At 41.3% G+C, this 72,089-nt stretch overlaps 1 pseudogene; it reads right to left on the reverse strand.

Moving 5' to 3' along the window:
• Nucleotides 1-19,351: 19,351 nt before the first annotated feature.
• LOC128048080 (60S ribosomal protein L7-like 1) lies at nt 19,352-53,252 on the reverse strand (annotated as a pseudogene).
• Nucleotides 53,253-72,089: the final 18,837 nt, after the last annotated feature.

Here is a 72,089-nt window from a genome sequence, read left to right on the forward strand (position 1 = left end):
GTCAAGTCCAATAAATGGAAATAGGTGAAACCATTTGGGTGTCGTTTGAGGGGCTCCAAAAAGCTCCAGTACCACAGTCCTTCATGTCAGCACAGAAAAGAATTCAGCGAGAAATGAAGTGATTTATTAGAATGAGACGCTTGTGAGGTTTACAAGTGGGTGGGTGAGAACTGCCTCACCAAGAACTTACTGGGCTACATTTTTATAATCAAAGGAAGCATGGGGAAAGGGAAAATAATTTCTTTGCCTTTCCTGAGTAGACATCATGCTTCCACCTTCAGCTCCTCCGCCAGGTCGGGCGGGAAAGTTTTCTTGTCCCTACATGGTCAAGCTAGGTCCACAAATTACCATTTTGTTGTGTGTAGAGAGCACGTCCTAGGGAATCATTAACTTTCTGAGTTCACTGGGCAAGATATAGATCTCATGCCACCATTGTTTTATTGTTTGGGGGCATGACTTGTGTATGGTTTTGTTACTAAGAAAGCCTACTTGGTTTTGTGGTTAAGCAAGCCTTCTTTCTTGAGTAGTCATTAACTTACAGAAGTCTCATATATATATATACATATATATGTGTATATATATACAATATAGCTTACAGTCCTCTAGTGGAACTAATTATTTAATCACCTACTTTGTCCTTTTACTCTATCCCTATCATAGGGATCAATGATTCAGAAAGTAGAAGACTGCATAGATTAGCATTAACTACATAGGTCTGATATCAGACCTGGGTTTGAAAACTGGGTTTGAAAACTACCTGTATCAGTTAATTTTTTTCAATTGAGATAGAGTTGATGTATTATGTAAGTCTCAGGTGTACGACATAGGGATTCACAGTTTTTAATGGCTATATCCCATGTATGCAGTATTGCTGTATTCCCTGTGTTGTACAGTATATTCTTATAGCTTATTTTATACATGGTAGTTTGTACCTACAAATCCCTTACCCCTACCAGGCCCCTCCCCTTTCCTTCTTCCCACTATCAGTTAATAGGTTTGAAGTTCTGGGAAAATCTTTTTATATCTCTATGCTTTCGCTATAAAATAGCTGTGAATATCATAGTATGGTTTACCTCATAGGGTTGATGTGGGGATTACATGAGTGAATACAGGCATAGCACCTAGAACAGTGTCTGGAACATATTAACTCTACATAAGGGTTTTCCGTCATAATTATCGTTTCCATTAGAGGCTAGGTCAACGCAAGATGTAAATATCTATACCTTTTCTCTTTTCAGTTGGCCATGCCCTTTCTTTATAAAGTATCACTTGATCATTTTTTTTTTCCTCTAAGAAAAGCAACAGACTGAACATATCAGACTTCATAGACCTTAAGATATACAAAATAGTGAATTTCTGAGCTGTTGCATCACAATCAGCATAAAAGAAGCAGCCCTCCATTTTTTCCCTTTCCACTCCCCCATTATATGCCCACTCCATTTTTTTTTAAATCAGTGTTGATCTTTAAAAAAGTGCAAATAAAGGAGGGAGAAGAAATTATATATTTATATGTATAAATATAAATATATTATATATAAAATATATATATATTTTTAATTTAACCTCCAACCTTCAAGCCAGACATGAGGATACACATAATCTGTAACAGAAAAACCCTCTTAAAACTTTTGTAAGGCACCCTTTGAAAAGGTTGAGTGATTTAACGAGAATACAACTTTTTCCTTTTATCAGTTCTGTCAATGTTTACTGGTTGCAAAAGGGTTTTTTTTTTTTTTTCCTCCTGTAACGATTGCTTATCACTAACTTGTGAGGAAGTCAGGAATCCAAGGGGAGGAAGAATATAGGACAAACCCAGAACCCAAATCTTGTCATCACGTCAACCTTGTAACAGTTAATGCCCTGACCTATTGCCATGGAAACAAGACCTCAGTGTCAGAATAACATGGTTGCCAGGGTGTACAGCATACCTCCCCCAGCATTTCATTCAACTTCAATCAATTTCATTTCATTCAGAAAAATCCTTATTTGGGGAGGTCAGTCCCAAATCCTAAAAAGGCCAAAATGTCAGATGCTCAGTATATTAAGGTGTAAATCCATCCGTGAAAACTCGCTAACCCATGTCACAATATCAGGGTATTATGTATCCCATCACAGCAAGAGCAAGTTGACCAGAAATGAAAAAAAATTAAAATATGCCTGAAACTAAGTACCACAGATAGGGCCTCTCTAGATGAAAATTTCCTTTAAGTATTTTTTTTAACACCACAAAGCATAATTGTGAAGTGATCAGACTCTAGAAACAGGTGGTCTGGCTTTGGATCCTCACATTGCCACTTGTTATATAACTGTCATCAACATCCCTAATTCTCTATGCTTTAGTTTCTCCATTTGTAAAATAAGAATAGTTCTTATCTCACAGGATCATTGTAAGAATTAAATGAGTTAATATATACAGAGTACTCAGTGCCTCACACATAATAAGCACTAGACAGGCATTTGTCATCATAAAAATAATTATTTTATTATAAATTGTGATTGATGAGAGAAAGAACATTTCATTTTGTCTTTACATGCTCAGTTTTATTTTGCTTAATTAAAATGTCCTATTTGCAATGTTTTAAACATTTAAAAAATCACACTTTTATTATATGCAATGGCTAAATGAGTAAATTCAACTTCAAAAGAAGGGAAAAGTAAACTCATTCAAGGATTCTTTCTTTTTTTTTTTCATTTTTTGTTTTTGGGCACTGTGCAAAGCATTTTGCTACATCCCATTACAGTTCAGGACAACCCAAAGTCAATGAACGCATGATGAACAGAACAGTTTCGTGACCAACCAGCAGCCAGGCCTATTCATTCTAACTGTGGGACCAGATCAGAGATTACTTAGCAACCACTTGAGTAAATGATGGGGAAGTCTCTGCAGAGCAGTTTCATAATTGTAATCAAGCAAACATCATTACAGACTTTCTCCTGACCATATTTCCTGGACTCTGCTTATCTGCAACTCATCAGAATAAACAGGTCCAATTAAAGAAAGCAGAGATGTCCTCCTCAGATCATGGATGCCCAGGAACATGTGGTCTCCAAACCTGGGAAAGAATGTTTGTTGGATCCTTTGGCTCACATGTGGACAAATATAAAGTTAAATAAAGGAGTATTTTGGATTACAAATCTTTTACCAGGACTTAGGATGAGCATCTTATATAAGCATATCTCAGAGGCTTCCCCAGTGGCTCAGCGGTGAAGAATCCACCTGCAATGCAGAAGCCGCAGGTCCGATCCCTGGGCTGAGAAGATCCCCTGAAGGAGGGTATGGTAGCCCACTCCAGTAGTCTTGCCTGGAGAATCCCATGGGCAGAGGAGCCTAGCAGGCTAGAGTCCACAGGGTCACACAGAGTCAGGACATGACTGAAGTGACTTAGCACACATGCGTGAGCAAGTGTGGACTGCAACGTGAATGTGCACCCACTGCACGCGGGTGGAACTCCACGTGAGTAATTCTTCCCTATGCCACTCCATGATCCTTCTAGCTCAGTTCTATCATCTCCACCTATTCTTCTAAGCGCCTAGAGTCAGAAGGATCTGAGAAGTTGAGTTCAGCCTCTCAGTGGTTTTTCCTATAGAAAGTCACAGGCTGCCACATGAACACTTTCAGCTGTATGTTCCAACTCCCCTTGAGTTCATCTACGCCATACATATTTATATCACACCTATATGTTACATATATTGGGTTGTATGTTAGGAACACAAAATTAAATAAAATTAAGTCTTTGCTGGCAAGAAGCACATTATCTGCTGGAAGAGAGAGGTGTGAGAAAACACAATGACAAGAGTGAGAAATAGTTCTATAGGAGTAAGTACTGCATGCTATGTGAGTGCATAATAATAGTGAAAATAGTCAACATTCATTTCGTATTAAGCTCTGCTCCAAAATTCAACAGGAATTAACTCTTTCATCCTTACCACAGTCTTAAAGCTAAATTGAGGTGCTGAGAGATTAAGTCACTTAGAGTCACACAGTAAGTGTCACAGCCAGTTTAGTTGAAATATGTACCCCACTCTGAGAGAATTAAGACTTCCTGGAAGAAGGAGGTGGAACAGGGGGATACCTGAGAGACGAATGTGAATCAGTTAGATAAAGTAGGGGAAGGCCATCCTATGCACAGGGAAAACATGTGTGCCAGCCTCACCCCAGGCCCCACAATAGGACCTAGTGTTTATCCAGTGGTGTCCCTCCCCTTGGTTACCAGGTCTACAGGCCAAGGGCTCATGGCCACCTAGAGCCCGTTCCCACCTCTTCTTATTCTAGACATGCATGCGTGCTAAGTTGCTTCAGTCGTGTCTGACTCTACGACCCCATGGACTCTAGCCCACCAGGCTCCTCTGTCCATGAGATTCTCCAGGCAAGAATACTGGGGTGGGTTGCTATGTCCTCCTCCAGGGGATCTTCCCAACCCAGGGATCATGGTGCTCTAGAAACCTCAACCCCAGAAATTCTGGCCCCAGTGGTTTCAAGCCCCCTTGCAAAGCCTGTGTGGCTTCTTCCATCCTCCTATGAGGGAGCCAAGTTGATCACAGGCTCCTTGCTGGGGAATGGCCATGTGTGGGGGGTGTGAATATTGCCCAGGTGTGCAGGCTAAAGTGTCTATAAACTTACACACAAACAGGTTGTGCAGGACAGATGAAGGGGTGGGAAGAGAAGGCTGGTAGACTGGGTATTGGGAGCTCTCTCCTGCCTATGACATTCTGACATGAAACTCTGAAGAGTCTGAGAATTCAAAATCTGAACCTAACTTTCTAGCAGTTACAAAGGTGTTTTTGTCAAAGGTAAAAGAACACATTTTATGTAACAATGTGTTAGCTTAATGTACACATTTTAGAGCTTCCCTGGTGGCTCAGAGGTTAAAGCATCTGCCTGCAATGCAGGAGACCTGGGTTCGATCCCTGGGTTGGGAAGATCCCTTCGAGAAGGAACTGGCAATCCACTCCAGTATTCGTGCCTGGGAAATCCCACAGGCAGAGGAGACTAGTGGGCTACAGTCCACAGGATAGCAGAGTCGGACACGACTGAGCGACTTTTCATACATTTTAAGAACGTGGCCTGTGGCCTGCATTTGTATCCAAGCCCTACAAATGTTAGAGGTAAACCTCCTGTGTGTAAGGGATGAAGACGTGAGAAAGACAGCTGGCCCGGGAAACTAAATGTTCAAGCTCAAGCCTAGACTGGGAGGCAAAGAGTTCAGGGATGCTCCTGCCTGCTGAGTGACTTGAGTTTAATTCAGAAGGCTGCAGAGGTCATTACAGATTTTAAGGTAGAGAGTAGGCCAGACTTTAGGTTTGGAGTGCTCATGTCACATGTGTCAAGCTGCTGTCTGCAAAAGAAACACACCATGATATCTTTATTCTCACTGCTTTCCTGTGCCTCTGTCCAGAAGCACGAAAGAAAAAGAATGGTGATGTCTTTTGTGGCAGTAGAAGTCCAAATAGCAAAGCCTGGTACAGTTAGAAGAGCAAATATGTGGGAGTCAAAAATAGCAACCTGACATTCTTATCTGACCTATTCAGCTGGTGAGAGCCTGAAATCACATATTCAAAGAAGCTGGGCTGCCAAGACAAAGCCCAAGAGCCCACAGATGTCAAGGGTAGGATGTCTGGGATTGGGTCAAGGGCATGGGGCAGAGCCAGGTGGATAATCAAAGAGCTAACATAGACCCAATGCACGTGAGTCCTTGGAGTGAGGCTTGCTTCACCCCTGGGGTGCAGCGGGGGACTCCCAGTTACTGAATGACATCCTGCAGCAAGGCCGGTTGGACCAGGTGTTCAGATAGACAGGACATGTCTCTCATAGCCCTGCCCACACAAGACTGCATTTAACCACAATCAATGGACACTGGACAAACAGTAGGTCCTTCAGTAGGTCTCCATAATATATATTTATCAAATTTTGTTTCCAAAAATAACCTGACTTCCTTGTGGAGAATTATCCTTCCTTCCACCACCATACATGATTTTGAACAGAACAATAAAGTCTAACAGACAAATCTTTCGGGGACTGTCCCATCCCACCTTACAACCAGGTGAAAGTGAGGTGACCTAAGTTCAAGCTATCAATCACTCACTGCGTGAGTCGTGTTAGACTCTTTGCAACCCTTTAGACTGTAGCCCACCAGGCTCCTCTGTCCATGGGATTCTCAAGGCAAGAATACTGGAGTGGGTTACCATGCCTTCCTCCAGGGGATCTTCCCAACCCAGGGATGGAACCTGTGGCTCTTGTGTCTTTTGCATTGGCAAGTGGGTTCTTTACTACTAGCGTGGCATGGGAAGCCCCAAACACTAAGCCCAAGACTGTAAATGGTGTGCCAGTAAGACAAGAATATGAGAACTGTTGAGGCGAAGATTATAGCAGTAGCAGCCTCTGGGGTTTCAGGAATCAATGCTGTGAATGCCAGGGGTGGTTCTTGACCACATTGCTCCAAGAGAATGACCTTGGAGGAAGAAGATGATTCCCATCCTTTCCCCAAGCTTCCTTTGAGCTTCCTTAATCCTGTTAATAAATCCCCAAGGGTTTCAATAAAATCAACAACCTTTCCATCTGTGCCATGAGCAGTTCTTGCCCAGAGACCAGTAAGACAGTTTCTAACCCTGGAAGTTGCTGCTCAAAGTTCTTTGTGAAGATGAAGATTTTCAATCGTAGTTTAAACTGACAAATGGGTGGCTTCTCCATTTTTAGCAAAGTACATTTAACACAATGGGCTTCCCAGGTGGCTCAGTGTAAAGAATCCGCCTGCAATGCAGAAGACGCAGGTTTGATCCCTGGGTTGGGAAGATCCCCTGGAGAAGGAAATGGCAACCCACTCCAGTATTCTTGCCCAAAAAATTCCATGGACAGAGGGGAGCGGCATGCTACAGTCCATGGGGTCGCAAGAGTCAGACACAACTTAGCGACTACACAATAGTTGAACACAATGCTACCTTATGTCTCTAGGTGCCCTCCTCGAATACTGGGGTGAGCTAATTATGACACACACACTTGACTATAAGCTCGCCCTGGGACATGGGACAGGGGTCCCCAAAGGAAGAGAAGTTACTATTTTGTGTCCCTGGAACCCCGTGATCCTGATACTCTAGTGAAGAGCAAGGGGATGCCGACAGGGAAGCCAATTTGCTGAGGTCCAGAGGGAAGTATCCCCTGGCCCTGCTCTCTGCACACAGGGATCCTGACAACTTTAGAAGGAACTACAGATGAAGAGAGAGCAGTCAGCACGTGGGGGGCCTGGGCCTTAGCTACCGGCTACCAGTCTCATCTGAGCAGATAGATTTTCATTAAAAATGTCATTTTGAAAATGAGAAAAGCATACACACACATATGCAACTAAACAGATGTTCAGATTCCTGCTCTTCCTTCTACAGCACTCACAGGAAACACATGTCTGTGTTGTCCTAAGTCCAGTTACTAATTAGCACGTTTCAATAGCACATTTCATGGAGCACAGAGGGAATTTCAAAGGGATTCCTCCCTTTTAAGTTGAGACAGCTGGTGCTAATTACCAAGCAGGAAAAGAATGTGCAAAGAGATCATTGAGAAGCCATCGGTGGAACAGAAGGCGGAGGGGTCTTTGGGTCCTATTGCAGAACTCCTCTGCAATGGTCAGAAGGGACTGCGTATGATCTACGTCTTCACCTTGCCCCCAGGAAGCAGCTGTCGCGTTTTATCACCCTGCAAGTAGGTGGGAAACACAGTCCAAGAGCATGAACTTAAAGATCATTTCACAGCATGCTTGTAAATTTCACAGAGATGTGGTTCAGAGCTCTGGTAGTAAAACAGTACCCTCTCAAAGATGCACAGCATCTAGAAGCGAAGCATGGCCTTTACCTTCTAAAACAAACCCAGGGGATGATCAGTTCAAAGTCCCTCTTTATAATCATGTCGCTACGAACCGAGGATGATCAAGACACCCAAAATGATGCCTAATGAGGAAAAACAGAATCTTGATCTTAATTCCATCACGCCTCTAGTGGAAAGACCACTAGACAAGAAATCAAAAGCTTTCTGATATGCATACTCATTACAAGACTTTGAGAAAGCTATCTAGTTTTCCTGAGCCTCAGCCTTTCCTCTATAAAACGGGAGTAATGGTACCTATCACATAGGGCTGTATGTGAACATTTTGGAATATTGTAAGTACAAGGCGTATTCAATCTGGATCTCTAGGTAAAGGTAAAGTCACTGGGTATCTTTGGAATGTGATTTCCAGCAAAAGCCAGCCAAAGTAATCTCAGCCCAGTGGAGGTATATGAGGACCCTACAGAGGGGGTTGATACTCCTGGGTTAACAGACACCTTGCAGATGACTAACTGGATTTTAGGAACTGGCTTCACAACAGGGGACGATTATTCGAAGACAGTGCCGCAAAGTGATTAAAGGTAGAAGTTCTAGAATCATACTGCCTTAGTTGGAAATTCTACCCTATCACTTCCCACCTGGATGACCCTGGGCAAGTCACTTGACCCACCCCCACCCCCCCCAGCATAAGTTAAGGAAAACTGCGATGACAGCAGCTCATGGATGGCTTCCTTGTGAGGACTGAATGAGATGTAAAATAGGCAGAGGGCTTGATAGATTATAGATTTCATCTCAAACACGATCAGAGTTATGAAGACAATGTTAGTATTCTGATAGTCACAGAGCTGAGTAATAAACTCATTTTCCTTTATTTTAATGACTACTGTCAGCTAACATACAATGCTTACATTGTGCAGCTTTTATGCATATTGAATCATTTAATCCTCAGATTAACAATCCTATGAGACATGTTAGTGAGTAGTAGGGCTAGGATTTGAAGCAGAAGCTTATGCTTAATTATTGCACAAATTAATGTAGGCCAATGATTGAGATTGGGATGGGGGTATTTAAGAGTGAACTAGTCAGTACAATGGTAGTTTGTACAGTGGGATTCAAATATGAAAATGTTACGTATGCTTGCTGGACTGAAAGTCCACCTACACATCACAAGGGAAAATATATTTAGCTGTTTTGACATTATAAAGTAGTCATGGCTTGACTTATCCAAAGCATTTCCATTTGTCCTTTTCTATTTCTATTTTCAGGAAACTGAAAACATTCTAACAAATAAAAGAAGTGTTCCCCCATTCCAACTATTCTAAAGACAAAAATAATAACTCAGAATAACAGCAAGATAAATTTGATGAATCAGATACCATTGAAAACCCACTTAACACCCACATTCACTGTCTGTCTGAAAAGTTCTAAGTTCTATCATTTTTAACAAAGCCCAGAGATTTCACTCAGCTCTTTTGGTATCAAAGAAAAAAGAAATTTCTGAATCACTGTGAGTGCTTTTTATAAAACATTGCCTGCACCCGTACCCTGCAAATCAAGGAACTCAGTAAAAACTTGTTGATCACTTAAGTGCTAATAAATAGTGTCTGGTTGATATTACATGATGTTTCCATAATTGGGAAATGTAGTGATTTTTATGCATAGACTCCTTGGAACCAGGAAGACATACCTAGAAGATAGTTAGTGGCCGGCAGTAAAGCTGTAGGTTATTTATGAGTCAGTTGTATGAGACCAGAGAAGAAAAGCATTTCATGTTTAAGAATTGTTTCTGTATGTCTTATAGAAAAAGTCAGAGAGAGACTGACAAACAAGATGGCCTGAACAATGCCTGGGGTCATTTACAGAACAGAGTCCCTCTGAGGACTCTGAGGTCAGCCAGCTTGCCCAAAGACCTGCTCTTCCCCCTGTTGGCTCTCTCTCCCAGATTCCGGTTCTAATCATGCCCACCACTTGCCAGCTAAGTTGCTACATCCTGCATCTGTCCTCTTATTTATGCTTGGCTTCCTCTCCAGCTTTTCTTCCGTCTCTAATAATCTGTATCTGACAATTTTCAGACGCCTGATCAAAACCTAGGTGCCGACTCCTAGACTGTAGTTTTTGTGCACTTAGTAGACCTGTACGCATTGAACCAGTCCTATAACGCCTTTGAAATTAAATTCCTGCCATTTAATTATGCACCAGGTCTTTTATTACGCTTAAATTTTTCTCTTATTAAACTGCTTGACAATAGACTCCATCATTTCCACATCTTTTCCATATGCCAATGAGTTGCTCCTCGTGCAATGCATCACAGCTAGTAGAGATTCCACAGCTATAGCAAATTATAGCTAGACATGAAGAATTTCATGTCTTCAACTTGTCTGTACCATTGTGAGGGCTCTGTGAAAGATGTATCATTAGTTCTTGGTATTGTGACAAGAAGCTGCAGCACCATCAGTGTTGACTGCCAAAATCTGCAGATAACATCTGCTTAAATTCTAGGAGCAGGTGGAAAGCTACTTGATCACAGTTAATGCATGGAAAGCCAGTTAACATTGTTATGAGCATGGTTCTGGGGAGTTAAACTCTCCAGTCTCTGCCACTGTTTATAGTTAGTTGAGCCAATTAACCTCTTTAACCTCAGCTTTCTGTGCTATTTGTTGTTGTTCAGTAGTCATGAAGTTGTGACCGATTCTTTGTGATCCCATGGACTACAGCATGCCAGGCTTCCCTGTCGTTCACTAACTCCTGAAGTTTGCTCAAATTCATGTCCATTGAGTTGGTGATGCTATCTAATCATCTTAGGTGAAGATAATCATAGTATCCTTCTTATAGTTTTTATAAATATAAAGAAGATATTAATAATGCAGATAGCACTGTTCCTGGAACAAGGGAAGCCCTCTATCTGGATTAAAATAATTAACCAAGAACTCAAATATGTTTTAAAGACACAACAGACTACTGCTAATGATGTTCAATGTACCCTGTTTTGAGGCTTAACTTATACTAGTATATATTATTGAAGTATTTTATAATTAATAGTTTTTAATCTTGAAAGCAGTGTGGCATCCAGGTGTCACTGCAGCATGAGCTTCATTCAGACATAGGTTAGAGTTCTAGTTTTTCCACTTACTAGTCAAATGGCAAAGGACAAGTTGGCTAATATCTTGAAACTTCAGTTTCCTTCTCTGACATGAAGCCAAAAAAGGCCATTCTTACTTGGTGAGAGGGTTGAAATTGCATGTAAATCCTCTAACAGTCAATAAAGACAGCTGTCATGAGTTCTGAGCCCTCTATTTTCCTGATTATCCTAAGGGACGGCAGCTGTGTAAGCTGAGATCAGTCCATAGCAGAAAGCCACACAAGACGCTTCACAGCGTCTTCCTCTTCCTAAGGGCATTCTCTCAGAATTAAGAGGCAAGTATTTCTCTGGGAACAGGCTCATGTGGGAGAGCGTGGAGTAGGCACTTTGTGGACTCATTTTCCATCGTGTTGGCAGAATGTGGGTTGTCATCACAGGCTGGGTATTGTCTTTGATTCCTGCAGTCTTACAATTGTCACACTGTGGCATGGTGTTATTTTCATCTCTGTGATGGACTGATTATAAGGTAAAGCTGCACAGCCTGACCAATGGGCCAGGTGTCTGCTGTAAAAACTCCAAGTATTATTACTTTAAAAAAACATAATAGAGATGTGGAGGGGAAACAAAGAGCCACTAACCAGCAAGCACTTCAAACCACAGCACGAAGAGACCAGATGCTGCTAGGCTGTATTTTGCTAGGATAAGTTCTACTTAATCTTCCCTGGAATCAAATGATGAATTCAACCAGTATCTGGGGGTGATTTAGTCGGTAAGTCAGGTCCAACTCTTTTGTGACCCTATGGACTGCAGACCACCAGGCTCCCCTGCTATGGGATTTCCCAGGCAAAAAAACTGGAGTGGGTTGCCATTTCCTTCTGCAGGGGATCTTCCCAACCCAGGGACTGAACCAGCATCTCCTGCAAGTGGTCTCTTGCATTGCAGGTGGATCCTCTACTGCTTGCTGAGTCACCTGGGAGGTCCAGAGCAATGAAGTTGAAAATTATTTAGCAACATCAGGAACTGAAGGCAGTTTCTTTTTCTTTTCTCCACTGAGGGGGCAATGAGAATGTAGACAGAAGGCATATAGAACTATCCAAAAAGCAAAATAAAAATCTAAGTAATTCAATTCATTCGTCCTTACATAAAACAGAATTGCAGCCATTCATTCATTAATCCAGCTTGTACTAGGAAGTGAAAAATTCAGGGGGTATAATAATTACTACAAGGACAAACACAAAAATAAAACAGTCCTTGACCTCAAGAGGCTTATATTCTAGACCCTCTGGGATCCAATGCCTGACGAGCTGAGGTGGAGCTGATATAATAATAATAATAGAAATAAAAGTGCACAATAAATGTAAGGTGCTTGAAGCATCCCGAAAACCAGCCCTGGCCCTGCCTGGTCCATGGAAAAATTGTCTTCCTCGAAACTGGTCCCTGGTGCCAGTAAGTGTCTGGGGCCACGGTTCTAGAGGTTTAGCAAGCAGAAACCAACCAAACCAAGAAATAAAAAAAACACCATAATTACAAACTAAAATAATACCTTTGAGCATGGAAGAGAGAGAGAGAGATGAGAGAGAAGAAAGACAGGGAAGGATATTGCGGAAACAGGCACCTGGAGGAGTCATTTAAACTGAGACTTAAAGGATGGAACAAGGAATGGATGTTTTCAGCTGAGGGAACAGGATGTGAGGAGACCTGAAGGCCGGAGGTAACAGTGTGTGAAAAGGCCCGAGGGAAGAATTCACTGAGAACAGTGAGTAATGTGGAGAGAGTCAGGATGAGAGTAGAAAAATAGTCAAGGGCGAGTTCATGCAGGCCGTCTAAGTCATGACACGTATTGTTAGCAGACTAGGAAACCACTGAACAGTTTCTAGGAGGAGAAAGACATAATGTGATTTCAATAATCCAATATAACAATTGGAGAACAGGCTAATGAGGCAGATTTCTAAAACTCAGATCTTGGCTCCACCGTGTATTAGCTGCGTGACCTTGAGCAAATTGCTTTGTTTCCTCATCTGCAAGAGCCGTAATCATAGTATCTACTGCACTGTTTTGACATTTAAATGAATTATTTCATAGGAACCTGATAGGACAATGGCTAAGACATAGTAAGTACTAAATTTTTCACTTTAAAATTATTCATTTTATGTTATGTTCATTTCACCTTAAATTTTTAAAAAGCAAAAGAATGGATATTCTGTTTTGTCTCTTTCAACTGGATGAAGAGTTGCTCAAGTCAAATGGGAGCAAAGGAGCTCAGTGTTCTGCTTGGGGTATTTGAGTATGTGACATGCGCAATTTACACAAATGAAGAAGCAAGAAATAAATTATCACAACTCAACACATGAAAGTTAAAACAATGGAAGTGTTTTATATGAGTAAGAACATTTAGGCAAAAGATAAGACCTAGGACCACCTCTGAGCAATGCCAAGATTTGAGAACCCAACAGAAAAGATTGAGAAAGAGAAGGAAATTAGGAAAATGATCCTGGAAACCAAGGGACAAGCATACTTCAAGCAAGTGGAGTGTCAACTTTGACGTATATTGCTGAGAAGCCAGGGAAGATAAGGGAAGACCTCCACTGGATTCGACCGCCTGAAGGCTGTTGCTAACCTTACCAGAGAGAGTTGCAGGTAGAAGAGGTATAGAAGAAGCACATTGGACTGAACTGAAGGATGGAAGAAAGATGAGGAGCTAGAAGCAGGTTTTTCAGTGATAAATTTAGAATTCAGTTACAAAGGAGAACAGAGAAGTCAGGCAGGAACTGAAACAGTATGTAGGGTCATTAAAAAAAAAAGTCTTTGAAGGAGGAAAATGCTACAGCATGCTTGTATGATAAAGGGAATGATTACGTGAGCAGAGAGATGTTACTGCTGAGGAAAAGCATGAATAACTCAAGGAGCAAAGTCTTTGATTACACAAAAGATAGTGGAAGCCAGTGCAAAAGTGGAAAAATGTCCCTTCTTGGCAGAGGAGGAGCACTTCCATCATGGTGGAGGAAGGGGAATTGGGATGCAGACGCACTGCACTGGCAGGTTTTGTGGTGGGAAGATGAGTTCACTTTCAATGACTTCTGTTTTCTCAATGAAGTATGAGTCTGGGTCATCCTTGAGAGGAGGATGTGTGGGAGGCTTGAAGAAAAAGGAGATGATATGGTACAGTCATCTCACAGAGAGGGAGAAACTTAAGATTCCTGAGCAGCTCTGAGTGCTGGTCTGAGGGTGCCGAGTTCTGCATCAGTCATCTTGGCTGTGTGACTTTACCCAACAAACTTGCTGTGTCTTGGGTTTGGGCAAGTGAAAAGCAGGGAAGATTCCTGCAACTTTAGAATAGCTGTTATGAATCACCCCAGGCCTATGGTGTCCGCTTCCTGCTTATTGGCTAGTGAGCATCGAAGGAAGTTCAACGAGCCCATCTGTTAAATATAGAAGAGGAGAGACCTCAGCATCAAGATGTTTTGTGCCTGGAGAGCTGCCAGCAGTAGTAACAAGTTCAGTCCAGTTCAGTCGCTCAGTCGTGTCCGACTCTTGGCAATCCCATGAATCGCAGCACGCCAGGCCTCCCTGTCCATCACCAACTCCCGGAGTTCACTCAGATTCACGTCCATCGAGGCAGTGATGCCATCCAGCCATCTCATCCTCTGTCGTCCCCTTCTCCTCCTGCCCCCAATCCCAAGATTATGTCCAAATCCTTGGCTCCAGATAGCCAAGGCATTCAGTAAGAAACAGTCTTCCAGCTGTACTTTCACTGATGATCAGAAAGGGTTACCATGGAAATTGTCATATTAGAAAGGTCAAAGTTGTCTCAGGAGCTTCAGTGCAGCCTAATTTGGTATGCGATATATCTGAATGAAAAGACAAAATACAGAAGAGGTGGAAAGAAATGTACGTGTGTTCTTCCAAGTATGTTGTTTTGCTGTTGTCCAGTTGCTAATCTTTACAACCCCATGGACTGCAGCATGCCAGGCTCCTCTGTCCTCCAATATCTCCTGGAGTTTGCTCAAATTCATGTCCATTGAGCAGGTGATGATATCTAACCATGTCATCCTCTGCTGCCACCTTCTCTTGCCTTCAATCTTCCCAGCATCAGGGTCTTTTCCAGTGAGTCAGCTCTTTGCATCAGGTGGCCAAAGTATATGAATTTCAGCCTCAGCATCAGTCCTCCCAATGAATATTCAGGGTTGATTTGCTTAAGTATTGACTGGCTTGATCCCCTTGTAGTCCTAGGGACTCTCAAGAGTCTTCTCCAGCACCAGAATTCAAAAGCATTAATTCTTCGGTGCTCCGTCTTCTTTATGGTACAACTCTCATATCCATATATGACTATATACAGCAATCTATCTGAGCTAAATTGTGTCAAAATAATTTCCAAATGAATGCGGTTTAAATTAATTTACCTGATAAAGGAATGTGAGAAAAGGACAAATATAATGTTTATAAATCCTGTAGAAATCTCTAAAATAAAAAGTAGTATATGAAGAAAGGGTGGATTTTAATTGTGTCAGAAAGGTTTTCATACAGATTGATCAAAGAAGGAATGCTGCAGCCACTAATATCCTTATGACGCATCACACGAATCCTCTGTGCCATCCTTTGGGAGTTTTCCTGTCTTTCGTCACTTCGTTTAGTGAGGCTCACATGTCCTCCCCTGCTCCTCACCATCTGTCCATAGCTACTCCTCCTTCAGGGATCCATTCTGTCTTCTCATTATGCTTCAGGTGGCAGTTTAACAAACTCTCCAGGAAGATTTCCATTATGCCATTCAGTCTTGTTAATTCCATTTTACAGAATACGCTTTCTTGAGAACACTTAATGATTATATTTTTTGGAGGGTGCGGGGAATTGTTTGGTAGCCATCTATCTCTGCTAACCACTATATTCCCAGTTTTTGTCATACATCCTGGCACACAGAGCCCATTACATACTGTGAAAGGAAAGAAAGAAAGGGAAGAGGGGAAAAGGAGTAAAAACAGGGAGGAAGAACAACAGGGATGCCACTCAGCCTACAAAGGTTTTCTCCCTTCTTTGAATTCATAGGAAATTGGTTCTTTGCCCTGTATTTAATACTTAAATATATGCCATTCTGATACATCTCTTGTGTTTTCTGATGTACAAATATTGCACACACAGTTAAGTACTTAAATGTGTAAGACTCATACCATTCATATGTAAGAATACAGGAAATACCATATGCTGAGAATGGCATCAAAAATGCCCTTGAACATGTAGGTAATTTATCATTAATCTTCTAGGGTTTTATCTGAAATATTGTGTTTATTGATCTTATTCACTTTTTAAATTGTAATTTTTTGAAGTATAGTTGTTGGCAATGTTTCAGGTTTACAGAAAAGTGATTCTGTTACACACACATATGAATATATTTATATATCTGTTTCTTTTCCATTATGGGTTATTACAGGATATTAAACATAGTTCCCTGTGCTATACAGTAGGTTCTTGTTGTTTATCTATTTTATGAATAGTAATTGTATATCTGTTAATCCCAAATTACAAACTTATCCCTCTCCCTCTTTCCCTTTTGGTAACCATAAATTTGTTTTCTATGTCTGTGAGTCAATTTCTATTTTATAAATGGGTTCATTTGTATTACATTTTTAGATTTCACATATAAGTGATCTCATATAATTTTGTCTTTCTCTGTCTGACTTGTTTCATTTGGTATGAAAATCTCTAGGCCCAACCGTGTTGCTGCAAATGGCATTATTTCATTCTTTTTATGAGTAATATTTCATTGTACATTGGAATACATACATCTTCCTTACCCACTCATCTATCTGCAGACATTGCAGTTGCTTCCATGTACTGGCTATTGTAAATGGTGCTGCTATGAACATTGGGGTGAGTGCATCTTGTCAGCTTAGAGCTTTCTCCAGATATATACTAAGGAGTGGGATTGCTGGATCATATGTAACTATTCTTTTTTAGTTTTTTAAGGAAACTTCATACTGTTCTCTAGTGACTGCACCAATCTGCATTCCCATCAATAGTGTAGGAGGGTTCCCTTTCCTCCACACCCTCTCTAGTATTTATTATTTGTAGATTTTTTGATGATGGCCATTCGGATTGGTGTGAATTGATACCTCATTGTGGTTTTGATATGCATTTCTCCAAAAATCAGTGATGTTGAGCATCTTTTCATGTGCCTCTTGGTCATCTCTATACCTTCTTTGGAGAAATGTCTATTTAAGTCTTTTTCCCATTTTTTGATTTTTTTTTTAAAATTGAGCTGTACGAGGTGTTTGAATATTTTGGAAATTAATACCTTGTTAGTTGTATCATTTGCAAATGTTTTCTCCCATTCTGTAGGCTTTTTGTTTTGTTTATGGTTTCCTTTGCCATATAAAAGCTTTTAAGTTTAATCAGGTCCCATTTGTTTATTTTTGCTTTTATTTCCATTACTCTCAGCAGATCCAAAAATATATTGCTGAAATTTATGTCAAAGAGCATCCTGCCTATGTTTTCCTCTAGGAGTTTTATAGTATCTGGTCTTACATTTAGGTCTTTAACCCATTTTAAGTTCATTTTTTATATGACATTAGAAAATATTCTAATTTTATTCTTTTACATGTATCTATTCAGTTTTCTCAACACCACTTGAACTTGGGCCTTTCCATGGGATGATATAATCCTTAAAAATCCTAAATGCCATCTAAAAGTAGCAAGGGGTTCTGACTTTCCAGCTTTCATTGCCCATCGCTCTCAGCTTCACGTTTTGTGTGTGTCAGTCGCTCAGTCGTGTCAGACTCTTTCAGTTGAGTTCAGTTCAGCCACTCAGTCATGTCCGACTCTTTGCAACCCCATGAACCGCAGCACACCAGGCCTGCCTGTCCAACACCACCTCCTGGAGTCCACCCAAACCCATGTCCATTGAGTCGGTGATGCTATCCAACCATCTCATCCTCTGTCGTCCCCTTCTCCTCCTGCCCTCAATCTTTCAGTCTTCTCAAAGATGTCAGTTCTTCCCATCAGGTGGCCAAAGTATTGGAGTTTCAGCTTCAACATCACCCTTCCAACGAACACCCAGGACTGATCTCCTTTAGGATGGACTGGTTGGATCTCCTTGCAGTCCAAGGGGCTCTCAAGAGTCTTCTCCAACACCACAATTCAAAAGCATCAATTCTTCTGTGCTCAGCTTTCTTTATAGTCCAACTCTCACATCCATACATGACCACTGGAGAAACCATAGCCTTGCCTAGACTCTTTGCGACCCTGTTAACTGTAGTCCACCAGGCTTCTCTCTCTATGGGATTTCCCAGGCAAGAATACTGGAGTGGGTAGCCATTCCCTTCTCCAAGGGATCTTCCTGACTCAGGGATTGAACCCAGGTCTCCTGCATTGTAGGCAGATTCTTTACTGTCTGAGCCACAGGGAAGCCCGCTTCACGTTTTAAGCTCTATGAATTCTGAAGTGTTCATAGTTCCTCAAAGTCCCTTTCTGTCTTCTGACTGCAGTGTTTTCTTCTGAGGACCAAACTCTACTCATTCAAGATTCACTGCATCCTCCGCATCACCTAGGAAGCCCTCTAGCATTCCCACCACCCACTCTGTTCTACATGAATTACTGTATGAGTCCCTACTTCACTGCAAGACTGTCTATTTTCTTTGTATTCTCGGGGCTTAGTACATGGGTGGAAATTCATAAACTCCATAAACATTTATGAAACTGAGCTATTGTTCATTTTGAAGCTACACCCTTCATGATTTCATAGACTTCACTTTAGCCTTCCTGAATATTTGCTCCAGGTTAATTACTGTAATTTTTATGTGTGTGTGTGTGTGTGTGTGTACTTCTTTCTAATTGTATTTCAAGGTCTTCCCAAAACAAGGCCCTGGGAATCCCCAAGTTGAAAAACACCCTTGGGCTTGTTCTATTGCTATCTTGTATTCATACTTGGGTATTCATTCACAAACATTAAACTCCAGGAAAGAAGAGTTTGTCCTGTGACAAAACAGGACTCCCTCCTCCGTGGCATGAGTCCTTGGCTGGTTTCAGAGTGGATGGTGGCCAGTGGGGAAGACACACAGGAATTTTTCCTTGGAACTGAGGTGGGATGAAAAGGGCCTGCTGTGTATATCACCATCTTTTCCCTGACACTTCCCCTTCAGTTTCTGAGAATATAACAGTAAACAACCTTTGAAGATGGGCTTCCCCGGTGGCCCAATGGTGAAGAATCCACCTGATCGTGCAGGAGCTACTTGAGATGCAGCTTTGATTCCTGGATCAGGAAGATGCCCTAAGGGAGGAAATGGCAACCCACTCCAGTATTCTTGCCTGGAAAATTCCACAGACAGAGGAGCCTGCCAGGCTTAGTCCTTGGGGCCACAAAGAGTCAGACGTGACTGAGCGACCAAGCGCGCATGCAGCATTTGAAGATACTGGGTGACATTACATGAAACAGAAGCACATGCTTCCAATGCGCTGTGCTTTCAGAGATTCTGGGCTTAGCTGACCTGCCCAGTGAGCTGAGTGTTGCGTTTGCCTCCATAACCAGCTGAGCCTACCTCCTTGAGGAAGCCCACTCTATTCTTGGTAGCACAGTGGGCCACTGAGAGTTGGAAGAGGCACAAGAACCCTGAGATCCCCTGAAAATTCTTCCCTGGCAAGGCAATTTTATGAATGAACTCTTCCAAGCAAATGACACCAAACTTCCCCCAGCGCTGCTCAGTCATTCTGCTGTCTGTCAGAGGGACGCTTTTATTCTTGACCTTGGCTTGTCTGGGTTTCAAGTCAAGTTCCCAAACAGACTAGATTTGGAAATCCCCAGGTCACATAAGGGTTTCCCTGGTGGCTCAAACAGTAAAGAATCCTCCTGTAAGGCAGAAGACCAGGGTTTGATCCCTGAGTCAGGAAGATCCCCTGGAGAAGGGAATGCAGCCCACTCCAGTATTCTTGCCTGGAGAAACTCATGGACGGCGGAGCCTGGCGGGCTGTAGTCCATGGGATCACAAAGAGCTGGACACACTGAGCGCACACATACACACAGGTCACATGAAGTTCCACTATTCCAAAATGAGTTTATGGTAGGAAACGTTACTTTCACAAGGATACCACTGAAAATCTTATTCAGGCGAAGTCTTTCAATGATCCTCAGCACTATTTAATTCACCCCATTAACCCTTTGGATGCCTAGAACAAAGGTCAATAAATGTTTATCTGGGACTTCCAAGCCACAGAGTTTCACTTCTAATTGTCTAAGTCACACTCTGGTATGCAGTTGCTACCAGGAATCGTTTAGGAACCCTGATGCCTAAACTTGAGCTCCTTCCATTCCCTCTGCTTCTTCTTTCTTGCAAAAGCACCTGCTTTTCTTGGGTAGCTTTGAGGGCCTGATATGCCTTCTTTCTAGGTGACTTTCTGGAACCAAAAGGATCTCTGTTTTATTCTTCCTCTGCCATCTTTCTAATGTTGCGGCTACTGCTCATGCGCAGCCCCAGTACCTTAACTAACCCTAGAGAGGTAGGACGGGAGGGGGAGGGAGGCTCAGGAGGGAGGGGAATACATATATAATTATGACTGATTCCTGTTGTTGTACAGCAGAAGCCAACACAACATTGTAAAGCACTTATCCTTCAAATAATAAAAATTTTTTACATAAATAAAAGTTAACCACATTAGGAGAGGGCATGATACTTACCCAGAAAAAGATTTTCCACATTAAACCATCCTTTTTTAAAAACTGTATATTGGTTATACAAGCCTGTGTCATTAATTTAACAAAATTATTCATTCCTATAAAAATTACTTTTAAAAAATATCATACTATTTTATCCTCAGAAGGTGGCATCAGCTTCTACCACACAATAAGATTTAAAAAATGGCATTAAATGGACATCTTGAAAATAAGAATGCATGCTTTTAGTCCAGGCACTCTTCAGGTTTTCCTCTTTCTTCTTCACCCTATTCCCTCTCTCCTACCATTTTCCTTCCTTTGTTTATCTCCATTTCCCTTCTGCTTTCCAACTGCCAGTGGCAGATGGGACTGGACTTGCTTAAACTCTTGTAGAGCAATCATGGGTTTTAAGTTTGCTGATGGCTTTTCTAGAATGAGGATATAGGCAGCATGGAGCGCAGACTGGGAAGGTAGGCTCATGCTCCCAGGTTCTAAATATCACCAAATCAGAAGAGAATTGCATTTGTGAAACTGGATAGAAACTCTTTTTATCTTTTAGTAATGCCCTACACCATCCTTAGCACCAAATGCAAAAGAAAGGGTGAGAGAAAGGGCAAGAGTATTTACCAGAAAGGGGACTCTCTGCTGGGACATTATAAGTAGCATGAAGAAAGAGTGAGTTAGCTTTCAATTATCAGTGCTAAACCCACAAAGGAAAGGATAGGAAAAGCCTGCCTCTAACTGTAAAGAAGGCTGGGGAATATTATCTAGCTACATGTTCAAATGAAGAGTTTGGGGAGGGGTGGAACAGTCAATCTGTTGCACAGTGACTTAGGCCCACTTTTTAGCTAGGTAACTTGATCTAGTACACAAGCCTTAAAGGCAACAATTCAAATATGTGAATTTACTAAAGCACAAATTGCAACTAAAGCACAAATGTGCTATACATTTTGCTTCATGTGCCGTTCTTTGGAAAGAATGGTCTGTTTTGCTATTATAAAGAACCATGCTGACACAAACTGCTGAATCATTATGTGCAATGACGGAGTTTTATCCCTGGATTAGGTTACTTGTAAGCTAACAGGTAGAAGAGAAAAGCTCAGCCACAGAATAAAAACACAGACGCAGAACACCATCATTCTATGCTTTATGCAAACACACAAACCCCTCCCACAGGAGGAGGCGGGGGAAAAAGGAGAGACAGAAAGGAAATGTACACAAGGAATTGAACCAAATCAAATGTTTTGGGATACGCTTGACTACCTGCCCTGCAGAGGAATAAGATGAATTCATAAGATTTGTCTGGCCTGGTCTCACAGTCAATAACTGTTAAAACTGTCAGGCCTGACACGGATGACATCATGGAGGGCAAGTGAAGATCATTTCCTTCTACAATGATTGGTCCTTGAGGTTTGTTTATACACCCAGCTGCCCAGGCCTTGTTGTGAGTAACCAGATAGCAGAGGTTTGAAACAGGCTTTCCATTTGCATCACTGGGCAATGAGTGCAGCCAACAGGAAGCCCAGTGACTGAGATAACTTGTTTTAATTGAAATCAATACCAACACGGGCAAAATCTGCCTGGAATGGTAGTGCTACGCTCTGATGGAAGATTTTCCTGGTCTCTGCCAATGATAACTGTGATCAAGAATGAACTGCTAACTTCAGTGGTGACATATAGTGCTTTCCAAGAGGAAAGAAAAAATCTTTGGACCAGTGACAGTTCTCAATACGGAAAAATTTTTTTTTACTTCTTCAAGTCACTATTAGGTCTCAGTCCCAGACTCAAGGCCAATTCCAATTTGAGCTTCCATTAAATGGAAAGAGACAGTTCGCCACCCTCGTCTCTCTTTTGCCAGTTCTTCTCCATTCTTTCTTTTCCACTTTCACCCAGTGAAAGAGAGAATGGTGAAAACGAGGATAATTCCAATCCTCTTCCTTGTGCAGGGCTGTGTTCTACTACAGGGACAGCAAACTTTGTTTATAAAAGGCCAGAAAGTAAATATTTGAGGCTTTATGAGCCATACCATCTTGACTGTGTCTATTCAGTTCTGCCTATGTTATGCAGGCACATAGATAATATATAATGAATAGATGGCCTTGTGCTTCAGTAAAACTTCATTTGTAAAACAATCAGCAAGCCAGCTTTGGCCTATGGACCATAGTTTACGGACATGGTTATGGAGAGTAGAGTTTATATGTTTTACTTATTCTCACTGAGGAGACTATTACTATTCTTATTTTACAGATAAAATTGGCACCCCCCAAAAAACTTTCACTCTAGTTATGGGTGAAGCTGTGTCTAACACCAAAGGTGAATCTAACATTGAAGCAGCCTATACTTTCCAGTTTTGTCTCTCTCCTGCCTGACTGAAGAAGGCAGTCAGGTAGCCTGGGCAATAGTAGAAACTGCACCCCTGGGCCTGATTACAAATTGTAGCTGCTAGTTTGAAAAGTTGCCCAACTTCTGTTGCAGTGATCCAGTGTTGTTGTTAATGTTGTTTAGTTGCTAAGTTGTGTCTGACTCTCTGTGACCCCGCAGACGGCAGCACGACGGGCTCCTGTCCTCCGCTATACCCGAGAGTTTGCTTAAATTCATGCCCATTGAGTCAGTGATGTTATCTAACCATCTCATCCTCTGTTGCCCTCTTCTTTTGACTTCAAGCTTTCCCAGCATCGTGATCTTTTCTAATAAGTCCGCTCTTCACATCAAGTAATCAAAATATTGGTACTTCAGCATCAGTCCTTCCAATGAATATTCAAGGTTAATTTCCTTTAGGATTGACGGGTTTGATCTCCTTATAGTCCAAGGGACTCTCAAGAGTCTTCTCTAGCACCACAATTTGAAAGCATCAATTCTTTGGTGCTCAGCCTCCTTTATGGACCAACTCTCCCATCCATACATGACTACATACATCTTTGTTGGCAAAATGATGTCTCTGCTGTTTAATATGCTGTCTAGGTTGGTCATAGCTTTCCTTCCAAGGAGCAAGCATCTTTCAATTTCATGGCTGCAGTCACCATCCACAGTGATTTTGGAGCCCAAGAAAATAAAATCTGTTACTGCTTCCACTTTTGCACCTTCTAATTGCCATGAAGTGATGCGACCAGATGCCATGATCTTAGTTTTTTGAGTGTTGAGTTTTAAGCCAGGTTTTTCACTCTCCCCTTTCACCCTCATCAAGAGGCTCTTTAGTTCCTCTTCATTTTCTGCCATTAGAATGATATCATCTGCATATCTAAGGTTGTTGATATTTCTCCCAGCAATCTTGATTCCAGTTTGTGATTCATCCAGCCCAGCATTTCGCATGATGTACCCTGCATAGAAGTCAAATAAGCAGGGTGACAATATATAGCCTTGACATACTTCTTTCCCTATTTGAAACTAGTCCATTGTTCCATGTTTGGTTCTAACTGCTGCTTCTTGACCTGCATACAGGTTTCTCAGGAGATAAATAAGGGGGTCTGGTATTCCCACCTCTTTAAGAATTTTCCACAGTGTGTTGTGATCCACAGTCAAAGGCTTTAGCATAGTGAAGCACAAGTAGATGTTTTTCTGGAATTCTCTTGCTTTCTCCATGATCCAACGAATGTTGGCAATTTGATCTCTGGTTTTTCTGTCTTTTTTAAACCCACATCTGGAAGTTCTTAGTTCACATACTGCTAAAGCCTAGCTTGAAGGACTTTGAACATAATTTTGCTAGCATATGAAATGAGCACAATTATTTGGTAGCTGGAACAATCTTTGGTACTGCTATTCTTTGGCATTGGAATGAAAACTGATCTTTTCCAGTTCTGTGGCCACTGCTGAGTTCTCCATATTTGCTGACATATTAAGTGCAGCTGCTTTAACAGCATCATCTTTTAGGGTTTGAAATAGCTCAGCTTTAATTTCATCACCTCCACTAGCTTTGTTTGTGGTGGTGCTTTCTAAGGCCCACTTGACTTCATAGTCTAGGATGTCTGGCTCTAGACGAATGACCACACCAGCATGAGTATCTGGATCAATAAGACCTTTTTTATATAGTTCTTCCGTGTATTCTTGCCACTGCTTCTTAATATCTTCTGCTTCTGTTAGGTCCTTACTGTTTCTGTCCTTTGTGCCCATCCTTGCATGAAATGTTCCCTGATATCTCAGATTTTCTTGAAGAGATCTCTAGTCTTTCCCATTCTATTGTTTTCCTTTATTTCTTTACACTGTTTATTTAAGAAGGCCTTCTTATCTCTTCTTGCTATTCTCTGGAACTCTGCATCCAGTTGGGCCTAGCTTTCCTTTTCTCCCTTGCTTTTTGCTTCCCTTCTTTCCTCAGTTATGTGTACAGCCTCCTTGGACAACCAGTTTGCCTTCTTGAATTTTTGGGGGGGAGAGATGGTTTTGGTCACTACCCCTTGTACAATGTTACAAATCTCCATCCATAGTTTTTCAGGCTCTCTACCAGATCTAATCCCTTTTATCTACCATCACCTCTACTGTATAATCGTAAGGATTTGATTTACATCATACTTGAATGGTCTAGTGCTTCCCAAATGGCTCGGTAGTGAAGAATCAGCATGCCAAGCAGGAGACTCAGGTTTGACCCCTAGGTGGGGAAGATCCACTGGAGAAGGAAATGGCAACCCACTCCAGTATTCTTGCCTGAGAAATCCCATGGACAGAGGAGCCTGGCAGGTTCTAGTTCATGGGGTCACAAAGAATCAGACACAACTTCATGACTAAACAGCAGATCCAGTGTTGACCTAACCCAATTTTTCATGAAACAAGGTATATAAAAAGTCAATACCACCAAAAACAAGTACTGTCTGAGCATATAAACCTTTAAAGTTTTTTTTTTGCTCATGATGGCCCCTGCAACCTCAACTCCAATGTAAAAAGTCAAGCGTTGGGCCAGATTTGAAGGATATTTGAGCATTACTTTGGTATTACACAAATACCATATTTATAGCATCTATGTGTTTAATGCCCACCAGAAGGGTGGAAATTGAAAGTATATATATCCCTAGAGCTTTGTGCTACACCTGACGCATAGAAAGTTCTCAAGAAATATTGTGCCATGTCTTCATGGATTACTGAGGTAATAAAATGTATTTATTATAAATAAAAATACAATATACAGTTGCAATACATATTATAATAATTATGTTATATTATTATAATTAGTATATATCATTATAATTACATGTAATATTGTTCTATTACATGTAATTATAATTACATATAACAATATATAAATAAATTAAAGGTTTTTATAAGCAGTGTAATAGAAGTAAGGTATTATGCCTGCTTTCTGTAAGCTGACACACCAATAGAAAAGAAGAGAGACACATTGTTGTTGGCCCTGCATTATTGCTGAGGAGTAAAAAGTGCTCTAGTTGTTCAGAAGAGAACAGAAAGCTTAACTCTCTCTCTTCTGTTGGCATAGCTTCATAAAGGAGATGACATAGAAGTTGGTCCTTGGAACTGAGTAAGATTAGTCAGGAGGAAATGTTGGAGGAAGGGCATCTTGGGCAAAGGAGACGTGGTGAGCAAAGCCAGAGAGATGAGGAAAGGTGGGGCGTGTTAGGAGAAGAGAAGCTGTTTGGTCTGACTACAGCCCTGGGCAGGAAGGGGGAATAATGAAAGATAGGCCAGAAAGATACTGCAAGGAGATCAAACCACCAGTCAGTCCTAGAGGAAATCAACCCTGAATATTCACTGGAGAGACTGATGTTGAAGATGAAGCTCCAATACTTTGGCCACCTGATGTGAGAGCCGACTCATTGGAAAAGACCCTGATGCTGGGAAAGATTGAAGACAGGAGGGAAAGGGGACGACAGAGGATGAGATGGTTGGATGGCATCACCGACTCAATGGACATGAGCTTGAGCAAGCTCCAGGAGTTGCTGAAGGACAGGGAAGCCTGGTGCGCTGCAGTCCATGGGGTCACAAAGAGTCTGACACGACTGAGTGACAGCAATAGCAACAAAGACCAGAAAGACTAGGCTGGAAGCAAACAGGACTTAAATCATAGGAGAAGGGTTTTGAAATAAAGCCTAATAATTAGAAATACATTTCCAAACAGAAAAACAGTTCCAAGATTTCCATTTTCTCCAAAAATTGGAGTTATTTCCTAATTGAAAAAGACATTGACAGAAAAAGAAATGGTGCTGAATTGTAATAAAGTGAAAAAAAATTATAGGCTGAAGGTAGAAATTATGTCATGAAACACTCATCTGTAAAGTTATCAGGTTTTTTATTTGCTAAATATGTGAATTTGCGTCTATTCTAATTTATCATTGTCTCAAGAGGATTAGTTAAGAGGTACTATAACCTCATGCAGTAGGAACTGAATCTATTTTTTCTCATTGTTGTATTCCTGGCACCTAACACAGTGCCTGATATGAAGTAGATATCAAATAAATGTTTAAAGAAGAAGTGAATAAAGTCATACTGCCCTTCATATTCATAAAAGCAAGCATCTTTTTTTTATTTATTTCTAGGTTTAGGAAATTACATGTCAGTTATTTGAAAGTCAACTAGGAAATTCACCAAAAAAAATGTTCTATCTAAACACCCAGCAAAACAACAAACACTGCTTAGGTTGAGACCCTTGCTTTAATTTTAGTGTTGATTGATAAAAGAATGAATTAAACCTAGGTTCTTATTTTAAAACCAAATTCCTTTGAATTTAGCCATATGTGAGAGACCTGTGTAGTCCATTATTTTTTGGTAATTACAAATAATTTTAACATAGAAGGAATCCTATGTTTAAATTAAAGACATGATCATCAGCCTCCTGACTGTTCTTCCAACCCACGCCCATTGCCCACTTGACCTACTCTGCTCCCAAGTTATCTTCTTCAAGTATGGTCTTGATTTTAGCATTTTGTAATCCCAAATGAACGGGTCAGTTTAAATGGAAACATTTGCAAAATTTTACTAGCAATCTCCTAGCAAGAATATTGCAACAACAGAAGGTAAATTATGGCCTGCAGCCTAAAGAGGGTTTTCATGGGAATTCCTGTGTCTGTCTGGGCTAGTCTTTGGGGTCTAGACTGAGGGAAATCACTCCCTACATCTGCTAATCACTGAAGCTAAAGCAGGATTTCCGTGCCAAGTAGGCAAAGCATAATCCTTAGAGACACTCCTGCCTCTGAGTGAGATGATGAAACCCCCAGATGGTGGCTTGTTATTTTCATACAGCACAGGCAGGTGTCCAGGGTCAACTAGGCATGAACCTGAAGCATGAGAATGGTCCAGAGCTGAACAGTAGATGCAGGGTTTCTCTTTTCCTTTCCTTTTCTCTTCTGTCTTTTGTTTTTCCCTCTTGTTTGTTTTCTGTTTTTAGCTATTGTTTGTACTCAGAGAGCATTTCTTGGTGTTAACGGTCACAGTGGTGGTAGATGGCGTCCATTGCCTTACAAGAAACAGCTAGCTTCTGAGGTTATTGCAGTGGTTCTCTCTGAGCAGTGTAGCTTCCAAAAGTGGAGGTGGAAATTAAATGGCATTTATGTAGCAAAGCTGTAGGGATAATTAGTAATTCGACACACAGCCGGGCAAGGTCAACGGGAGGAGTAACATAGCATCATATGACAACCATTTAATGGGCTGTGTGAAATGAGTGGGTGGTCGAGGCTCAGCTCTGCCCAGGTACTGGTTCCCACACTCCTAGGCTCTGGAAAGGGTCAACTGCACACAAAGAGTCACACATACAGCCCTGACTGGATCGAGTTAGCCGCCAAAGCCCCATTAGACCAGAGGTTGGAGCTCTGTCTGGTTAAAAAAAGTCATTCTATGAAGCTACAAATGCATGACATTTTAAGTGTACTGACCTAACTAAATTATACCAGTTGGTATAATTTTTCGGCTTAATAGTTTTTCCATTTCTTTGCCACAACATTATGAAAGGAACTGGGCAGAGTCATGCTAATCCTGTGGAAAATGAGATGTTTGGATAGAGAAAAGGCAGGAAGGCTTCCTGTTGAAGGTTTACTAGCTGCAAAAATTTAAAATGTCCTCCATTCATGAGCAAGGCTTCACAGTACCCTGACACCATGAGAATTCACCAGAGAATTGGGTGGAGCTCAGCCAACACTAATTATGATGTTTTCACTTCTCCTTCACTTCAACTGATTCTTAAGAATTTTCATTTCCAATGATGCCAAGCCTTTCTTTAACAGTAGAGATCATTCTTTTTGTATTCAGTGCAAACCAATTAAACAAGCAGGAAGAGTAAAAACTTATGTCGTCATGCCAAGAATTTCTACTAACATTTTTTTTCTGTTTTTTTTTTTTTTTTTTTTGTAGATATTTAATTCAGCTGGCATTTGTCACAGACCTACTGTGTCCTATTACAGAAACCATCTACCCTATGCTCTGGGTTCGATCTAAAGAAAGCCTAAGGTCAACACATAAATAGCGTTCAAAATTCTTTACAACAGATGTCAGCAAACTTTTCTTGTAAAAGTCCAGATAGTAAATACTGTCAGCTTCAGGGGTCAAACACAGTTTATTCTCTGCACAACTACTCACCTCTGCTTTGTAGCCTGAAGGCAGCTATGTACAATACACCGATGAGTGTGTATCAATAAAACTTTATTTTAAAACCAAGCACCCGGACAGTGGATTGTAATACAAAGTTACCCAAATGTCACACTGAGAGGGAAATAAAAACAACCAACATTTACTATTTTACTGAAAACATAATCTGACTTCTTTCAATCATTGTTGTTCAGTCGCTAAGTCATGTCTGACTCTTTGTGACCCCATGGACTGTAGCACACCAGGCTCCTCTCTCCTCCACTGTCTCCTGGAGTTTGCTCATATTCATGTCCATTGAGTCGGTGATGCTATCTAAGCATCTCATCCTCTGCTACCCCCTGTCCTTTGCCTTCAATCTCTTTGAAGGCAGCATCAGTTCCAGGAGGTCGGCTCTTCGCATCAGGTGGCCAAAGTATTAGAGCTCCAGCTTCAGCATCAGTTCTTCCAATGAATATTCAGGGTTGATTTCCTTTAGGATTAACTGGTTTCTTCACTTTGCAGTCCAAGAGACTCTGAAGAATCTTCTCTCTTTCAGTCATAGCTATGAAGAATTAATCCCCTTAGTCAGATGCAGAAGCAGCTTCACAGTCAGAGTGTTTTATTAATTCATGATTTATGCTTTACCTAACTTTCAAAAAAAAAAGTCCCAAGTGGCTGTCACTGGGAATACATGCATATAGATTCATTTGCATGGTGTAGGCAAAGAGACTTGTCCAACTAAGCAATTCTAGGTAGAATTATATGTCATTAATTGGAAATTCAGCCGAGACAAAAAATTTGCCTTTCTTTAACACTTAGTTAAGATGGACTGTGTCAGGCTTGAGCAGACAAACATAGTGAGGGAAGAGGGCTTCTCAGGAAATGAGCAAATCAAATCATGAGCCAACAGAGAAAATACTCTTTAAGACAGAGTATGAGCGAAACTTAGAGTTAGTGTCAAATCATACCATTATGCCTTATTAAAGAGGAGAAAACAGGCAAAAAATTTAAAAACCCTAACATTTTTAGAGAAATTACTATATGCCTAACATGATATTAATAAGTAATTTAAAATGAGCTATCCATTCAAATTTTTTAATACTCCAAAGTAAGTATGCTTATCTACATATTACAGGGGAGAAAAAGAAAAGATTTTCCTTAAATGTACATACTAGTACCCCTTAGAATTGGAATCTGAACCCAGCTCTCTCTAGTTCCAAAGAATATGGCTTCCTGTTATACACACTGCTTCATGAGCACAGAATAACAGAATTTGGCCTGTCTTAAGTCAAGAATCCCCTTGCACCTTCCTAATTCATTTAACCTATAATATGGTCTACTTGTTTGTTCATTGTTGAATCAAATCATGGTCAATATAGCCATAATCAAAACTCAATCCTATGACTGGTATATTGTTCCTTGGGTTTAAAGTTAACTAGCCCACTAGATGGAGGAGCCTGGTGGGCTGCAGTCCATGGGGTCCCTAAGAGTTGAACACGACTAAGCGACTTCACTTTCACTTTTCACTTTCATGCATTAGAGGAGGAAATGGCAACCCACTCCAGTGTTCTTGCCTGGAGAATCCCAGGGACAGAGAAGCCTGGTGGGCGGCCGTCTATGGGGTCGCACAGAGTCAGACACGACTGAAGCGACTTAGCAGCAGCAGCAGCAGCAGCCCACTAGAGATCAAAGAATAAGTCATCTGTCAAAAACTATATTCCCCCTCCTTTCTCACTCAGTTAACTGAGGCTGGCTTTCAAATAATCCATAACTCTCATGCATTTAGCTACCAATTAGTCCTGAGAGTATAATAAAGGAAAAGAAAAAGATTAGATAATATTTACTGTGTCTTAAGTATGTACCAGTCAGTGTGACATCATTCTGAATTCTTTGATGATCCTATTAGGAGACTAGGGCTGTATCTCCATTTTATGTAAACTGTCTCTCACTAAGAGTCAGGATAATTTGCTCTGTGTCACCCAACTGGTAAACAACAGAGCTGAGATTCAAACCCACATCTTGTTAAATTACTTCTAAATACAGACCTTAGAGAAAAATCACATGGTTGTTTTTCCTGATAAGCAGGAAAGCAGTCTTCCTGATGAGACTTCCAGTTAGGAAGGTACTTTCTTTCTTTCAGTACCTGAATGCACTTTTGACCCCAGGAAAGGAGTTTGAGGAAGAGTAAGCAGTAGTATCCACCCTTCCTGCTCTCTCAAGAGCCCCTGCAGAAATTAGAAGCCAAAAGTAGTAAAAAAAAAAAAAAAAGAGAGAGAGAGAGAGAGAGAAAGAAGGGACAGACATTGTTGAAGGAGAAATAGAATCAGCTTAGTAATAAAGTCGTTTCAGAAATGTGGTTTGAAGAATTTAAACGTATGTACATGTTGCTCCAAAAGTGATCAAAAGTAAAATTCAAATACTGTACTTGCCAGTACTTGTATCTTACTCACACAGAGATAGAATTTGTACAAAATATAAAAGAAAGTGGATAAGACTTCTTTCATTTGTCAACAACCAGCTTCCTAGAGCACCTCATAATAGGTTTTTCAATGTCATGAACACAGGAATCCATGACTTTATGCTAAAGTTCAGAAAGCCCACAATCTATACGCCCTCACCTAAGATTGTGAGTCAAATGACAAACCATGCATTTTGGAACCAAAACATTCCAGTTTTCTCTGAATTGTTACACATATATTGTCCTTACAGTCTTTCCTTACAACAGAGAATGGTGATAAATCTCTTTGCCTATATGGAATCAAGATATGATTCTTAAACAACAAAGACTGTAATTGTATTAGCAGCACAATGAGTCACCCTATCACTTATATCCTGAATAAATGTGAGATACATCTGTTGAAATGGAATCCGTGGGCTCCCTTTAATGGGCCAAATGTCTCCAAGGACAGAATAGTGGGAGGAAGTGATCCAGCTGCTCAGACTACAAATCTTTTGTCCTTGAAAGAAAAATCAGGGAAGCATCCTGTAGAAAAAAATAATTGTATGCACTTTGCCTTGGGAAAAGATTAACAGAGCTTAGTTAGAGCAGCGGTCATTTGACTATTTCTATTTCTGTTATTCCTCACAAGGGGTATGGCAAGAGTGAATTTTCCTCCCTGATGTGTTTCTCAAGTTGTGATTTTCAAATTTCTTCAAGGATACTTCAGGGGGCCAAAAGAGAGGCCCTACCCACTCCCATTGCTTCTGCAAAGCAGACACACACACACACACACACACACACACACACCCCACATAAAAAAAATTCTCACCAAATGAATGGAAAGAAGGGTATAGTAGATAAAGTACCAAGGGAAGAGATGAAGCTAATGTTCCTTAGTGTGGAAAAAAAAAAAAAAACAAGGCATAAAAATCACTGCATAAAGTAGGGACATCTCAGCACTTTGAAACTGCTCGGGCCACTCTGAATGGCCCTGTGCTGCGCGACGTGCTGTGCTCACCCAGTCACTTCAGTCATGCCCGACTGCGATTCTATGGACTAGAGTCTGTCAGGCTCCTCTGTCCGTGGGATTCTCTAGGCAAGAAAATTGGAGTGGGTGATCTGAAAATGCCCTTGGACCAGGGCAAACTCTTTTCTTCATGAGAGAAAGTTGGCCTAGGGTTTGGGTGGGAAAGGAAAGAAGGGGCCTATCTGAGAAATGGAATATTTCCTGCCATACCAGTAAACAAGGATGTCACAATCATCAGCAGTTGCAGCCACCGTGGATGGTGAGCTGGTGAGCCCTGAGGGAACTCAAGATGGAAAGAATATCTGCCATTTGGCAGCCATCAGGCTGCAGTCACTCCCCATGGTGAACCCTGAGGAAACTCAGGATGTGAAACTTCAGGAAACTGGCCCCAGATAGCTGAGGTACATATCACAAGAATGATTTCACTGAGCCCAGACTCTTGCATTTTCCCATACATAGAAAAGCACTAAATTCCTTAATTTGAGATACCTAATTTTCTTTAATTAACATCATCTTTTGCTGTTTGACTACCTGCACTTTGTTGTAAAACTTATATATAACCTAGCTCCCCCCACCCTCACCACCACCCCACCCCTGCCCTCCACCACCTCCTTGGAGCAGTCCTCTCAGGGTTACTTGAGACGCTGTCTCTGGGGCCTGAAGTCATAGAGTGAAGTGAAAGTCACTCATTCCAACTCTTTGTGACCACATGGACTATACAGTCTATGGAATTCTCCAGGCCAGAATACTGGAGTGGGTAGCCTTTGCCTTCTCCAGGGGATCTTCCCAACCCAGCGATCAAGTTATAAAAATTTCTCACCACATAAAACATAACTCTCAACTTTAGACTGTGAACATTTTTTAAGCCCACATATTCTACCGTTGAAAGGGAACTTGCACAATAGCTGCTCCAAGTTTCCTAGGGTTGACACTCCTTCTTGTCATTCTCACTGCCCCCAACATCACTGATGTAGGCGGAGAAGGCCATCATCTAGAATCTTCAGGAAGATCGTGACATTGCTTGCCCTGACCCTCCTATGCATGCCCCTGAGAGAGGAAACCTCAAAGGACAAAGGACACATTAGAAAAGCTGTGCCTCACAAGTCACTTATCTTGCTCTGAGAGGGTCAGGCTTCATTACTTCTCCTATTCTGCCGAAAGCAAAAAAGAAAAGAGGGAGGGAGCCCAACGCTGCTGAGGAAATGGAGTGGCGGGGGCACCATTGAAGATGATGGAGTAGTTCTGGCAAAGGCCCTGGCAACTGCTGAATGTGCATAGAGGTGCCCGCCTTGGTGTAAGCAGCAGAAAAAAAATACCAAGCAAGCCGAGCAGCTTGGAGCAGTGGCAGACAACAAGAGCATGCAAGGGAGTAAGGCAGACTCTGGCCAGTGTGTGCAGGATATACCCAAGGAATCGCGCACTCCTTGCTGTGAGTAAAGATGAAATGGGAAATGCATAAAGGATCACCTAGGGATTTCATGATTGAAATTAGCCACTGAAAAGACTGGGGACCTCTTGGGAGTTTTGTTAACAGCAGGAAGATCATTATCATCACATCTTAGTGAACATTTATTGGACATTTGCTTTGGCCCAAGCATTGTGGTAAACCCTATGCATGCTTTTTCTCTATAGTCCCCATAACAACTCTGTATGGTGCACACTGTACTTTCCTAGAGTGATATGGCCATTTTACAAAAAAAGAAAGGGAACCACTTGGAAAGTTAAGAATATTGCCCAAGATTACATAGCTGGCATATGGGAGGGTGAAGACTGGTTCTCAGGCCTGTCTTATTTCAAAGGTAGACTCTTTAAATAATGGTAAATTACTAACAGCAGGCCTGTTTTGGCTCTCTCCTTAGGGTTTTTACGTACATTCATATTTGTCCATCATTCATATAACAAAGACTTATGAGAACCTACTATGTGCCAGGCCCAGTGCTGTGTGCAGCGTTGGTGAAACATTTATGAAAATGTCAGCAGAGTCCCACATCTTTTGGAGCTTTCAGTTTAGTGGAAGAGACAGATATTAGTCAAATAGTTGTACACATAAATATAAAATTACATCTGTGATAAATGTTATGCAGGATTTTGAAGCACATAACAAGGGTCTTTGCATAATCTGAGGATTCCCTACAAAAGGCACCAGTGAGTTGACAATGGAAGAATGAGTAGGAAATTACTAGGTTAAAGGGTAGCGCTGAGAAAAGCATCTTATCTGGTACTAAAGACCTGTGGCAGGGGGTGGGGAGGCAATTGGACCTAGTGGAGGAAATAATTTTTAAAAAGAACGGTGATCGTATTGTGACTACAGAAAGAGAGATAAAGAGTCTAAAGAGGATAATAGGAGAGTCTTGCACAGGTTTCAGTGTTGATAGGAAGGACTGTGTTGTGTGTTAGTCGCTCAGTCATATCTTACTCTTTGCGTTTGTATGGACTATAGCCCACCAGGCTCCTCTTTCCATGGAATTCTCCAGGCAAGAATACTGGAGTGGGTTGCCATTTCCTTCTCCAGGAAATCTTCCCCACCCACGGATTGAACCTGGGTCTCCTGCATTGCAGGAAGATTTTTTACCATCTGAGCCACAAGGGAAGCCCAGGAGGGATTGAGTAATGATAAACAGTCAACACTTATTTTGCTGGTTATATGCAAGACAATGTTCTTTACATATATTTACTCATTTAATTTTTCTTGTTAGCCTCTGCAGATGAGGTATTTATTATTCTCATTTTACAGATAAAGAAATGGAAGCAAAGAGTTTAAGGAACTGGCCCAGATAATACATGTCAGAGCTACAGGGTTCTTGTTCTTAACCAATATAGACTCCTACTTCTATCTCTTAAAGAAAAGAGGATGAATATATTAGAGAAAATATGATCAATAGGTTAAGACAGTAGTTCTTAAATACCAGTGTACATGCAAATCAAGAAGTGTGCCCATTTAAACTCAGATATCCATGCTCTCTCCACTCGTAGGTTTCTGAATCAATAGGTCTAGTCTTTTTTCAATATTCAATCCAAATAATTCCAATGCAAGTGCTCCAGGGGCAAAACCTAAAGAAATACCGCTTTGCTTTAACAACTAGGAAGGGTAGCTGCAGATGTAGGAAGTTTGGTATGTTTGGTAGAGGAGCTTGGGGACGTTTCTCTCCAATGGCCTCAATGTATTCTGTGAAGTATAATAGAGCACACATATGTAATATAAGACAAATGCAGGTGTCATCTGAAAGACCCTGCTTAAGTATGAAACAATTGAGAACAATCCATCCTTGGCTTTGAGAACCACTGCCCCACTGAATGGCAATGGCACCCCACTTCAGTACTCTTGCTTGGAAAATCCCACGGACAGAGGAGCCTGGTGGGCTACAGTCCATGGGGTCGCTAGGAGTCGGACACAACTGAGCGACTTCACTTTCATTTTTCACTTTCATGCATTGGAGAAGGAAATGGCAACCCACTCCAGTGTTCTTGCCTGGAGAATCCCAGGGATGGGGGAGCCTGGTGGGCTGCTGTCTATGGGGTCACACAGAGTCGGACACGACTGAAGCGACTTAGCAGCAGCAGCAGCAGCAGCCCCATTGAATTGCTCCATTTCTTGTCCATTCTGGTCCCAAGAGTGGCTAAAGAAGACTCTATGTCTGTGGCTCAAGCAATTGCAGGAAGGAATGTATATTCTAAGGGTGAAACAAAGTAGGACCTTGTGGGACTTGGGTCATTCCATGCCCCCCATTTCTTGTTTGTAGGGAGTAGACTTCAGCCTTCATGGCCTTCCCTGAGTTCCAAAGAGCAGATTGAAACAGGTGCTAATCTGAGGAGGCAGGGGATGCAGAGACAAGAAATGAGCAGTCAAGAAATGATGGTGGAGTCTTGGGGCAAAGTCCTGGCTCTGCCTCAGGAATACACATAACAATATCTTTGGACATTTCTGTAACACTAAGAAAGAAGTAAAAGTGTTAGTTGCTCAGTTGTGTCCAACTCTGCAACCCCATGGACTGTACCCCACCAGGCTCCTCTATCCATGGGATTCTCCAGGCAAGAATACAGGAGTATGCTGCCATTCCCTTCTCCAGGGGATCTTCCTGACCCAGGGATCGAACCTGGGTCTCCGGCAGAACCCAGGTCTCCTGCATTGCAGGCCGATTCTTTACCATCTGAGCCACAGGGAAGCAAACCCTCAACAAATGAAAGATATTAGTGTTCTTTATTTCAGGCTAAAGAAGCTTTTCAAGAGACTACCTGAGGCCAGATTAAAGGACTCACAGAAACTCATGGGACCATCTAAGGCCAAATTAAAGGCATGCGGGCTCTTCACACACCCTAATCCTTATCAGCAATCTGCCCTTGAACCACTGCTATAAAACTCCCCACCAAATCATCCCAGGTTGGGGCACACAGTTTTGAGAGGCATGAGCCTGCTGTGTACCCCTTTGTCTGGCAGAGAAAAAAAGATATTCTTTTCTACTTCATCTAAAGCTCCATCTCTGAGATTTGAGTCAGCACTGGAGCAAAGAGGCTGAGTTTTCAGCATCAAGAGAGCAGTTGGAAGGCCAGATGATTGAAGAAAGACTAGATGCAGAATGGAGATAAACTAAATCAGCCAAGGATAGCTGAAGACTTGAAGTCCTACAAGAGGGAATCAATATGATCCAGAGAGGAAAAGACGTACTTACGGCTGAAAGGGAAGTAAATGGGAGACTCGGTTTATATACCGTGTCCTGGGTTGCCATGGGCATTGTTTAAAACTTCTTTTATCCCAGAATTATTTCCCAGAACTTGCTACTGGGCCTCTCAGAACACTGATATGAACATCTGAAAAAGTGACAGGGACGAGGGGCAACATCTGTGGTCTGCAACTTACACAGCTAATGGCCTTTCCCTGACTCTTGTGAAGCGAAGTGAAAGTCGCTCAGTCATGTCCGATTCTTTGCGACCCCATGGCCTACACAGTCCATGGAGTTCTCCAGGCCAGATCACTGGAGTGGGTAGCCTTTCCCTTCTCCAGGGTCTCTGACTCTCACACCACCAGAAAACACAAACCAACACATGCTGTAAGGATGTAACCAGCAGCAGGGAAAACATTCATTATCAGGAAGAATTGCCCACCTCCTAAGGATTCAGCTATAGAAGAGAAAACTTTCTGTTTAATGACTTTTCTTAGTTCTTTCAGTGGATTGTCCTCATTGCTTATTTCAATCACCCCCAAGAAGCAAATTAAAACTGGAGTCAGATTTCAAGTTCAAGCAACTCTCAACTATCCTATATTTCACAATTTATAATCCACATGAACCCAAAAGTGTTACTTAGCTAACCACTTCCACTGTCTCCTCCTCTTTACCCAGAAATAACTTCCCTGGCACCTTTAGCTGGAAGAAAATGCTTATCTTGAATTTAACCTTGTAACCTTCAATAGTTAACCCTGTTAACTATTTAACTTAAATAGTTAACATTCAGGCATACAGAAGCCTTCCGTTTTCTGGTTCCAAATGTAAGAAGTTTGGAAGTCCCCATTCTATCCTAACAACAAGTAAAAAGCTAAACACATTGAAGAAGTAGCAACTCTTCTTGTATCCATAAGAGAGTGGAAGACAGAGAGCAAAAGGCTGCTGTTAAGATTGGAGAGATGGGCTTCCCTGGTGGCTCAGCGGTAAAGAATCTTCCTGCCAATGCAGGAGACAGAGGAGACTCAAGTTCAGTCCTTGGGTCAGGAAGATCCCCCAGAAGCGGAAATGGCAACTCATTCCAGTATTCTTGCCTGGAGAATCCCATGGACAGAGGAACCTGGCTGGCTACAGTCCGTGGAGTCACCAAGAGTCAGACACGACTGAGTGGCTCAGCAGGCACGCACAGGATTGGAGAGATGGGTGAGCATGGACTCAGGGCTCCCAGGACCAGAGACTTTGGAGCAAACACCACGAAGGGGTGTTCCCCAGCCAGTACTGGGGCAGAAAAACCTGAGCTGTAAATAACGAGCTCCTGGAGGCTCCATGACAGCGCTGAGAGTTGAGAACTCAAGGGGGGCCCAGTCACAGGAGGAGGCCCACAATATCACGAGAAGTAGAAGGGACACCCCCGTGAAAGTGACCTGGGCACCACAGGTCACACCTCCATCTCTCCACGCCTCCTGAGTTGAGGGGAAGAGGACAAACTTCACTTGCTAAGTTGAACTAGAGACAGAACCTCCCTGGGCAACCAGGGGAGAATGCCCATGAACTGAGGCCAAGCTGAAGCTGCCATCCCTGGCTTCGTGGGCAGTCAGCCCACCCTTTCGGAAGTGCCTTAGACAGGACTCTGTTGTGTTTCTCCAGCAAGGAAGCTTCCCGTAGGTCACAGTGTCTCCTGCCCTGCCACCATGAGAACGGCCAGAGCTCAGTCATTTGTGCCCCTCATCCTGGCAAAGGGAAGAGTCAGAGAATTCGCATGTAAAAAACCTCAACAGAGCTGACGGAAAACAGGAGAAGAAAGAAGAAAACTGCAGAACAGTCCCAAGGATTGTAGGAAATAATTTAAATAAACATTACATAATTTATATATACAAATAATACATATACCTAATACATATTACATATAACATATCATAAATATATATGGGTATACTTGTCTATGTGTATATGTGGATGTGTATATTTTACATATATATATATTAGAGGGAGAGACAAGTATATACATACATTTTATAGAGAGAAGGAAATGGCAACCCATACCAGTATTCTTGCCTGGAGAATTCCATGGACAGAGGAGCCTTGCGGGCTACGGTTCAGGGGTCGCAAAGAGTCTGACACGACTTAGCAACTAAATAGCAACATACATAGGTATTACATATGCATGTAAGATATTGCCCTTCCTCCCACCCAACACATATGGGCTCTGACTTTTCAGGGCAGAACCAAAATACTCAAGAGAATTAAAATTAAAACCACAGAGCAGGTCTCTATCAGAACGGGTGGATATTGTCAAAACTTGATTTTCAAGTCCAAGTTTAAAAGCTGATCCAGTCCATGGTAGACAGATGCCTCAGGAAAAAAATGATTTGGCAATAGCTTCCAACATCCTTCCATCTCCAAACACACAAGTTCAACAACCCACACTGTTCCCTGATTCTTCCTCCAAATAGGAAGAAACACTTCTGGTAAGACATCTGTTTTAGCTCCCAAATGCCCTCAAAACACATTGCGCAGCCTAGGACCTGCCTGCCGGGAGGAGGTCAGAGTAGGGGAGAGCATGCTTGGGGCCACTCTGTGCCCAAAGGCACCTGGCTTTTGAAGTTTGGAAAACTTCACCCATGGCACACTGATTTTCATATACTTTGATCCTTCAAAAGATATGGAAAGGATAAACTTCCCTCCCCAAAGTAAGAGGAAAGGGAAGGAGTTAGAGACTTCACCACAAATAATCCTCTCACGATCAGTGCAGCCTGCAGCAAAGTCCCGTGTGCCTGCAGCTGAAAGAGAAAACTCTCAGCTTTCTTTATGATCATAACAGTGCTAGCGGAAGTGTGCTTGCATTGTGTTATCTCTTGCTAGATGAATGAAAAGGTCCTGCTTTAAAATGCAGAACGACAGTGCCTGTTCGAAGCAAGCATGGTTTTTCTTCTATTTTTGTTATCTTCTCTCAGAGAAGCCCAACTTGGCTTCTGTCTTTACTGGCTGGACTATGGTGGTACTGTCAGAACACAGATTTAACTAAAGGCAAAAATCACCAATGCAAATTGCTGGTATTTAAGTAGTTCTAAATGAAAGACTTCTCCCACGGGATTGTATGTTAGAAGCTTAATATGACTTAAATGAAACTAGCTAAAAATAGAGACCATAAAGACCCTTTGCTCCTGGAATGCTCATCAATGTCTGTCTAGTAGTTGAGATTTAAGACTCTCAGCAGCCTACCTCCATCACCTTTTCTAGACACTACTTTCATTTCTTCAAATCAGGCACTCTTCTGCAGTCATATCAAGCTTCTTCTGGCCTCCTATTCACCATGAATTTATTGCCTCACTGGCTCTTCTTGATCTGTCTCCTAGCCTTTATCGTTGTGATTCTAACCGGCATCAACCAAGAATCAGCTCTTGGCTCCTTGTGAACTTGAGACTTTAGACCACTTGATTTTCCCTCCCCTGACTTCTACTGTACTCTCTTTTGCATGTAATTAATTGACCTTTCAAACTATCCTGCTCCCTAGTTATCAGCACTATACCAGCAATTGTTTCCTTTAGAGTGTACTGTATTATACAAGCAATTGTTTCCTCAACTATATGTAAACAAATATGTCAATAATTTAAAAAATATTGTATGTTGTATAAAAAAACATTTTAATGGATAGAGGAAGACAGATGGGAGTGAAATTTTGGATGGGTGATCAGGGAAAACATTGAAAGTACATTTGAAATGAACTAAGTGAGCCAGATGTACAAAGGAATGAGGAGAAGAAATGCGAAGATGATGTCAACGGCAAGTTAAAAAGATCTGAGAGGAAATAAGCAAGTGATCCTGAGAGGAACAACAACAACAAAAACTGGCACATGGTGGAGAAAGTGATCATGATTAATTCAGAAAGAAAGACAATGGGAGATTATGAGGATTCATGCTGGCTGGATAAGGAGTTTGAGCCCCATTTTAGGAACCATGAAAAAACCTCTAGAGGACTTTAACCAAGGAAGTGATTTAAGTTGGTTTATGTTTATAAAAGATCTCTCAGTCCACTAGGTGAAGAACAGACTGTCAGTCTAGAAGCTAACCAGCTGGGATTCCAGATGAAAGGAGAGAGAGGCTTGCCCTAGGGTGATAGGCTTAAAGATAATAAATGGTCCAATTGGGGACACATTCTGAAGACAGGGTTGGCAAGATCTGGTGATAGAGTGAATATAAGTTTTGAGGGAAAGAGAGCAATTGAGGATAATTGCTGGATTTTTTGGCCTAAGTTAGAACTGGATGTCATATGGCCCTCATGGACCAATGTTTCCATTACATCTTAATCAGTCAACATTGCAATCTACCCATTATTGAATACCTATTGCATGTTACTGCAGCCATGAAATTAAAAGACGCTTACTCCTTGGAAGAAAAGTTATGACCAACCTAGATAGCATATTCAAAAGCAGAGACATTACTTTGCCAACTAAGGTCCGTCTAGTCAAGGCTATGGTTTTTCCTGTAGTCATGTATGAATGTGAGAGTTGGACTGTGAAGAAGGCTGAGCACCAAAGCATTGATGCTTTTGAACTGTGGTGTTGGAGAAGACTCTTGAGAGTCCCTTGGACTGCAAGGAGATCCAACCAGTCCATTCTGAAGGAGATCAGCCCGGGGATTTCTTTGGAAGGAATGATGCCAAAGCTGAAACTCCAGTACTTTGGCCACCTCATGCGAAGAGTTGACTCATTGGAAAAGACTCTGATACTGGGAGGGATTGGTGGGCAGGAGGAGAAGGGGACGACAGAGGATGAGATGTCTGGATGGCATCACGGACTCGATGGACGTGAGTCTGAGTGAACTCCGGGAGTTGGTGATGGACAGGGAGGCCTGGCGTGCTGCGATTCATGGGGTTGCAAAGAGTCGGACACGACTGAGCGACTGAACTGAACTGAACTGATTGTATGTTATGTATTTTTTAATCATTATTCATAATCACTACATAAATTTACAAGGTAGGTATTGTGATCAGCAATTAACAGATGAGGAAGATGAGCCTCAAGAGATTCATTTTCCCAAAATTGTACAGCTAAGGCAAGTTTCAAACAATGCCCAGTATAGTTCTAAAATCTACACTGTCTCCATTCAGTCACTTGGCTATTGTGTGCTAGACGCGCATTAGCACTGAAGTCCCTCCTTCCACTGTGTAGGCATAGAAAAGAGACTACCCTGGATGGCGAAAGTGAACTTCACTACTTCCTGGAGAGGATGATTACTTAAGATTTTTTAATCATGCTTTTGGGAAGTCTTTTTTTGCTTGATTGATTATTGCTTTTTAAAATTATATTTTCTATAAGGCAAGTTGAAAACTATAAAGCCATGTCTGAAGACAGCCACATTTAAATGCCAACCCTACCCCTTAACAGCTGTATATCCTTCAACTAGTTTCTAAAGGCTGCTAAGAATGTTAATTTCCTTATCTATAAAGTGGATGTAATAATATTTATCTTTAAGTGGTATAAGGATTAAATGGGAAATGTTGGAAGCATACAACACAAATAGCAAACCCTCAATAAATAAATGATATATATATTAGTGGTAGCTTTCAAAAGTGGGAACCAGGACACAAACAATTATCCAAGTCAGTATTTTATTATCTATAATTTATTTTTATCTCACCCGATGAGGCAACTCTGACAAAAGAGAAAGTGACTTGCTTAATGCTAAGGTAAATTAAAGCCAGAACAAGAATTCTCTTTTCCAAAAATTCCCTGAACACATCCAATAAATCACCCAGTGTCTTGGATATCGTGTATTTTTAAAACTGCCATCCAACTAATTGCTCTTGGGTTCTGTAGGCATTCAAACCATAGCTGGTACAAACTAGCCATTCAAATAAATAAACCACAAAGTCATGTAATCATTCTCAGAAACATTCCTCCATCAAGTTTCTACCTAGAATAAACACTGATGAAAAAAATCTATTGCTTACAGGAAAAGTGTCAATGTGGCCTTAAGAGACATTTTCATTTGGAAGACCTACAATTAGTTAATCTGTGTATTTTAAAGGAAATATATTTTCTAGTCTATTTTATCAAGTCACAAGACATAAAGAATTCTAAAGTCTGCAATACAGAGATCACTTCACTCTAAGGCTAAAAGAATTTCCTTGAGAAAATTTCTAGGCTAGGAAGCAGTTCAGATAGCTGGCTGATTATCAAAATCACCTGAAGAGTTTAGTAAAAATTATAGATGTCTTGAAACCCATATTCTCAGAGATTCTGATTCAGTTCAGTTCCATTCAGTTCAGTCGCTCAGTCGTGTCTGACTCTTTGCAACCCCATGAATTACAGCACACCAGGTCTCCCTGTCTATCACCAACTCCCGGAGTTCACTCAGACTCACGTCCATCAAGTCCATGATACCATCCAGCCATCTCATCCTCTGTCATCCCCTTCTCCTCCTGCCCCCAATCCCTCCCAGTAGCAGAGTCTTTTCCAATGAGTCAACTCTTCACATGAGGTGGCCAAAGTACTGGAGCTTCAGCTTTAGCATCAGTCCTTCCAAAGAACACCCAGGACTGATCTCCTTTAGAATGGACTGGTCGGATCTGCTTGCAGTCCATGGGACTCTCAAGAGTCTTCTCCAATACCACAGTTCGAAAGCATCAATTCTTCAGCACTCAGCTTTCTTCACAGTCCAACTCTCACATCCATGCATGACCTACTGGAAAAACCATAGCCTTGACTCAGTAGATCTGGAGCAAAGTCTAGGAATAAACATATTTAAAGTTGACTATTAGCAATCAGGGAAATGCAAATCAAAGTTACAAAGAAATACCACATCATAACTGTTAGAATTACTAAAATCAAAAAAGCAGGTGTTGGTGAGGATATGGAGAAATTGGAAACCTCACACACTGCTTGTGGGAAGGTACAATTGTACAGGAGCTTGGGAAAACAGGCTTACTGTTCCTCAAAAGTTTAAACAGAGAGTTACATGACCCGGTAATTCTGCTCCTGGATATATACACAAGAAAAGTGAAAAAATATGCCCAGACAACAACCAGTATATGACTATTCATATTCATAATAGCCCCAAAGTGGAAACAACCCAAATGTCCATCAAATAACAAACTGATTAATAAAATGTGGTCAGTCCAATATCATTTGCTCATATAATGTAAAGAAGCACTGATGCACGCTGCCACATGGATGAGGCTTGTGCGAAGTGAAAGAAGCCAGTCACAAAAGACCATGTATTATATGATTCTATTTATACAAAATGGCCAGAATAGGCAAATATGTATAGAGAGAAAGTAGGTTAATGGCTGCCTAAAATATGAGGGAAGGAAGCTGGTGGAGGAAATAAGGGAATGCACCTCTAATAGGTGCAAAGTCTGGGGGGAAGGTGATTATAATATTCTAAAATTGCTTGTGGTGATGGTTGCAAAACTCTGTGAATGTACAACTGTGCAATTTAAATGAGTAAATTTATGGTATATGAATTAAATCTCAATAGAATTCTTATATTAAAAAGAAAGAGAGAAAGGAAAAGTTGTCCTAGTGATTCTGATGTGGGGATAGGTTTAAGAGCCTGGCCACTCAGAGTGTGGTCCGTGGACCAGCACTATAAGCATCACGTGACAGCCTGTTAGAAATGCGGCATCTCAGTGTTGAGGTAGAACTTGTGATTCTGCATTTTAACAAGAACCCGGGGGAATGAAGTGCACTCAAGAGTTTGAGAAGTGCTACTCTCAGGGACTATTTAGAACCTTCTCAGATCCTGTCTTATCAATTTCAAAGAGTCAGACCAAAGATTCTGACTTTCTTAACGTCTAAACTGGATGAACATGGTAACATCAACTGTTTATTCAGTTGTGGGGGAAATTCACCAAAACGATATGTAGGGAAAGCCCCAAAGAGAAAAACTTTACAAATAAGTCTCCTTAATATGTCACAGGAGCCTTAAGTATTAATAGTGTTGCTGGAGTCTCACTGGGGAACATAACAATGTTTCTGATTTTAGTGAAGGGGAAAAGAAAATTATGTTTACCTGACAGTCAATTGGAGATGAGGTAAAGAGGTTTAGATTAGTTAGGACTGGAAGAAAGGTAAATGCTTACACCATCTGTAATGTAACCTAAGTCTCTCTCGTTATTTTTCATTTGCCTTTAGTTATCTTGAAAAGTTTGTGACCTTTTTATCATGACACAAAAGAAATGTGACTTTCCTTCCATGGTCTATGTAGGTCATTTCACATGGTTTATCATATCGTCAACAGTTAGGGAGACTTTTTATTTAATATTTTCCCAGCTTTACTGAGGACATCACGTGAAGCGAAATAAGCCAGACACAGAAAGACAAATACTGTATGATCTCACTTATATATGGAATCTAAAAAAGTCAAACTCATAGTATTAGAGAGTAGGGTGCCTTTTTTAACAATTTAATTCTGCATCACTGAGACGTTATGTTGAACCCCAGGGGCAATGTGTTCAAATAGACAGGCACAGCATGTTCTCTTGACATTCCAATTAACACTGCAGGGTCAAATTACCTCAAATGCAGGCTATCACACACCTACATGAAATTGTAAAAGCTATAAAACATCACAATAAGGGGCCACTTTCATGTTCTTACTCTATTCAGAGTGGTTTTATTATACAGTTATTAGATGAATAGTTGACAAATCAACTTAGTTGGAATCTCAAGAATACTCTTTAATAACCGTATGATTTTGTGCAAGATATTTAAGCATTTTAAGCCTTGGCATCCTCTTCTCTAGATTGAAATAATAGGGTCATAAAATCGTTGCAAGGAAAAGATGGCATAATGCACGTAAAGTACTTAATACACTTCTGAGAACATAGTAAGCTCTCAATAATGTTAGCTATTATTATTATCATCGACATCAGATTCTAAAATAGGGATGTCAGCAATGTTTGACAGCATATTTGCTTTTAAACCATTTTATAATCTGACTACAATTTAGTTTAAAAGGATGAAATATTTTTAGACTAAAAATTGACAATCTTTGGCTGCCCTTATCTTCCAGTAACCACACTTTGAGAAGCACTGATGTAGATATTCAGAAAAAGACCCTGGGGTTTGGAAGTGGTGGGAGGTGGTGATCAAGAACCCATTAGTGCAGGACAGCCAAGATTTAAAGTCTTACCTCCTCAGAAAACCTCCAAATCTCCTCACCATGCCCCCTATACTGCATTCCTGTAGCAACTGGGAAAACTAGTTTATTTTTAATTAACAAAATGTATTGTTTGCATACTAATGGTTCCAGCTGCATCAAATCAGTCAGGATTGGGAACTGCTATTCCAGGTCCTTGAAAAATAATTTGCCAATAAACTCTTAGGAGCTCAAGTTGAAGACTTAAGGGTGCCTCAAAATTACCTAGAAGATCTAGGACCCACTCCAGACATACTGAAACAGAATTTCTAGGATTGAGGGCAAAGCAACTGAATTTTTAACTGGTTCTTCTGGTGATGGACACCCCAAAGTTTGAAAAATATTGTTAGTCTTAGACTATCCCATAATCCACTCAACTTTTTTCTCATGTGCACAGGAACTTGTCTTTGTACCAAGGGGAAGCTCTGAGACAGTAAGACAGAGTGAAATAGATATGAACTTTGGATTCAGTCTAATTTGAGTTCATGTTCTACCTCTGCCCATAAATAGCTGAATGATTTTGGATGCTTTATGTAGGCTCCTGGGTCACAGCTTATCCATCTATCAAATAGGGGAAGCCATGCTCATTCTTGAACTATTTGAGAATTAGCACTAACATACAGACATGTGTTTTACAAAATAATTGATATTTATTAGAAATAAAAGACAAAGACATTATCTGCAATACTTCTGGAAACTGCATCTATAATAATAACTCTTAAGACAGTCTCAATAAATAACAATTAAATCCCTGACTTTACTGGGAATTCCCTGGTGAACCAGTGGTTAGAACTCCAATTTTCCACTGAAGGGGGCATAGGTTTAACCCCAGCCTGGGGAACTAAGATCCTGCCAGCTGCATAGTGCAGCCAAAGGAATCAATGAAGTCCTGTCTGTATTTACAAAGTTTTAGAGACATTAAATATCCCAGCTATCTAGCAATGCCTAGCGTATTGGAGGCACTGCTATAAATGTATTTATCATGATGAAATCACACCTGATAGCATAAGTGGTAAGATCACAACATTTGCAGCCATATTGTCTAAGTGCAAATCTTGGTCTTTCTACTTAGTCTCTCTGTGACTCAGTTTCCTCATTTATAGCATGGTAATAATACCAACTACAATCACAGAGGTGCCAGATGTAGTAAATAAGTTGTTTTATGTAATACAATAATAAAGTGGTACCTGGCACTACTAGAGCTTGCTTATTTTTCTTATTCTTATTAACATTATTATTAAGTATGTAATTATTGAAAGGGGCTACCCTGGGTTGGGAAGATTCCCTGGGGAAGGAAATGGCAACCCACTCCAGTATTCATGCCTGGAAAATCCCATTGACCAAGGAGCCTGGTGGGCTACAGTCCATGGGGTCGCAAAGAGTCGGACACGACTGAGCGACTTCACGTCACTTCACTTCACTTCCCAGGTGCCTCAGTGGTAAAGAATCCACCTGCAATGCAGGTGACATGGATTCGATCCCTGGGTTGAGAAGGTCCCCTGGAGAAGGAAATGGCAACCCACTCCAGTATTCTTGCCTGGAGAATCCCATGGACAGAGGAGCCTGGTGGGCTGCAGTCTGTGGGATCACAAAAGAGTCAGACATGACTTAGCAACTAAACAACAAACAACAACAAATTATTGAAGGGATATTAATAACAGCTTGGTGTTGAGAAACAGGAAACTTTTTAGGGAAAAGTAAATTTTGAGAAATATAAATCAACCATGTATTTATCATGTACTAGAAATGTTTCCAAGTCATTACAATGACTTGTGGGGAAAGTAATTAGGAAATGAAACCCTCTCATAAATCTGCTTTATATAGATGATCACCGCGGGTAATTTGTGCCTCAAGTCTGCATTTTAAAATAAAATAATAGGGATCAGGGATCAAGAGAGACAACTCACTCTCAGACAACTAACCACAATATTTTTTACTATCCATCTGGCTATGAGTTGAGTCCCTGTGACATGTGGATGAATATTCACAAGTTACCTTGATATCCAGATTTCTCCACCCACAGCAGAGTCTTGGTTTAATATTACTCATTACAGCATGATTTGGGAAATACTACAAGGTCCTCCAAATGTTGGGGCCTATCTGAGCTCTGCTTGATTACATAAGAAAACATACAGGAAATGTCCAACAAAGGTCTGTCTAGTCAAAGCTATGGTTTTTCCAATAGTCATGTATGGATGTGAGAGTTGGACTATAAAGAGGGCTGGAAGAATTGATGCTTTTGAAGTGTGATGTTGGAGAAGACTCTTGAGAGTCCCTTGGACTGCAAGGAGATCCAACCGGTCCATCCTAAAGGAAATCAGTCCTGGAAATTGATTGGAAGGACTGATGCTGAAGCTGAAACTCCAGTACTTTGACCACCTGATGCAAAGAACTGACTCATTGGAAAAGACCCTGACCCTGGAAAAGATTGAAGGCGAGCGGAGAAGGGGACGACAGAGGATGAGATGGTTGGATGGCATGACCGACTCGCTGGACATGAGTTTGAGTAAACTCCAGGAGTTGCTGATGGACAGGAAAGCTTGGCGTGCTGCAGTCCATGGAGTCGCAAAGAGAGGGACAAGACTGAGTGACTGAACAGAGCTGTACCTAGCACATGAAAGAATATTCAATCAAAGTTAACAGATAATGAAGAAAACCATAGAACAGAGAATAGTCTTACCTGTGTTAAGAACCAGGCAACAGGTAAATAAATGGAGCCCAGCGTGCAAAAAATGAGAAGGGCATTCAAAGGGGCTTCTTGAGTGGTCACTGAATTTTCCAGATTTGACTAGAGCGCCCTCTTCAGGGAAGGTGGGTTGTGGCGGAATCTCAGATTTTGCTCTATGCCTTTTATCCCCAGGTTCCCAGGTGGCTCACTGGTAAAGAATCCAACTGCCAAGCAGGAGACCCAGGTTTGATCACTGAATCAGGAACATCCTCTAGAGAAAGAAATGGCAACCCACTCCAGTATTCTTTTCTGGGAAATCCCGTGGACAGAGGAGCCTGGCGGGCTACAGTGTGTGAGGTCACAAAGAATCAGACATGACTGAGCGCACACACGCCTTTTATTCAGGAGCTACGCAAGAGCCAGGGAACATGAACTCAGAATCTGAGCTGAGCAAATGAATGGTTTTAGGGGATTCAGTGATTCGTGGGCTTCTTTTTGCCCCCCAGCTGAAAATAAGAGTCCTACTGAACCTGCTTGTTTTTGGCTCTGTCATTCGTTCCATGCAAACTTGAGCAACTTGACCTCTAGAAATATCCATCTCCCTGTCACTAAAATGAGGAGACTCATAGCAGCTACCTCAAAGGATGTTCATTCACTCAACACATATTTCTGAGTGCTTACTTTGTGCTGGGTGATGTTTGAGATCCTAGATATACAGTAGTGGTAAAACAGACAAAATCTCTCCCCATGTGGAGCCCATCATGGAATTTATGCCCTAGCTGAGGGGACAACGACAGAGCAGCTTACACGGAAGTCTGGACTTGCTGGAGAACCCCCTTCTTTTGCTGGGCCCCACTCAATGCCAGCAGTTTTCTTGGATGTCACAGCACACTCAAATGATGTATATATTACCTCCATTAATCCAAAGAGATCCATGATAAGTCACTTTTTTAGTTGCAGGAATGGAGACTTCAAGCTTAGAAGGGATGAACTGGACATGGCCTAAACCACTGCATGCATAGAAATTTCAGTGAAGTGGATGGATTTTTGTGGGATTCATTTCCCACCTCCTAGCAGACAAGTGTATTACCAAATTTGTAGAATAATTCCTACTTCCTCCTTTCCAAGTCCTGTCAGCTTTAATACCATCCATATAAGGAACCCGGGTGAGGTCTTATAGAAGAGATTCAGATTGCACTGGGACGATGGGGTGAGTATTGAATGACACATGTGCAAACGATCCTTAACACAGGTCTAGGCCAGGGAAAACCCTTGATAAATGATAGCTACTGTTACTCTGCTCAGAATCGATCCTATATGTCAGAATGCTAGTCAGGCACCAATGGCAGCCACCCAGGAAAGCTGCTCACAGAATAGACTTCTTTTCTACAGACTGCTCTGGTTTGTCTTCTCCTTAGTTACCATCAAATTGTTTTTCACAAAGATATGAATGAACGCTGCACCTCGATAAATATTTCTCAAATTAAAGCACCACTTAATTGCATCTCAGCAATGCTCCCTTGTGACTGCCCCATTAGGCTTAATGAATAATTTATCAGCTTCCTGGGGTGAGTTCCTGATCTTAAGAACAAGAAGAAATAATTCTTCAGTGTTTGCTTTCTCCTCCACTCTCAATTTTTCCTCTTCCTCAAATGGCAGATGCACAGCTGCGTAGCAAGGCAAGAAATACCACAGGTGAGCCGGCAGTGGAAGCTGGGCCTGAGCCTGGACCCACCTCCCAAACGCACCTGGTCCTGGCACAGGAGGGCTCTTTGGGGGGGCCTCTGTCCTTCCCAGACCCTTGAACAGCAGCTGCCTCCCAGGAGTTGTGGTTTAACTCTCACCAGGCAGAGGGCAAAGGAGACTGCCCGCAACTGCAATTGGTGAACTGTGGGTGTCAGGGACTTTGCTCAACAGATCGAACTGGAGGCAAAGGGTTTGGGATGCGCAGGCTGGCTGCAACTGCCCAGCGCCAAAGCATCCGGTGGTCACAGTGGCAGTCAGAAACCTCTTTTCTCTCAGTGAATCTGCTGGGAATGGAGAGGTGGGAGATGATGAGTGAATGTTCGTTTTATCTTTCTGCCATCTTTTCTCTATTCTGGGCATCACCTGTTTGGTAGCGAGGCAATTTGGACTTATGTGCGTTTGATTCCCCTCCCCCCCCTTTTTTGCACAGTTTCCCTTAAAGGCCAAGAAATTCCTTCTGTGACTTCCTCCCAGAAAGGATGCTATCAGACCCCAAGTGTACCCCAGACCAGACCTTACCACCTCCTTCATCTAAAAATCATAATGGCTATCATTTACACAGCATCAGCTCTATGTCTACAAGGATTATTTCCTCTAATACCTGTGAGGTCTATACTGTGATTATCGCTGTTTTATAGATGAGAACACCGAGGCCTGCAGAAGTGAGCCAACTTGCCGAAGGCCACGTAGTTAGAAAGCAGTAAGACTGGGTTGGAAACTCAGGTAATCTGATTCCAGAACCAGAATTCTCCAATTTCCATATCCTCCCCACCACATCCCACCCCATCTTGACTTGTATGTTCTCTGTTCGATTCTTTTCCTTTCCTTTTAAATTTCAACCACCATTTGTGATTTGATCTACATGAATGACAAGTCCTATGTCATTATTTGCTCTGTTTGGTGCTAAGAATAGTGAATGTATGGGAATCCGTAAGCTTAGTTCTTTTATCCTTTTAAGTTTTCCTTGCTTTTTGAAATTTTCTTGGAGTTGTTGGAAATATAGGGCTTCCTAGGTGACGTTAGTGAGAGAGAACCTGCCTGCCAGTGCAGGAGATGTAGGAAGCTCCCTTGCAGGAGGGCGTGGCAACCCACTCCAGTATTCTTGTCTGGAAAATCCCATGAGCAGAGGAACCTGGTGGGCTAGAGTCCATAGAGTCGCAAAGAGTCGGACATGACTGAAGCGACTTGGTACTCACTCGTTTGAAATATAAGAGGCATAAAAGCCAATATGATCTAGATTGCCAAGAAACTTGGTAAAATCATATTCAGGAGCTGGTTCCAGGTGATAGACTGGAAAACTCTGGACTTGAAGTCAGGCCCTTGGGATTTAGTTGCCTCTGCTCAGCTGAGTGACCCCCAGGTACATCCCTTAACTCTCCTGAGCTCAGTTTCCTTATCAGGATAATGGGGGAAAGGTGTCACAGCCCACGAGCGTTGTCTCGAGGATTACAAAAGACGCCTGCAGGTGCTCTTTGCGCTCTGCTAGCCCTTCCTTCTGTTATCTTTTATCAACGATGTGTCACCAAGGGAAGGAAGAGGAGGTGGCAGCATGAGGGCTGAGGGAACTGAGATAAAGCTGCTGAAGGAAAGCAGAGTAACTTTTATCGCTCCTCCTGGGCCCCTCCTCGGAGGAACCGTCTCTTCCCCGGACCAGCTGGAAGGTCCCAGCTTTAGGGGAGGGTCACATCCTGGTTACCACAGTTTCAAAAGTCAGCTCTAAATCAGAACTGACCTCCATTTTTTTCTTGACAAAAGTGAGAGAAAGAGAGTGAAGTCACTTAGTCTTTGTGACCCCATGGTCTGTAGCCTACCAGGCTCCTCTGTCCATGGAATTTTTCCAGGCAAGAGTACTGGAGTGGGTTGCTATTTCCTTCTCCAGAGGATCTTCCCAACCCAGGGATCGAACCCACGTCTCCCTCATTGCAGGCAGACGCTTTACCTCCTGAGCCCTACAGGCAGCCTCCAAACAAACAACAGAAATTCCCCTTCTTGGTTCATCGGTAGACGACAAGAAATGTGCTCCATGACTGATCAGAAAAAGCACATCACGGGGTCCCCGTCCATTCCCCCTAGTACTCCATTTCCTTTGGTACTTAGAAATGGAGACACACAATGGCATCAGGCCTTCATGGGTTAGTTTGTGTTGTAGGTTGGTTGAGAAAAGGAAACAAACACGCACGCACGCACACACAAACCAGACAGACCTTCTGGAAATGATCATAGCCAAAGAGGATGGATGATTTTCTTCTCAGTTTGTCTGTGGGGAACAATTTAACCTTTGTTTCTTCCTTGTGCTCCTTATTCTCTGCAGAAGAATCATTGCACTGTCGTAAAAAAAAAAATCGATTCTGAACAGCCAGCCATCTTCCTACATCCATCCCACGGGCGTGAACAGCTTGTGTCGCAGGCCGTCAGATGCATCTGTCTCCTTGTCGCCGTCACTCTTCTTTCTCTCTCCATTTCATCTTCCTCACCGTTGCCAATCTCCCCCGTGATGAGGACACCGTTTTCAGGTCCGTCTCGATTAAGAGCTCTCAAGACAGCGGTACCCTCCATCCACACCTACCCTAGGACTTCGTCGGCTCCTTTCTTTGGGGGACATGGATATCTGCTTAAGTGGAGGAAAGAAGAGAAAGGAGCCAGACAATCTGTGAGATAAACCCAAACTGGAGCAGGACAGGGCCGGGTAGGGGTGTGGGAGCAAAAGCCTAAGGCCACCTGTTTGGAAGAGATTAGTGAGGTTTAAACAAAAACATCCCAAGTCTCCACTCAATCGCTAGAAAAAAATGGTGCATTTTCTAATTTCTTATTCCCACGCTTTCCCCTGAGAAGGGAGAAAAAAAGGGAGAGAAACTTGACAGCAAACAGGAGAAGGCTGTCTCAGAGAAGGATGGGAAACTTGACTGAGTCTCACGGGGTGGGCCACACTCTGACATGGAAGTGGGAGGTGAAGCAGCTTCTGCAGGAGCCTGCCTCCGCCAGACACTGCCAATGGCTCAGACCTAGACACTGCATTTTATGCGGGCGGGGGATGCCCAGGCTGCCAGAAATAGGACGTTATCTGCTCTCTGGGGGTAGTAACCATAGCACAGTGATGGTATTTCCAGAGTTAAAAGGCAAAACGGATAAGCTGATGAAAAAGACTTTATAAATTGGTAAATGCAGTTTATAAAATTAAATACTACACCTGATATAAATATATTTTTGAGAACTAAATGATTTCATTAGAAAATAATCAAATTAAGACTGTCCTAGGAAAAGCTTGAATATATAGATACTGTACCCATACTTGCGGCCACTGCCACTCCCTGTAGGCAGATGCCTGTCTGCACACACACACACACACGCTTAGACACACACAGGCTTGTTATGTAATTTGAAACCACTTTCTCTGATCACCGATGCTTTTCCATCATGTTCTCCTGGAAAACAAAATAGTCTAATTTCTAAGAAAGTCCTTATGAATGAACTTGTAATGCCTGGCTGATGGGGAAGGCGACTATACTTGGTTGTGTTCATGCTGACATTTAGACAGATGGACTTGGCCTTCAAATCTCACTGTGTGGACCATGACGTTGGCACTCATTGTTGGCTCAACTGTAAGCTGATAAACTGTTTGGAGGCAGTTTGGTGAAATTATTAACTGCCCATTTCTTTGACCCAGAAATTCCACTTTTAGAATGTTTGAGGACTTTTGCAATAGCACTGTTTCTAACGTGAAAATCAAAAACAACCTAAATGTTCATCAGTAGGAGACTGGCTAAGTAATTTGTTATTCCTGTAAAAAAAATCTGTTGTAGATCCACACATATTTACATGTAAAGATGTTCATGATACATAGTTTAAGGGGAAATAAGCGTTGCAGAAAATTCATATAACGTGATCAAAATTTGTTTTCTATAAATATGTGTTATGTTTCTGCATATGTATAAACATACATACATCTTGGGTATGCTCAGGGAAAAAAAAATCTACAACAAAATATTAAGAAGGTTGTATCTGAATAGTTTGATTATGCTGAATACTCTTTTTTTATCCAAACATGTATCAGCATTTCCTGATTACATTTTGCAATGAGAAAATATTATTCTATACCCAGAAAACATAACAAAACTCTTTTAACCAAATTACACTGGGATTGACCAACTCCTTACCTATCCTGTGCCTAGCCAGTCCTGTTCCCAAGTGTTGGGTTGGTCAAAAACAGCTTACAGAAAAAGCAGAACGAACTTTTTGGCCAACCCAATACATGACACTTAGCACATGACGCTGGCAAAGATGGCCAATCCACCTTCCAGTGTCAACTGAGAATGGTATAGAGGGAATTCACACCGGGGCTGCAGTCACACTGGCCTCTCAGATCTGTTTTAAATTGCCATTCTTTGGCATAACAGCAATACTGAATGCCAAGCACCAAGATAGTAACCTGGTAGTTTAATAAATCCACAAATTCATCTATGACTGATTTGTAATAGTTGGCTTGGTTTTTCAACTCAAGAGTTTGGGAAACAGGAAAGGTACTTCCCTTTGAGAATTAACCTGGAATCATTTGTTCTAGTATTTAGGTGTGCTTGTACCCAGCTGCTTGGAGAAGGAAATGGCAACCCATTCCAGTGTTCTTGCCTGGAGAATCCCAGGGACGGGGGAGCCTGGTGGGCTGCCGTCTATGGGGTCGCACAGAGTCGGACACGACTGAAGCGACTTAGCAGCAGTACCCAGCTGCATGCCTTAGCAGCATGATAACACACTGGAGTGGGTAGCCGTTCCCTTCTGCAGGGGATCTTCCCAACCCAGAGATCGAACTGGGGTCTCCTGCGTTGTGGACGGATTCTTTGCCAGCTGAGCTACCAGGGAAGTGCAGGTATGTCTGTGGATGTGTTCATTGTCAGCAGCTCCTGCTGTGTACCAGGCAACAGTTGCAGAATTTCACACTCTTATGCGGATGATGATTCAACAAAACTAAGCTGTCAGTTCTTTTTTTTTAATTGAAAGATAGTTTATATACAATATTATGTTAGTTTGAAGTGTACAGCTCAGTGATTTCGTTGTGTTTTTTTTCTGATTACACTTTATTATCAGGTTACTACAAGATTTGGAATATAATTCCTGTGCTATAGAGTGAATTCTTGTTGCTTCAAAGCAGTCCAGTCAATCCTTGACTTTTAGATTTCAAAAAAAAATTGACACTCGTAACGAGACAATAGTGTGGAAATAAACAAAATGAGTAGCTGAAGGATTCTTGGCATATTCTTTTTAGCTCTTAACAAAAAGATGTGCATGATTTATTCTAGTTATAAGAGGAAATCGTTCATCCCAACCTCTACCTCATTTCACTGAAAGGTAAAATGCTACAAAATGAGGAAAGTGTGTGAGAAGACTTAAAGGAAAAGTGTGACGTTCTTATACTGTTCAGTGGCTCTGAGAAAAGGCTGTCTATAAGAAAAGGCTTCCCTTCTCTCAACCTAAGTCAGGGCAGTGAGAGAACAGGATAAAAACCCTAGGTCCTTGTTTTCCAGGTGAGGGGCAGCCCCTACTGCAACATGAAGATAGCAGACTCTCCAGGTCTGTGAGGGACTCTAAGGAGAAGAAGGGCCCACAGCAGCTTCCCAGAGGCTCCAGACACATGGTGAGAACCCAAGAGCAAGATGAACGTAGCATGAGGTGCAAAGATCTACAGGAAACCCCTCAGTGGGGATTGAGGGTGTGTGATAACTGCTCCTTAGTGCTTTGAGGTTACATGTGACTCCAAAATGTAAGTGCAAAATCAAGAAGAAAATGAGGAGAAAAGTAGCATTTACTAAGTTTACTTTGAATTGGCTAAGCTTAAGGTGCCAGAGACATTACTTTGCCGACTAAGGTCCGTCTAGTCAAGGCTATGGTTTTTCCAGTGGTCATGTATGGATGTGAGAGCTGGACTGTGAAGAAGGCTGAGCACCAAGAATTGATGCTTTTGAACTGTGGTGTTGGGGAAGACTCTTGAGAGTCCCTTGGACTGCAAGGAGATCCAACCAGTCCATTCTGAAGGAGATCAACCCTGGGATTTCTTTGGAAGGAATGATGCTAAAGCTGAAACTCCAGTGTTTTGGCCACCTCATGCGAAGAGTTGACTCATTGGAAAAGACTCTGATGCTGGGAGAGATGAGGGCAGGAGGAAAAGGGGATGACAGAGGATGAGATGGCTGGATGACATCACTGACTCGATGGACATGAGTCTGAGTGAACTCCGGGAGATGGTGATGGGCAGGGAGGCCTGGCGTGCTGCAATTCATGGGGTCGCAAAGAGTTGGACACGACTGAGCGACTGAACTGAACTGAACTGAAGGTGCCACCACTTGGGAGAGTTTTTTAGAAATAAGTTCTATTGTTTCTGTTCTTGCTATTTAGTCGCTAAGTCATGTCCGACTCTTCGCAACACCATGGACTGTAGCCCACCAGGCTCCTCTTTCCATGGAATTTTCCAGGCAAGACTACTGCAGTGGGTTGCCATTTCCTTCTCCAGGGGATCCTCCTAATCCAAGGATTGAACCCACCTCTCCTGCATGGGCAGGCAGATTCTTTATCATGTACCACCAGGGAAGCCCAAGTTTTATTGTAGGAAACTGGATAAAAAATTAATATACAACCTAGATTTTCCCTGAGTGTGTTGCCTGACCCATATCATATTGGCCAAGGAGCCCAAGTGAGGGACTCTTCTCCACTCAAGAACTCCTTGACATCAGCCTGGGCCATCTCACAGTCAGTCTCTCTTTCTAATCTTGCTGACCAAGCCCTCTATACTATGCTGGTGTCCTGGCTGGCTACATACTTATCAGGTTAACTTCTTTGTTGAAATAGGCCTCACACTGGCCACTCTATTTTTCTGGACCCCTCTTTCCATACATGTATCCTTGGATAGGCCCTCAAATAATTGCAAGGACCTTTCCACCTGCCCTTTATTTGATAAGAAAGGAAGTGGTTTAAGAATAGAATGTCACTATTCTAAAATACTTTTTGTATTTTCCTTTAAAAACGTTTTCCAATCCTCTCCCAGAGACACATACACATACAGGCATACGTATATACACACAGAGAGATATTTCTTTCAACATATATAAGTTCCTCCAACAACCACATGCAATTATCCTGATCTTGGCTGTCTAGCTAAAACCAGGAAAGGCAAAAACCAATCATCTCTGTCTGCTGGCACACATCTTGCAATATCCTTCATATTCTCTAATCCTTCCATCACCTGGACACTATAAATTAAAAAAGGATATTCTCTAGCCCATTACTGTGGACCATGACAAAGATGGCTAGCAGAGGACACATTAGTGCTCAAGTTAAAAGAGAGTATATAGGAATGGCCAGGAATTCCTTCCTAAAAATCTTTGGCTTAAAGAAATTAGTTTCAACTGATCCCATGAGAAAAGATGTGGTACTGGGGACGAATCCGCCTGTCAATGCAGAAGACACGGGTTTGATCCCTGGGTTGGAAAGATTCCCCTAGAGGAGGAAATGGCAACCCACGTCTGTATTCTTGCCTTGAAAATTCCAAGGACAGAAGAACCCAGCGGGCTGCAGTCCATGGGGTCACAAAGAGTCAGACATGACTGAGCAACTGAGCACAGCACAGCAGAGCAGCAAGAACCACTGCCTGCATTCAGAACTTCAGCAGACGTCACTGGAAGCAGCCAAAAAAGAATTTTGATGAAAGCAAGTTTGAATTGAATAGTGCTTTGAGAACGACCAGAGGTTTGCGTATCTTTTGTATTTGATTGTTAGTTTCACCCTGAGAGAGAGGGAACAGGCACCAAGGAGTCCTATTATATGAAAAATGCATCATTTTTATTCTCCTCCTTATTCCAGGAGGGGTCCCTTGATTGTCTGCAGAAGACATACTAATGGCACACTGGCCTCCTGTTTAACTATGAAGTTCTTTAGTCACTCTAAAGCATGAGTAAAATTTCAATATCCATTCTATAGGAAATGTGCCAGCAACATCTGGATCTGGGGGTGAACATCTCATTGATGGGGCACTAGTGTTTTATTAATTCTGCAGTCATGTACCAGATGACGTGAGCCAGAAGGGACCACTAAAGACCCTCTAAGACTGATCATTCTTCAGCATAATTGCTTGTCTACTTGGCTGCCTGAACACTAGAATGTAATCTCTATTTGGCCAAAGACTCTTGTTTTCTATTCTATCCTCAGCTCTCAAGTGTCATTAGATATTTGAGGACTAAGTGAATATATTTCTTAGAGTTTCCACAATCCAAAGTGATAAGAAGCTGCACTCAGGGGACAGAAATGGCAAAATGCAAACATTTCCCATGAGGGACCCTCCAAGAGGATAGAATGGGGTCACTCCTGGGCATGATGACCTTGTAAGAAGGTCTGTGATTCCAGTGCACCTGGCATAGATGAGGACCAAGATCTGCCAACGCTTTAGCTACCAGGTACAAAGCAAAAAGAATTTTTAAGACAGAAACAATCCATAGAATGTACAATAGCAAGAGTGAACCTCGGTGGAGACTGTGGACTCTGAGTGAATACGATGTGTCCGTGTAGCTTCATTGATGGTCACAAGTGGATTACTCTGGTGGGAATGTTGATAATGGGAAAGCCTGCACATGTGCAGGGCAGGGAGTGCATAGAAACTTCATACTTTCTGCTGAATTTTACTGTGAACCTAAAATTGCTCTAAAGATTAGTCTATATAAGGGGTGGAGGAAGTAAACAAGTAGGAAAAGGTAAAGAGAGAAGATAAAACGTAAGAGAGGAAGGAGAAAGAACGTGAGAGGCAATGTTCAGATCAGGTCCTGTCATTCCAGCTCGGTGGCCCTGAGATCACAGGCTGGAAAACCTGACCCCAAAGCCGCATGAGCACACTCAGAGGAAGAGTGCTGAGTTGCGTTTCCGATAATGTTATTGCTCACACAGTGAAATGCTCTGGGCACTAATGAGCATTTTCTTATGCACAGAGAAGAGGAAAACTGGAAAACATCTAGTTAATGTAGTTATTTCCATACCTATCATGATGAGATTTTTCTGACTCCAAACTCAGGGCACATTGTCTGATGACTGTCCTGATGTAGGAAAGACATCAGATACAAGAACTATTCCAGATTTTAAATATATGTTTAAAATCTATTTTATGGAAATTGCAGACAATACAATAAAAAAATCACCCTAATATTGATCTAAACCCTCACCCTATTTCTCCAATTCAATCTCAAGGTGGTTTAAAGAACTCATAGCCCAACTCTCTGCTATAAACCATAATTAATTTTCATAAATGCAGAATCTGTAAATAGGAATCCTATTGTCTCTAAAAGTTATTTTTATTTTAAAAAAAAACAGCCTTTGGAAAAATTTACAAATACTAGTTTGATCATGTAAAAATATTTTTTCCCTGAATTTTAACTTTAAAATATTGAAACAGGTATTTTCATTCAATCAGTTCAATGCTGACTCAGTTCAGTTCAGTTCAGTCACTCAGTTGTGTCCAACTCTTTGCAACCCCATGAATCGCAGCATGCCAAGCCTCCCTGTCCATCACCAGCTCCTGGAGTTTACTCAAACTCATGTCCATCAAGTCGGTGATGCCATCCAGCCATCTCATCCTCTGTCATCCCCTTCTCCTCCTGACCCCAATCCCTCCCAGCATGAGGGTCTTTTCCAATGAGTCAACTCTTTGCATGAAGTGGCCGAAGTATTGGAGTTTCAGCTTTAGCATCAGTCCTTCCAATGAACACCCAGGACTGATCTCCTTTAGGATGGACTGGTTGGATCTCCTTGCAGTCCAAGGGACTCTCAAGAGTCTTCTCCAACACCACAGTTCAAAAGCATCAATTCTTCGGCACTCAGCTTTCTTTATAGTCCAACTCTCACATCCATACATGGCCACTGGAAAAACCACAGCCTTGACTAGACAGACCTTAGTCGGCAAAGTAATGTCTCTGCTTTTGAATATGCTATCTAGGTTGGTCATAACTTTTCTTCCAAGGAGTAAGCGTCTTTTGATTTCATGGCTGCAATCACCGTCTGCAGTGATTTTGGAGCCCAAAAGAATAAAGTCTGACACTGTTTCCACTGTTTCCCCATCTATTTCCCATGAAGTGATGGGACCAGATGCCATGATCTTTGTTTTCTGAATGTTGAGCTTTAAGACAACTTTTTCACTCTCCTCTTTCACTTTCATCAAGAGGCTTTTTAGTTCCTCTTCACTTTCTGCCATGAGGGTGGTGTCATCTGCATATCTGAGGTTATTGATATTTCTCCCGGCAATCTTGATTCCAGCTTCTGCTTCTTCCAGCCCAGCCTTTCTCATGATGTACTCTGCATAGAAGTTAAATAAGCAGGGTGACAACATACAGCCTTGATGTACTCCTTTTCCTATTTGGAACCAGTCTGTTGTTCCATGTCCAGTTCTAACTGTTGCTTCCTGACCTGCATACGGGTTTCTCAAGAGGCCAGTCAGGTGGTCTGGTATTCCCATCTCTTTCAGAATTTTCCACAGTTTATTGTGATCCACACAGTCAAAGACTTTGGCATAGTCAATAAAGCAGAAATAGATATTTTTCTGGAACTCTCTTGCTTTTTCCATGATCCAGCAGCTGTTGGCAATTTGATCTCTGGTTCCTCTGCCTTTCCTAAAACCAGCTTGAATATTTGGAAGTTCACGGTTCACGTATTGCTAAAGCCTGGCTTGGAGAATTTTGGGCACTACTTTACTAGCCTGTGAGATGAGTGCAATTGTGTGGTAGTTTGATCAATGCTGACTATCAAGTACAAAAATAAAAGGCCAGAGCAGAGAAGGTCTCTTTTTCTACCTCGCCCCAAGGTTGAATGAGAACTGACTGTGACGGGGGTTACCTCCTATGACAGAATGTCACATGTTTTAGTGAAAATATGCCCAGCTTCAATGATATGTGGCAGCCTGGGTGGGAAGGGAGTTTGGGGGAGAGTGGATCCATGTATATGTATGGCTGAGTCCCGTAGCTGTTCACCTGAAACTATCACAACACTGTTAATCGATTGTACCTCAAAACAAAATTAAAAGTTTGTTTAAAAAAAAGAAAATATGCCTAACTTGTATCTTGGGACCTGTATCAAAACAAAGACAAAGTCAGCATAAGGGGTGAAGTTATGAGAAAATACCTAAGAATTAGATTGTACTCTGAGAATTGTTCCAGATACAAGTTTTTGTGCCGGTGGTTCTTTTAAAGTGATTGAACATTAAACAGCAGAAAGGATCCAGAAACCCTCATTGCCTGATGGCAGTGCACAGTCCACATGTTTGATGTATTTACATAGCATTTTCTCTTTCATCTTAAATAAAAGCACATACTAGGAGGAGAGTGAGATCCCTTTAACTACTGACCACACTCTCATTACCTCTCTCTCTCCCTAATCCCTCCATAAGTAACTTGTTAAGAGCTTGATTTTTATCATTCCAGGTCTTTCTATAATTTTCATGAGGTTATTATTACAATAGTATGTATTACTTTATTACCACTTTTGGGGGTTTTTTGTTTTGCTTTGTTTTATAATTAAAGTTTATTTTTACAAGTAGGTCAGGTATACAAAAAAAAATTATAAAGATTCAGCTGAGTGAATTTTGACACCTGTGAAGTCACTATACCAACGAGTATCTTGAAGCTTTCCACAGTCCAGAAGACTCTCTCGTGTTCCTTCCAAGTTAACGTCCACTGACCCCACATGCAGCCACGATTCTCACTTCTATTACCATAGGTTAGTTGTGCTTCTGGTCAGATCCAACTCTTAGCCCTAAAGAACCCCCTCATCACTGCTGTTTGGAATTATGGATTTTCAAACAATTAGAATATAAACAGTAAAACACACTTACTGCAGAATGAGAAAGAATGTTTTAAACGGTTCAGAAAACCTTTCAGTAGCTTCTTTTGCCTCAAAGTGGTCAGGAGCCTGGCATGTGTGTAGACCACAGAGAATTCCTGTATTATTAACTCCTCATTCTCTGACCCACAGATGGGAGGCCAGGTTGACCTAAACCCAAAGAGAGAAAAAGCTTTCGTGGGTGTCTGGAGGCTTAGAAGAGCTCGGCCTCATAGAGAAAGGCCTGGGAAGGGGCAGAGGTATGCCTGCCCTACGTGCCCCTAGGGCAGACTGCCAAGGAGCCTTCCATCACTGTGCATCCTGAGGAACTGAAAAAAAACTTCTTTGGGTTATCTGGACTGTACTACTGGGTATATATTATTAGAGCTTGACAGTAGGTCTTCCCATAAACTCCAGCAGAGAGCAAAAGAAATACACCATCTGTATGATGTGGATAATAATTATGTCTATCTCATGGGGTTTTTCTAAAATGTTAAAAACTTTTTAATAAAGTATAAGTTATACAGAATACATTGCACAAATCTTTAGTGTACATCTTGCCAGATTTTTACATATATATATATACCCATATAGGAATATTTCTAGATCTCCAAAATGTCCCTTGTCCCTTTCTAATCAATAACTCCTCAAAAGTAACCACTCGTCTTACTTCCATCATCACAGATAGTGTGGCCTGATTTTGAAATTCATGTAAATGGAATCATCAGAATGCATTTGAATCAGTTCTAATGAGGTGGATGAAACTGGATCTTGGGACCTGTATCTGTACAGAGTGAAGTAAGTCAGAAAGAAAAGCACCAATACAGTACATTAACGCATGTATATGGAATTTCGGAAGATGGTAATGATGACCTTATATATGAGACAGCAAAAGAGACACAGATAGAAAGAACAGACTTTTGGACTCTGTGGGAGAAGGCGAGGGTGGGATGATTTGAGAGCATAGCACTGAAACATGTATATTACCCTATGAGAAATAGATCACCAGCCCAAGTTTAATGCATGAAACAGGGCACTCAAAGCTGGTGCACTGGGACCATCCCGAGGGATGGGATGGGGAGGGAGGTGGGACGGGGGTTCAGGGTGGGAGACACGTTTACATCCATGGCTGATTCGTGTCAATGTACGGCAAAGACCACCACAGTATTATAAAGTAATTAGCCTCTGATTAAAATAAATTAATTAATTTTAAAAAATATGTATACTTTGTGCTTACTCTTTTTCCCTTAATAGATCCATGAGATTATGTATATTTTTGCTTATGGTAGCTATGTGTTCTTTATTGTTGCTATGTACTATTTTGTTGTACAAATATACCACAATTTATTCACCAGTCTAGTACTGTTGGGGGACATTTGAGTTGATTCCAGTTTAGAGCTTTTAAAGCATTATAAGTGTATAACTACTGGCACATGTCTTTATGTCTTTTAGCGGATATTAGATCTCATTTGTGTTCCATTCATACACCCAAGAGTGGAACCACTTGATCATAAGTGCACATATGTTTAGCTTTATGAATTCTGCCAAAACAGTTTCCAAGGTGTCATACAAATTTACAACTCCACTAGCAACGTATGAGAGTTTCAGTTAATTACACTCTTGCTAACATTATGAGGGTAACAAGTCAAGTTATAGATTGGGAGAAGATTTTGTAATTACATATAATTGACAAAAGACTTTCTGGAGGAAGAACTATGGATCAATTCTACAATCAAAAACTTCTATAGAAGAATTTCTTTTGTAGAAGTTCAAAATAAGCAGATGACTTGATCGTCTCTTTAAAACAGAAGATATTCAAAAGGCCTATAAACAGGTGTTCATCATCAGTAGTTATCAGAGAAATGCAAAATCAACCACAGCATGGCAACATCACCTCTAAGAATGCTGAAATCAAAGGACTGACAATGCCAAGTATTTTGTTTATAATAAATGGTATGCTACTCTACTCATTATTTAGCCAGTTGGGTCACTCACTTAATAAATGGGCTTAGAGATCTGAACATGTTACTGCAAATACAATAAACTCATCACTTTTAACTGCTTAAAATTCCATAGTAGGAAAATACTACTGTTCATTTCAACATTTTTAATCCAATAGAAGTGTAGAATTTTTTTCTGATTTTTTCACTATTACAAATAACACTGTAATGAACATTCTTGTATGTTCCTCTTTCTGTACATTTGCAAATGTTTCTCCAAGGTAGAGAGCAAAGGGTGAAATTGTGTGTCAGTGGGAATGTATTTGTTTAGCTTTGACAGACGACAACAAACCATCTTTCTTGTCAGCTGTGATAATTATCACTACAAACAATAGTGTATAAGAATATGTCAAACAACGGCCTTATCAGTATTTGATAGCATCAATTGTTTCATTTTTTCCCAAGCTGATTTTTTTTAATTAAATTTTTTTATTATTAATTTTTTGGTTGGGCTGAGGTCTTCACTGCTGCGTGAGCTTTGCTGTGCAGACACAGAGCAGGAACAACTGTCCGGTTGCGGGGCTCAGGCTTCCCATCGTGGTGGCTTCTCTTGTGGAGCACAGGGTCCAGAGCACGGGGGCTTTAGTCGTTGTCATTCCCAGGCTCTGGAGTGTAGGCTCGGTGGTTGTGGCGCATGGACTTAGTTGCCCCATTGCATGTGGAATCTTCCCAGATCAGGAATCAAACCCCGTCTCCTGAATTGGCAGGTGGATTCTTTACCTCTGAGCCACCAAGGAAGCCCCCAGGTTGATTTTTTTTTTTAATGGCCCATTATCTTAATTTTTACTTCCTGATTACCTCTGAGGTCAAACATCTTTACATGACTTTATTGGCATTTGTTTGTCTACTTCTGTGAATTGTCTTCTCAAAGTTCCCTCCCTCTTTTTTTGTCATTTATTTTTCTTACAAACATATATTTCTAATATGAACCCTCAGTCTGTTACATGTGTTGCAAATATTTTCTTCCAATTTACTAGCTTTTTTCTAACTTTTCATTGAACTTTGTGGTTCAAGGGTTTATAAGTCATGATTAATGAAATTTGTCAGTATTTTCCTTTATGGTTTTTGCTTTGATGAATGTTTTCCCTACAGTTAAGAATTTTCTTTTGTTACATAAAGTACCAATGTCTTTATTTTTTTTAACTTATTATTTTGTGTTGAACCATAGTCAATTAATAGTGTTGTGACAGTTTCAGGTGAACAGCAAAGAGTCAGCCATACATACGCATTATCCATTCTCCTCCAAACTCCCCTCCCATCCAGGCTGCCACATGACAGTGAGCAGAATTCCCTGTGCTGTACAGTAGGTCCTTGTTGGTTATCCATTCTAAATATAGCAATATAGTGCTGATGTCTTTAATCTAACTGAGCTTATGTTATGAGATAAATTTCTGAGCTTTCTCTAAATGGAGAACCAATTTATTGAATAACATCCTTTCAACTCTGGCCTAAGCACCAGAGCCATAATGTACCAAATTTGTATATAAGATAATAGATGTTTCTAACCTCTATTCTTTTTCATTGACTTACTTATCTATTTCTTCACCAACAACATATCGTTTCAATGAATACAACTTTATTTTATTTTCTAGCAAGTGCTATTGGCGAGCCCTTACTCTATAATTCCTTTTCAAAATTGGCTTAGCTATTCTTGCACATTTTCCCTTATAAAATATTAGGATCATCCTCTTAAATTTCATTTTTAAATCATTTTTATGTTTTGATTAGGCTTATTTTGAATTTGTAGATTATTTGGAGGAGAACTGACCTTTAAAAACATTGAGTATTCCTCAATCCTTCAATGGTGAAACCGTCTATTTACTTGGGTCTTTTATTATATCTTTCAGTAAATGTTTGGTGTTTTCTCCACAAAAGTCTTATGGAAACTATTTATGTCATTTTAATTCTTGAATGAGACATTTTTATATTTTCTAATAGGATATTACTAGTGTATAGATAACTTCTTTTGACACAGCATTTTCTAGTAGGTATCTTAATATATTTTTTCTATTTTCTTGATATTGCCAATATTGGTGAGAAAAATGAAGGGAACATACCAATTAATAGCATTCCATAAAAATAATTATCTGTGTGGAAACATCTTAAAGTATGTGTTTCATAATGAAGTCAGTATAAAATAAGTTTCTAGTAAACCCTGTTCAGGAAGTTTGATTCCCTGATGTAAATGATAAAGTAGATTCATCTTTATAAAATTATAAAATTATCCAGCATCACATTCCATACGCAATACCACTGCCAGCTCCTGTAAGTTTCTAAAACAAGGTGTTAGTTAACCATCACTCTTTCCCCAGTCTTTCCTAGCCAGCTTCCCTTCCCCGCAAACGTCTTATCTTTCTTGAATCATCGTTCCCACCTCCTGTCTGTCTCGTCTTTTCATCCTCTCTTCTCTCCTGGATCAGTGATCCCATTAATCCAGTAAGAAACTGTCTGTTTTAAGACAGGAAAACAAGAGAGAAAGGTTATAGTGGCCTTTCCCATCCTAACAGCATTGAAGTGCTAACTGCATCTTGAGTAGAATTTTAAAGAGGGAAGAGAGCCAGAGATATGACGAAGTTGAAAGATCCTTTCCTCCCTGATTTCCTCTGGTTTCATCTTCAGAGTAATAACAACTCACCCAAATAACCAGTGTGCAGTGAGCACTTACTAAGTGCCTGGCACTGCACAAAGCATGTAGCATGTGTCATGTTTAAGGCCCCTCACGAGCCTGTAAGGTTAGGACTATTATTAGCCCCACTCTGGAGAAAAGGAACACCAGCTCCTTCTGGATAAATAATTTTCCAAGTTTCATCACTAGTAAGTTCGGCAAGGAATTAAGCCCAGCTATCTGACTCCAGCCCCTCTTCTAAACCCTTTCTCTAACCCAGTAACAGTGTGGGAAGAAAGTTTGGAGCAAAATAATAGCAGCGATCATTCTGTCTGATACATATGTATCTGCATTTATAACACTAAAGCTTAAAAGGTTTGCAGTATTTCACTGCCTGCAGCACAATGGCACAATCATCACTATTTTAGCCATGAAGTAAACCCAAATTTTAAGCTAACTACAGGACAGAAAATAGAGCCTCTAGCCACACAGAAGCACAAATGTGGAATCACAGTCCTCCAAAATGCCCCTGCCTCCCTGGCATGACCACAGAGAAAGAAGAGCAGAGATGGGATTATATTTTACCTCATCCATCTTCTGCAGGATTCTATAACTATGTGATCTTGGGCATGTCATTTAATTTTCCTATATTTTAATTACCTTTAAGGTAAAATAATGCTAATAATAGGTCCGAAAGGATTGCTGAAAGGATTAAATGAGCACATATATGGTGGTCAGAGGAGTGGCAGGCACGTTTTTATCACTGTCTGAGGGTTCTTGTCATCCTTAGCTCTTTCATAATTCAGGGTAATAAGCTCAAACCTACTTTTTCCCCAATTATATCAAACTTGTTTACAGTTGGGCTGTGGTAAAGAAATCCAAATATTTGGGCTTTTCAAAAGATTTTAGAAGGTTTTGTCTCCCTTCCCCACCCCCCACCCCCAGATCTATACACTTTTCAAGGACAATGTGATGTATATTTTTCTGATTCACTTCACACAGCCCCCACACTGAAAGCCACTATTGACTACTATGAGCCACTATTGAGCCACTATTGACTACTATTTGACTACTGTGAAACTTTTTGGAAAATAAACTTCTTTTTGGCTGTGCCAGGTGGCATGCAGGATCTTAGTTCCTTGACCAGATATTGAACCCATGCCCCTTGCCTAGGGAATATGGAGTCTTAACCACTGACCACCAGGAAAGTCCCATGAACACTTTTTAAAGGTATTTCCTTTGAAGTAGAATAATGATGTTTTGGCCAAGAACAAATCTTCAGCAGTATATGCATGCTTCTGAGACTGGCTTCCCATGTAACTGAAGGGGCTTTGCTACCATCTCTAGGTGTTAATGACTCACCAGAGCTGGATTAACCCTCCCCCTAGCCTCCCTCAGTTCAGCCAGTGGTCCATAGCTGGTTCTCACCTGTGCAGTCTAGATCAGCCCTGCTGAGACAGAGCCCCGCCAGACCATTGTTGAAGAAAGCCTCAGAAGTAGGAACAGGAAGCCCTTTCAGGGATCGAGTTTCCCTGATACAGATCTGTCCTTCTGATTGCCCTGCCTGACCCCTCACCCACCTTTTATTTTCTCACTCACTGTGGCCGTATCTTTACTCTGACTCTTTGACCTTGGGTGCCCTTGAACTGATCTTTCATGGCAGTAGATTTCTGGCTTTCCAGCACCCAGCCTATTCTGTGATTAACCCCAACCTGCCCCACTCCCTGCCACTTGAGCTTGCCTTTGGATTTGGACAATTGTCCTTGGCTTTAAATCCTAAGTAGTAACTTCAGCCGCCCTGCTCCAGGGCTGACTTTTCCCTCGACATCCCTGTGAAATGCCTTGGCATCCTAGTTGAGGAAGCTCACTGCATAAAGAGATTCAGAAAGATGTTTTAACTCTACTAAAATGTGAATGATGTGTTTTGACATTGCAAAGCCAGAGAAAACAATTCAGATAGCCTATTTATACTTTTTATGCATAATCTTGGTATGCTGGAGTTTCTAAAACCAAAGTATACAATTTTCTAATACTATTTTGAGGAAAAAGATCTCAGATATTCTGTGCCCAAATGAGACGATTTCATCTTGTTTCAGAGCCACGATGTATGTAATGAAAGCACTAAAAAACATACATAATCAGAGACTGGAATTCAAGTCATTCTTGTAGCACCAGTTGTGAGACTGGCAAGTCCTTTCATTCCAAACTTCAATTCCTATTTATGTAAACCTGGGACTGAAAAATCCGCTAAATTTTATTCTTTGAGATTATAAAATATATGTTATTTTTATGAGACTCTTCTCCCACAACTCACTTGGAGAAGGAGCTCCAAAATATTGAGTCTGTAAAGGTGATAAAAGATTCAGATAAATTGAGATATGCATTGTTGATGTTGTTGTTTGGTTGCTCAGTTGTGTCCTCTGTCCATGGAATTTCCCAGGCAAGAATACTGGAGCGGATTGCCATTTCCTCCTTCAGGGGATCTTCCTAACCCAGTGTCCACTAGACTGTAAAACTCCTTAAGGGCAAAATCATGTTTCTCATTCCTGGGTCTTTATCTGCACTAATAATATATAAGCCACTTAGTATAAGCCAGGCTTCATCCTAAATGTTTTACATATATTTAACTCATTTAATTCTTACAAAACCCCGTGAGATAGAAATTATTACTGCATCCACTTTATAATATGGAAACTGCAATATGGGCACCTTCCCAAGCACACACAGCTTGTGAACAATGGAACTTGGATTTGAACCCAGAGAGACTAGTTATCTGAGACTATGCTATTAACCTGGGCTTCCCAGGTAGCGCTAGTGGTAAAAAACTCTGCTTGCCAATGCAGAAGTCATATGAGATGCAGGTTAAATCCCCAGGTCAGGAAGATCCCCCAGATCTTCCCATTTCAGTATTCTTGCCAGGAGAATCCCATGGACAGAGGAGCCTGGCAGGCTACAGTCCATGGGGTTGCAAAGAGTCAGACACGACTGATTGTCTAAGCCACAGACAGATATGCTGTTAACTATTGTATTATATTGCTTGGTTGAATGGATAGATGAGTGGATTTTTACATTTGTTATTGTCCTTTATTGTCTCAAGTCACAGACAATAATATAAAAAACGTGAAGGTCATAATTAAATTTTCTTGAGGTATCAGTGTAGGTATTCTCTATTTTAATATTCAAATATTTTCAGTGGCACTAAAACCTGGATAATTATCTAATCAGCAAATTTTCCCTTTGTAATCAACAAAAAGTATATATAATTTTCTATATCTAAACAATGATTGGCTACACTTAAGAATACTTTTCTGCTTTTAAATAGAGTGGTATTTGATATGAAAATGTATTTTATGTTTTTAGTTTATTTTTTTGGCTGCACTACGTGGCTTGTAGTTCCTCCACCAGGGTTCAGACCTGGAGCTCCAGAAGGGAGAACGCTGAGTCCTAACCACTGGACTGCCGGGCAATTCCCTGGAAAATGTATTTTAAAGGTTCGCAAACATTTATGTGACACATATAGTGATGGGGAAGGGGAATGTGAAAGGGTTGTGTTTTCCTCTCCCCAGCTTATCTAAGAATTAAGTGTGCTCAAAGTCTGGGTCCTTCCAGGCTGTTTTTTAGCTCTACCATAAATAAACTACCTGAGGGATTCTGGTAATCTTAGAAACTACAGCTTTAAAGTGAAAATGGCTTCTGTCAATAACGACACATTCACCCATACACCCTGCCCACTTGCACAGCCTCCATCTTCACTGCTCTATTCATACCCAAGTATCTATGCACTGGATACACCATCATTTTGGTCTAGCTGGTTTGCTGTGTATGTCTCCCCCTGGGTATCTCGTTTACTCCTATGTTTCAGTATCCTTTAAAAACAACATCAACTCTCATCTTTTTTTCCAGTTCAGATCTATATATTGAACCACTTGCTCATCAGACATCTTTCTGTGTATGTTTACAGACATCTCAAAGTCAGTATCCAAGCCAGAACAAATGAACTTGCCCTTCAATATGCTCCCTCTTAGAGTCAACGCCACCACCACAGCCAAGTACTCTGGACAACTGGAAAGCACAGTAATCAGCCTGATCTTCACGTCTTATAAAGCTTCCCCAAACTAACAGGTCTGTTAAGTATTTTAAAACTCGATTCCCACTCTCTCCAAAGTCTGTGATCCAAGCCGCTGTTATCTCATTTAAGCAATTCCAGAAGCCTCAGGTAACAGGTAACCCTCTTCCATTCTTATATCTCTCCAGTCCATTCAAGAGAAAAAGTCTGTTATTTCCCAGCTTAGATCCTTTCAAAGTCCGCCAAATGCTTTGGGGAGAAAGGAAAAAACTCCTTCCTGTGGTCAATGAGACCCCGGGGGGGTTTGCTTCCACCCACTTCTGCAACTTTATCTCATGACCCTTTTCCCCCTGGTTTTCTAACTTCTGGGCTTTTCAGGAATACCTTTAATGTGCCGACTTCTCTCCAGTAGCATCTAGGCCTCTGCACATGCTGTTCCTTCTGTCTGGAACCCTCTCTTCCCCATTTACTGTCTGATTAATCCCATATTCATGTTCTGGACCTGAGCTTAGATGTCTCTTCAGCGGAGAAGCCGTATCTAAACCATCCCCTTTCAGCCAAGTTCAGGTCCGCCCACTGTACAGTTTCATGGCACAATGTCCTTTCCCTTCACTGTACATTTTGCACAGTGCATTTTCTTTTGTTGTGCTTATTACAGTTTTGTATTTTTATAATTATTTGTCTTTTCTGATAGACTATAAATTCCATGAGGTCTTGTTCACTGTTCTTTTTATGGTGACTAGCACACATCCTTGAATGAATGAATGATTGCGCTGGTAGTTTGGAGGATAATAATAATAGACAGTTGAAGCATACTTTTTATTTTGTCCTCATAATAACTTTGTGAGAGGATATCATTATCACCCTTTCATAGGTACAAGCTAAGT

The sequence above is a fragment of the Budorcas taxicolor genome, chromosome 5, assembly GCF_023091745.1.
Source record: "Budorcas taxicolor isolate Tak-1 chromosome 5, Takin1.1, whole genome shotgun sequence".
Lineage (NCBI taxonomy): Eukaryota > Metazoa > Chordata > Mammalia > Artiodactyla > Bovidae > Budorcas > Budorcas taxicolor.